At 39.1% G+C, this 72,089-nt stretch overlaps 3 protein-coding genes across 3 annotated transcripts; all 3 read right to left on the bottom strand.

Moving 5' to 3' along the window:
• Positions 1–3,989: 3,989 nt before the first annotated feature.
• On the bottom strand, positions 3,990–4,946 carry LOC147368287 (olfactory receptor-like protein OLF4). Its single transcript, XM_086413447.1, has one exon. The coding sequence runs from the start codon at positions 4,944–4,946 to the stop codon at positions 3,990–3,992; it is 957 nt and encodes a 318-aa protein (XP_086269573.1).
• Positions 4,947–26,345: 21,399 nt separating this feature from the next.
• LOC147368288 (olfactory receptor 7A17-like) lies at positions 26,346–27,355 on the bottom strand. The gene has a single exon (XM_086413448.1). The coding sequence runs from the start codon at positions 27,348–27,350 to the stop codon at positions 26,346–26,348; it is 1,005 nt and encodes a 334-aa protein (XP_086269574.1). The 5' UTR covers positions 27,351–27,355.
• A 25,302-nt stretch (positions 27,356–52,657) lies between these two features.
• Positions 52,658–53,647, bottom strand: LOC147368289 (olfactory receptor-like protein OLF4). The gene has a single exon (XM_086413450.1). It carries the CDS (start codon positions 53,645–53,647, stop codon positions 52,658–52,660), a length of 990 nt encoding a protein of 329 aa, XP_086269576.1.
• Positions 53,648–72,089: the final 18,442 nt, after the last annotated feature.

Raw genomic sequence — 72,089 nt, forward strand, 5'->3', positions numbered from 1 at the left:
ACTTTCATATGGACACCAAAACTGATACTTTATTGAAAAGATATAGAGCATAAAAATAAAATATTTGCCTAGTAATAAAAATGTATTTTGCATTTTCATCCTTTTGACATTTTTTCCCTGACTCAAAGGCCATATTAAGTGAATGTACTCAAACGTGTGCTATTGTGTAGACTTCACTTGAAAACCTTTAGTGGATTATCATTTGTCAGTAACTAAGGTAGGCACTATGGACAATGCTGAATAAGAGAACAGGATCCAAAAGGAGAATAAGACTAGATAATCACCTATAAAACACACTGTAGGTTCAAGTCTCCATTTTCAAGGACAGTTATGGCAGTGATTTTCAGAAGAATGTGGTACACATAATGAAAAGCTGTAGTCTTGGATATCCTCTATTATAAGATCATACCAAATACCTTGGCTAATAATAAAAGTAGTTTTCCCGCAGTAGTCCTATTGTTTACTACAATCATTCAGTAGCACAAGAGAAAATATATCTGTGATGATATATGTCATCTGAGCAGAAATTATTCTTAAGAAATCCATGCTGCCCTATGAAATAAATAGGCATTAGAGATATTTTAAATCAAGTTTGGGAAAGCTTTGAGAAAGTAGAAAATTAACAAAGGGGAAAATTGTTTATAAGTCAAACAGAGAAGGAAACAGAAATCTGAGTTACTTCAATGGTATAAAGAAGTTGAATCAAAGAAATGAAAATTCAGGAAATAGAGACACAGAACAATTCTATGTTTGCATTCTGATCAAATAATATTAAATTCTGGCTCAAATGCTTTGCAGCTTGCTAAAAATGAGGATTTCTTTAACCCTATGACAATTAGTCCTTCTATTACTGCCATCCCAAAGAATCTTTTCAAGGCTTTCTTTATATCTTCATACCTTAGACTAAGAGGAAATGGTTCAGCACAGGTGTAACCACAGTGAACATCACTGAGACTGTTGCACTTGACTGTGAACTATGGATCCCAGCAGAGCAAAGGTACAGTGTAGACTGTTATAGTAAATAAGGGAAAACTGAGAGGTGAGACACACAGATGGGTGCATACTTGTGCAATAAGTCACTTCAGTCATGTCTGGTTTTTTGCAACCCTATGGACTGTAGCCTACCAGGCTTCTCTGTTCATGGGATTCTCTAGGCAATAATACTAGAGTAGGTTGCCATTTCCTTCTCCAGGGGATTTTTCTGACTGAGGGATATCATAAGTCTCCAGCATTGGCTAGCAGGTTCTTTACCACTAGCACCATCTGGGGGAACTATCTTAGAGTATGAGCAAAGGATCATAAGTGATCACCACCCATGAATACAGCTTCAAAATATATCCCTATGTCATTAAGAAAGGCTTTATAATTGATAAGTTGGACCACCTGTTATATTCCACCTGTTATTTATTCCCTATTCTGGGAAAGATCTCAGCTATTATTTCTTTAAATAGCATCTTTTCTTTCTCTCACACTGTCTTTTCCTTCTAAGATACTCAATATACTTGTTACCTCTTCTAATGGAGTCCTTTAATACTTGTAGATTCTCTTCATTAAAAAAAAAAGAAAGAAAGAAAAGCAGTTCTCTTATTCCTAAATCATTCTACCTTTGAGGTCACTATTTCTCTTCACCATATGATCTGCTCAACTTTTAGTGCTTTCTAATACATCTTTCAACTCATTTATAGATTTCTTCAACTCCAGTATGTCTGTTTGGTTATGTTTGAGTTTTAATCTCTTTGAAAATTGTTTCTTATTTTCATTTTTTTTAAATTTATGAGTTTAAGTGCTTCTGTGAGTGTTCCTATAGCTTCCTGAGTTTCTCCATGACACTATTTGAGTTTTCCACTGGCTTGATCACAATCTCCTATGGTGTTAAGATTGTTTTCTGGAAAATTGTCATTTTCTTTTTGTGATTCTGTGTTATTGTGCCCAGTGGGTAGCTCCTCTGGCAGTGCATTTGAAATAACAAATGCCTTTTTCACTTAGGTAAAGGTCTGTTCATTCTGATTTTAACAATTCAACAAACTGGTAACAAGAGGCCTTTCTGTGTTTTTCAGTTAGGTGACACAGTAACACAAGTCTTTTGTTTTTTTTTACCTGAGTTGCATCTGAGTTGCATTTATTGAAGTAGGAAATGCAACCCACTCCAGTATTCTTGCCTGGAAAATTCCATGGACAGAAGAGCCTGGAGCTCTGCAGTCCAGGGAGAGGCAAAGAGTTGGACATGACTGAGTGAGCATGCATGCACTCACTCATCTAGCTATTTTTAAAAAACTTTTTTTTTTTGGTCGTTCACTCTCCCTAGCAGAGGCATTACTTGGTGCATTGTCATCAAAGCTGGTGCCTCCGGGGTCACTGGCGTCTTGGTGCTGCTAATGTCCCTGATATGGCTGGCATCTCTGCTCAGGGAACCATGATAGTGGGCAATTTTGCATCATCCAGGGTCACCTGGTTCAAGGTCCCCACCAGCACTGCTGCCTGTTTCCCTTTGGTTGTAGATAATCCTGCATCTGGAAGGCCAGGTTCACGTGTGCCACCTCCACTGGTGCTTCCAGGTGCTATGGGTCTATGGACTCAGCTACCTCATGGACTCAGCCAATGGTTACATTGGGCTGGGACTGGGGGCACTGCCTTTTGCTGTTTTCCCCTAGATGCACCTCATCTATGTGTTCTAATCAACCCAATTTAACAAGTAAAATTGTATGAATCTCTGGAATCTTGGTTATTGGACAGGTGAATATTTGCTGACTTATGGAAGTCTGATTAATCAGAGATAGAAGGGGAGAGACAAAGAGAGTGTCTTGTGCTACCATGATGCTGATGTCATCAAAGATAGATTTATTTTTTTGGAGACTGTGACATTGATATATATATATATATATATATATATATATATATATATAAAGAAAGAGAGAGAGAGAGAGTTAACTATCATTTATTGGTGAACAAAGACATCCAGTATAACAGTATACAACATCATGGTTGAGACTTTAGCATTACAACATAGAAAATAACAGGTGAGCATAGATTCATGAGGAGCCAAACAGAGATCAGGATAACCACACACTATACAAACTCATTTGTTAATAAGCATTATATTAAAGCATCTACTACAAAAATGAGTTATTATGCAGCAATAGCTAACTGGTCAAAAATAAAAGTGAACAGAACTGAAGACAATTATATTAATTGGCTTCTTCTCAACTATGTACTTATTCTAATATTTAAAGGTAGCATTCATGATTACTCTGTCTTTAAATTTTATTTCAGATAACTATATTAAAAATTGGTACATTAAGTTTCCTCTCCAAATAAGCAGGAAAAGATGAAAAGTGTGCTTGTTGGTACTAAACATGTAACCTGGAATCACATGACTGAATAGGCATTTCAGTCCTCCAGTGAGCCATCCTTTGGTCATGTATATATTTTGATATACAAAGTTCAGTCTGAACAACACAGTGGTGAAGGGCACTGACCTTCTGTGCAGTAAAAAATCTAAATATAATTTTGCAGTCAGCTCCCTGTATCCACAGTTCCATATCTGAATGTTCAATGTAATCTATTAAAAGTTATTTTAAATACCTTAGTTTTCAACTTTACTTTAAACAAATATGAGTAATTAAACTAATAACTATCATTTAGAATAATAAGAGAAAAATTACTTGTAATGACGTATGTCATTCAAGAATACCTGTGGTGGATTCATTTTGATATAAGAATAAATTATTCTTAAGAAACTCAGTCCTCTCATGAAGTACATGAGTATTTCCAAATATTGCTGATTCAAATGTAGGAAAATTTTGAAGTAGGGATAAGTACAAATAAAAAGCCTATATATCAGGTTGAGGAGAAAGCTTAATAAATCAATACATGGAATTATTTTAATGAAAATTCCAGGGAACAATGAAAAGAAGCAAATTTGATTCTGCAATGATCAAAGAATCATAATTTCTGATTCTGAGGCTTTGAGTCATGCCATCAAGGTCACTTCATTTCCCCCAGCAGAGTTCGCCTTTTCTACCTAATATTTCATAGAATCTCTTCAGAGCCCCTTTTATGTCTTTATTCCTTAGACTGTAGATAAAGGGGTTCAGCATGGGTGTGACCACTGTGTACATCACTGAAGCTGCTGCACCTGATCTTGAACTGGGGGGAGCAGCAGGGTTAAGGTGCACTCCTAGGACAGAACAATAAAATAAAAAGACAACTGAGAGGTGAGATGCACAGGTGGAAAATGCTTTATACTTTCCCTCAGCTGATGAGATTCCACGTATGCAAGAAACTATTTTAGAGTAAGAGTAAAGTATCCCAGCAAAAGGACCACCACCCAACAAGGTAGCTGCAAAATACAATACCATGTCATTAAAAAAGGTGCCAGAACAGGCAAGTTGTAAGACTTGATTGAGTTCACAGAAAAAGTGGGGTATTTTGAAGTCTGCACAGAAGGACAACTGCAACACCATTAACTTCTGTAACAAGGAGTACATGACACCCACGATCCAAGATATCAGAACCAGGAGACCGCAGAGTCGGGGGTTCATGATGACCGTGTAGTGCAACGGGTGACAGATGGCCACAAACCGGTCATAGGCCATCACAGCCAGGAGAAAGTCATCTAAACTTGCGAAGAGTATGTAAAAGTACATCTGGATGATGCAGCCTTCAAAGGTGATCAATTTGTTCTGTGTCTTGATGTTCCACAGCATCTTTGGGACAGTGGTAGAAGTGAAGCTGATGTCTACAAAGGACAGGTTGGAGAGGAAGAAGTACATGGGGGTGTGGAGATGGGAGTCTGAGATGGTGGCCAGGATGATAAGCAGGTTTCCAAACATAGTGATCAGGTACATGGACAGAAAAAGTCCAAATACGAGGGGCTGCAGCTCAGGTGCCTCTGAAAATTCCATGAGAAGAAATTCTGAAACTTCTGAAATGTTTTGTGGTTCCATGCCTTGTAGGTAACTACCAAGATATAGAATAATAACTTATTAACTTTTACACGAGCAAGCATTAGCAACCTAGCATGCATGCATGTTCAGTCACTTCCATCATGTCCAACCCTGCGATTCCATGAACTGTGGCTTGCAAGGCTCCCCTGTCCATGGGATTCTCCAGGCAAGAATATTGGAGTGGATTGTCATTTCCTTCTCCAGGGGATATTCCCAATGCAGGGATTGAACCTGTGTCTTTTACTTCTTCTTCATTGGCAGGCAAGTTGTTTCCCATTAGTGCCAACCCAACATAAATGCTATTACTTACATTTCACAGTCAAGACATTAACTTCAATAGGTATCAGTAGGGGGTGAGGCAAAGTCCTTTCTCATTTTTCTTATATGGCATCTTTTCTTTGTTATTTATGTTCTTTGAGCTTTAATCTCTCCTTTGTAGGTTCAATGGGCACACTACTTCTGGTTTTGTTCTTTTACCAGCATTCAAAGCCCTCCCTAGCCCATACTCTATAAATCATGTATGTGCCATGATTATTCATCCTTTTACACTGAATAACTTTCTTCATATGATTTTCTCATTTGTAATACATATATTTATTTAACTATACTCAGTTCAGTTCAGTCGCTCAGTCATGTCCGACTCTTTGCGACCCCATGGACTGCAGCATGCCAGGCCTCCCTGTCCATCACCATCTCCCAGAATATACTCAAACTCATGTCCATTGAGTCAGTGATGCCATCCAACCATCTCATCCTCTGCTGTCCCCTTCTCCTCCTGCCTTCAATCTTTCTGGCATCAGGGTCTTTTCAAATGAGTCAGTTCTTCACATCAGATGACCAAAGTCTTGGAGTTTCAGCTTCAGCATCAGTCCTTCCAATGAATATTAAGGACTGATTTTCTTTAGGATGGACAGGTTGGATCTCTTTGCAGTTCAAGGGACTCTCAAGGGTCTTCTCCTATACTACGGTTCAAAAGCATCAATTCTTTGATGCTCAGCTTTCTTTATAGTCTAACTCTCACATCCATACATGACTGGAAAAACAATAGCTTTGACTAGACAGACCTTTGTTGTCAAAATAATGTCTCTGCTTTTTAATATGCTGTCTAGGTTGGTCATAACTTTTCTTCCAAGCAGCTAGCATCTTTTAATTTCATGGCAGCAGTCACCATCTGCAGTGATTTTGGAGCCCCCCAAAATAAAGTCTGTCATGGTTTGCATTGTTTCCCCATCTATTTGCCATGAAGTGACCCTTATGGCAGGAAGTGAAGAGGAACTAAAAAGCCTCTTAATGAAAGTGAAAGTAGAGAGTGAAAAAGTTGGCTTAAAGCTCAACATTCAGAAAACGAAGATCATGGCATCTGGTCCCATCACTTCATGGGAAATAGACGGGGGAACAGTGGAAACAGTGTCAGACTTTATTTTTCTGGGCTCCAAAATCACTGCAGATGGTGACTGCAGCCATGAAATTAAAAGAGGCTTACTCCTTGAAAGGAAAGTTATGACCAACCTAGATAGCATATTCAAAAGCAGAGACATTACTTTGCCAACACAAGTCCGTCTAGTCAAGGCTATGGTTTTTCCAGTGGTCATGTATGGATGTGAGAGTTGGACTGTGAAGAAAGCTGTGTGCCGAAGAATTGATGCTTTTGAACTGTGGTGTTGGAGAAGACTCTTGAGAGTCCCTTGGACTGCAAGGAGATCCAACCAGTCCAATCTGAAGGAGATCAGCCCTGGGATTTCTTTGGAAGGAATGATGCTAAAGCTGAAACTCCAGTACTTTGGCCACCTCATGCGAAGAGTTGACTCATTGGAAAAGACTCTGATGCTGGGAAGGATTGGGGGCAGGAGGAGAAGGGGACGACAGAGGATGAGATGGCTGGATGGCATCACTGACTCGATGGATGTGAGTCTGAGTGAACTCCGGGAGTTGGTGGTGGACAGGGAAGCCTGGCGTGCTGTGATTCATGGGGTCGCAAAGAGTCGGACACAACTGAGCGACTGAACTGATCTGAACTGATGGGACCAGATGCCATGATTTTAGTTCTCTTAGGCTGAATTTTAAGCCAACTTTTTCACTCTCCTCTTTCACTTTCATCAAGAGGCTCTTCAGTTCTTCTTCACTTTCTGCCATAAAGATGGTCATCTGCATACTGTACTCAGGCTTCAACAGTATATGCCACCATCATATAAGCAAGGGATGCACCTGCATAGCTCACTTTGTTTTTCTCAAATGTATGTGAATATTTGTGTACTTATTTACAAACACAGGGGCTTCCCCAGTGACTCAGCAGTAAGGTATCAGCCTGCAATGCAAGAGACACAGTAGTTGCATATTCATTCCCTCGATGGGGAAGATGGGCAACCCACTCCAGTATTCTTGCCTGGAGAATCCCATGGACAGAGGAGCCTGGTGGGCTACAGTCCATGGGGTCACAGAGAGTCACACATGACTGAAGAGACTGAGCATGCCTGCCTACACATTTAAGAAAATGGGAAGTCATTAAATAAAAATTAATGGCAAAACTACAGAAATATACTACTATATATTATTTAATATGTAGTATGTATTTAATATAGCCAATATTTTGCAATGTAAATGGGGAGTAATCTATAAAAAGAAGCTAATATAATTTGCTAAATCAATTATATTTCAGTTAAAAGCAATAATGGCAGTCAACATAAAGCCAGTTAAGTAGGGAGATTTCATACAATTGTATTAAGGAAAACTAAATGGAACATCAAAAACTGATTGAAACATGATATACAATAACAGTAACTGAACAAGAGCAGTATTCATTAATAATTATTTTAGCTAAGACTTTCACTTAACTGATTATAACATATAATGTATCCAGAATTTTTTGGCACATAGCAGTTGCTCCATTATTATTTGTTGAATGAATAGGAATTAGATGATATCAGATATGAACACTTAATACATAGGAAAGTTGCATTTCAATTGAGCTGGGAAAAGCTGAATTTTTGAATAAAAGCTGGAATAAATGACTGTCTTTCTGGAAGGAAATAAGGAACTTTTTTTTTGTTGTTTTTAATCTAACACAGCTTCAGAAAATCAGGGTAAACTGTCCATTTCAGACGAACATACAACAAATTCATGTAAAATCTGCACTTGGAAAACTAAAACAATTAAAGCTCTAAATTCAGAAAGAAAAGAAGAATATAGGGGACTTTTCTGGTGGTCCAGTGGCTGATACTCTTTGTGAACCTATGGACTATAGCCCACCAGGTTCCTCTTGTCCATGGAATTTTTCAGACAAAGATACTGGAGTATGTTGCCATTCACTTCTCCAGGGGATATTACCAACCCAGGGATCAGACTCAAGTCTCCTATGGCTCTTTCATTGGCAAGTAGGTAGATTCTTTACCACTGAGCCACCTGGGAAGACCTAGCTAACACCAATGCAGCCAAATAAATAAATATATACTTTTTAAAAAAGAATTATGCATTAAACTCTATGAAACAGAAAATTTTTGGTCAAAAATAGATCAGTCTTAGGGACTCTGTGGGAGAGGGAGAGAGTGGGGAGATTTGGGAGAATAGCATTGAAACATGTATAATATCATGTATGAAACGAGTCACCAGTCCAGGTTTGATGCACGGTACTGGATGCTTGGGGCTGGTGCACTGGGATGACCCAGAGGGAGGGTAGGGGAGGGAGGAGGGAGGAGGGTTCGGGATGGGGAACGCAGGTATACCTGTGGCGGATTCATTTCGATATTTGGCAAAACTAATACAATATTGTAAAGTTTAAAAATAAAGTAAAATTAAAAAAATATTCAGGGAAAACGAATCTAGAAAAATGTACAGATGAACCAGTTTGCAAGGTAGAAACAGAGACAGATATAGAGAGAACAAACATATGGAAACTAAGAGGGGAAAGTGGGATAAGATAAATTGGTAGGTTGAGGCTGACATATATATATATATATGTAAACACAAAGAAGAAGAGTATTCTCTAATTTTGCTAGAATAAAAGTGAAGTGTGGTGAACATTGGGGTACACGTGTCTCTTTCCCTTCTGGTTTCCTCAGTGTGTATGCCCAGCAGTGGGATTGCTGGATCATAAGGTAGCATGGAAGCAACCTAGATGTCTATCAGCAGATGAATGGCTAAGAAAGCTGTGGTACATATACACAATGGAGTATTACTCAGCCATTCAAAAGAATACATTTGAATCAGTTCTAATGAGGTGGATGAAACTGGAGCCTATTATACAGAGTGAAGTAAGCTAGAAAGAAAAACACCAATACAGTATACTAACGCATATATATGGAATTATAGAAAGATAGTAACAATAACCCTGTGTATGAGACAGCAAAAGAGACACTGAGTAATAGAACAGTCTTATGGACTCTGTGGGAGAGGGAGAGGGTGGGAAGGGTTGGGAGAATGGCATTGAAGCATGTATATATCATGTATGAAACGAGTTGCCAGTCCAGATTTGATGCACGATATTGGATGCTTGGGGCTGGTGCACTGGGATGACCCAGAGGGATGGTATGGGGAGGGAGAAGGGAGGAGGGTTCAGGATGGGGAACACATGTATACCTGTGGTGGATTCATTTTGATATTTGGCAAAACTAACACAATATTGTAAAGTTTAAAAATAAAATAAAATTTAAAAAAAATAAAATGTAAAAAAATAAATAAAGCCAAACAGTCAAAAAAAAAAAAAAAAAGTGAAGTGTGGTACATTGGGGAAACAACTTGAAAAGAGCTGTAAACATTAAAAACATATATTCTCTAATTCAGGGTTCCTCAGTCTCTGCACTACTGGATATTCTGAGCCAGGTCATACTCTGTAGTGGTATGTTTCCTGTATATTCTAGGATATTCAGAAGGATCCTTGCCCACCACCTACCTCATTCCAGTGTGATAGTGAAAAATGTCTAGGGGTGTAGTCAATGTCACCTGGGGGAATTAATCATCCTTGGTTGAGAAGCACAATTTTAGGTGAATAATATGAAATATTTGTAAATCTGTGCTATAATAGTAATTTGTTGAAAAATAATATGACAGACCCCCATGTATGTGAGTATCATAGCCATACCATGAAATGTTATACAGACACTAAATTAATGAAGCAGACTTATACTAGTTGATTGGAATAAAGTTCCTAAGGTATTGTTGATTTTTAAAAAGAGAGGAACAAACAGCAGAAAAAAAGACCTCACTAAAACATAAAGAACATTTATGAGGAACACAGGATCATATTCAAACATTTGTGAAAATGTATGTGAATATGTGTAAGTGCATAATTTAGAACAAGAAGATTTAAAGGAAACTAAGAACTTATAGACAATAATGTCAGTAAAAATGAAATTAGATTAAGTACATGTTTTATTTAAAAAAAAGAGCATGCAACAAAATTGAATGAAAATCTATGGCTAACTTATACAAAGATTAAAAATTATTAATTCAGATATACCAACATGGGTCATTAATTCAACATTAAAATTACCAAAGACTTGAAAATGAAATAATATTATAACCAAAGTGCTTTTAAAATGTGGGGATGGAGGAGTATCTAAATTATAATTTCATCTCATATAGACACAGATGGATTAAAACATGTTTATCAAATATAATGGTGACATTTAGTCCAAAGGTCAAGATAAATATTTCCCAAATTATGGTGAAAGGTGATGAACTTTTAGAAAAGGATTTAGTCATAAGGCCACAAGGAGCATTAAGGAATAACAGAGATATGAAAACTCACTGGGAATGTATATTAGTATAAAAGATTATTTATTACAGCTAAGGATTTTTGGTTTTGTTTAGAGCAAATATTGACACATGGAGAATATTAAAGTGGCAGCTAAATTAATGTAGTGGCAAGAATACACAGAACTGTACAAAAAAGATCTTCATGACCAAGATAATCACAATGGTGTGATCACTCACCTAGAGCCAGACATCCCGGAATGTGAAGTCAAGTGGGCTTTAGGAAGCATCACTATGAACAAAGCCAGTGGAGGTGATGGAATTCCAGTTGAGCTATTTCAAATCCTGAAAGATGACGCTGTGAAAGTGCTGCACTCAATATGCCAGCAAATTTGGAAAACTCAGCAGTGGCCACAGGACTGGAAAAGGTCAGTTTTCATCCCAATCCCAAAGAAAGGAAATGCCAAAGAATGTTCAAACTACTACACAATTGCACTCATCTCACACGCTAGTAAAGTAATGCTCAAAATTCTCCAAGGCAGGCTTCAGCAATATGTGAACCATGAACTTCCAGATGTTCAAGCTGGTTTTAGAAAAGGCAGAGGAACAAGAGATCAAATTGCCAACATCTGCTGGATCATGAAAAAAGCAAGAGAGTTCCAGGAAAACATCTATTTATGCTTTATTGACTATACCAAAGCCTTTGACTGTGTGGATCACAATAAACTGTGAAAAATTCTGAAAGAGATGGGAATACCAGACCACTTGACCTGCCTCTTGAGAAATCTATATGCAGGTCAGGAAGCAACAGTTAGAACTGGACATGGAACAACAGACTGGTTCCAAAAAGGAAAAGGAGTATGTCAAAGCTGTATATTGTCACCATGCTTATTTAACTTCTATGCAGAGTACATCATGAGAAATGCTGGGCTGGAAGAAGCACAAGTTGGAATCAAGATTGCCATGAGAAATATCGATAACCTCAGATATGCAGATGACACCACCCTTATGGCAGAAAGTGAAGAGGAACTAAAAAGCCTCTTGATGAAAGTGAAAGAGGAGAGTAAAGCTCAACATTCAGAAAATGAAGATCATGGCATCTGGTCCCATCACTTCATGGGAAATAGATGGGGAAACAGTGGCTGACTTTATGTTTCTGGGCTCCAAAATCACTGCAGATAGTGAATGGAGCCATGAAATTAAAAGATGCTTACTCCTTGGAAGGAAAGTTAGGACCAATCTACATAGCATATTCAAAAGCAGAGATATTACTTTGCCAACAAAGGTTCATCTAGTCAAGGCTATGTTTTTTCCAGTCATCATGTATGGATGTGAGAGTTGGACTGTGAAGAAAGCTGTGGGCTTAAGAATTGATGCTTTTTATTTTTCTGGAGTTGAGCTTTTTAACTATGGTGTTGGAGAAGACTCTTGAGAGTCCCTTGGACTGCAAGGAGATCCAACCAGTCCATTCTAAAGGAGATCAGCCCTGGGATTTCTTTGGAAGCAATGATGCTAAAGCTGAAACTCCAGTATTTTGGCCACCTGATGCGAAGAGTTGACTCATTGGAAAAGACTCTGATGCTGGGAGGGATTGGGGGCAGAAGAAGAAGGGGACGACAGAGGATGAGATGGCTGGATGGCATCACTGACTCGATGGACATGAGTTTGAGTGAACTCCGGGTGTTGGTGATGGATAGGGAGGCCTGGTGTGCTGCAGTTCATGGGGTCGCAAAGAGTTGGACACAACTGCGTGACTGAACTGAACTGAACAATAAAAAAAACAATGGAAGGGATATAATGTATAGTACTGTGACTAACAGTCAATAATACTCTATTGCATATTTGAAAGTTGCTAAGGAATAGTAGATCCCAAAAGCTCTCATCACAAAAAAATTGCAATTGCACTACGCATGCTGACAAATGCTAGTTAGATTTATTGTGGTGGTCATTTAGCAATATGAACAAATATTGATTCATTGTGCTGTACAGCAGCAACAAATACATTTTATATGTCAACTATAACTTAAATTCTTTTTTAAAAACAATGAAGAGAATACTATGAATGATAGATTTGACAAACAAAATTAATAAACTTTTATACAATCCCCACAAATATATCATACATATCTATTGAAACATGAAAAATATCATGTATGAAACGAGATGCCAGTCCAGGTTCTATGCACGATACTGGATGCTTGGGGCTAGAGCGCTGGGACGACCCAGAGGGATGGTATGGGGAGGGAGGAGGGAGGAGGGTTCAGGATGGGAAACACATGTATACCTGTGGTGGATTCATTTTGATATTTGGAAAAACTAATACAATTATGTAAATTAAAAAAAAAAAAAAAAAAGAACTGGGGGACTCCCAGGTGGATCACTGGGTAAAGAATCCACCTACAATGCAGGAGATTAGATTCCAAGGTGGGGAAGATCGCCTGGAGGAGGGAATTGCAACCCACTCCAGTGTTCTTGCCTGGGAAATTTCACAAACAGAGGAGACTGATGGGTTACAGTGCATGGGGTCGCAAAGAGTCAGTCATGACTGAAATGACTGAGTATGCACACATATAAAAGAACTAAATGGCAAACAGTCTGTTTTGTGTAAAGAAACAATTCTTTGTCTCAAAGAACAAAAGAAAAGAATAACAGCACACTGGCACTACTATATAAAACAACAGATTTCTATGAGCTTTTTTTTTGTTTGTTTAAATAAACTCTGAATGGCTAACAAGCACACAAATATATTCAGCCTCACAAAACAGAAAAAGACTCACCAACTTAAGAAACAAACTCACGGTTGCCAGGAGGAAGGGATAGTTAAGAGCTTTGGGAAGGTCATGTACACATTGCTATATTTCAAATCAATAACCACTTAAAACCTATTGTATAGCATATGGAACTCTGCTCAATGTTCTGTGCAGCCTGGATAGGACGGGGTTTTGAGGGAGAATGGATAAATGTCCATGTATAGCTGATTCCCTTCACTATTCACCTGAAACTATCACGATATTGTTAACTTGGTATACCCCAATACAAAATGCTTTTGGTGTTAAAAAAATAAATTAAATTAAAAAGCAATTGCAAAGTGAAACTCATTAGCATACTCTCACCAATGAAATAAAGATTTTTTAATGTAAATGCCCAGAGTTGAGCAAAGACATCTGGGTATGTACATTTCATACTCTGTTCTTGCAGGGAAGTATTTGCAAGCATTCATTGGTCTAGGTCTACCTTCTTCAAGTGGAAATATAGTCTAATATATCCCATATTACAATTAAAAAAGTGGCCTTAATTCTCTGTATAACCTTTCATGAGTAATACCGTATTTGTCTACTCCTGTTGATTATTGATCTCTGGGGATTTATGATGTACTTTTCATAAAAGTATTTTATGTTTCCCGTTTATTCTTTTAATTGAACTCCCACTATTACCATTTAATTGTCAACATAGAAAATTGCATTTTGGAATGCAATGTTCAATTTTATTTCTGACCATTATAAATAAATACATTAAATTATTAGGAAAGCCAACAAAAGACTGTAGTGATTTCTGGTACCTGTGTATGTTAGACTGCCTCACAGGTGACCTCAGGTACATGTTCTTGGCTTCTCTCCTCACTGATCCTCTCCTGTAGTATCTGTGGAGCTCTCAGACTCACCTGCTTGGAAACTTTGAGAGAAGGCTTCTGTGTGGAAGTCCAAATTCTCCCCTAAATAGTTGATGCAGCCCCAAGTTGTGTCTAATTACAAGACAACAAGAAGAGATCAAGTATGGGTTTCTCAGTGAGATTTAGGTCTGCAAAAGCAACAACTACATCCTGTCCAACCAAAGCAGCACAGGCTGAGGGACTGCAGCAGAGGAAATATTGACAGCTTCCTGTGTCGGCTCATTAGGCATGTTTATCCTTTGTTACTCTAAATATGTGATTTCCCTTAAGGACACGGGGCTGGACAGAATGGACTCTTTATTCTGTTGATTCTCTGTTCCTAGGAGACTGCATTATAAGTTAGGTGAATTCGGTTTTTATCACTCCTTCTCCTTTAACTTTCCTGCTTCCAAAGCTCTAAGCCTCCCAGGACCTCATCACATCCCTGAGTTCAAATTCTCTCAAAAGTGTAATATTGAGAATTTGTCTTAACTGAGTCACATGGGTCTTCAAAGCTTTGATTGGTGGCAGGGACATAATCCTTGAAATCTCTAAAAATTTCTACTCACCTCATCAAAGACAAAGTAATTTTGTGTATATTTTAAATATAAAAATTGGACGTTATATTATCTGGATTCATGATAGCTTTCCAAGCCACTAAGACATTTCCCAGTTATATCAGAAGTTATGAGCTATCATTTAGTCCCTCATTATAAAATGCTTGTAATTATAAGAGAGATATTTATATGTTGTTATGCACCATAACAGAACATAACAGGGAAGCCTGGTGTGCTGCAGACCAAGGGGTTGCAAAGTGTGTGTCACAACTTAGACACTGAACAGCAACAAGGGCGGGGCAGGGTTCACTGAGGCATGCCATTGTGTATGCATGTAATAACAGAAACAGCAAAACAGGAGTGAAATCCAGAGAAACAGATCCAGAATTATCAAAATTAACCCTTCGAGGTAACAGGGTTACAGAAGGAGCAAATTTTAGATGAAGGGGTTCAACATGGGTGTGACCACAGTGTACATCACGCAGGCTATTGCGCTTGAATGTGAGCTATAGGTAGCAGCAGAGCTAAGGTACAATCCTAGGCTTGTACAATAAGACAAGGAGACAACTGAGAGCTGAGATGCACAGGTGGAAAATCCTTTATACTGCCCCTGAGCAGGAAACTATTTTAGAGTAAGTGTAAAGGATCCCAGCAAAAGGACCACTACCCAGTAGGAAAGTTGCAAGACAGATCATCATGTTATTAAGAAAAGTATCAGAACTGGCAAGTTGTATCACCTGATAGAGTTCACAGAAAAAGTGGGGAATTTCCAAATCTAGACAGAAGGACAATTGCAACACCATTAATCTGTGTAACAAGGAATACATGGCAGTCACTACCCAGGGTACCAGACACAGTAGTCCACAGAGCCGAGGGTACCAGACACAGTAGTCCAGAGCTGAGGGCTCATGATGACTGTGTAGTGCAGGGGGTGGCAGATGGCCACAAACCAGTCACAGGCCATCACAGTCATCAGGAAGTCATCTAATGTTGCAAAAATATGTAAAACTACATCTGGGCGATGCAGCCTTCATAGGTTATGGCTTTTCTCTCAGTCTGAATATTCATCAGCATCTTTGGGATCGTGATAGAGGTGAGACAGATGTCTACAAAAGACAGGTTGGAGACGAAGAAGTATATGGTGGTGTGGAATTGAGGGTCTGAGCATAGGGCCAGGATGACGACCAGGTTTCCAAACACAGTTATCAGGTACATGGAGAGGAAAATCCCAAATACGAGGGGCTGCAGTTCTGGTGCCTCTGAGAATCTGAGAAGAAGAAATTTAAAATTTTGTGTGTTGTTCCCTGGTTCCATGTGCTGGAGTTGACTACCAGGAGAAAGGAAAATAACATAATTACTTTTCACACATATGGGAATAAGTCACATATCTGAACTACTACAATATCTATTGTGACATCAAGAAACTGATTTTACTATTTTATGTATAGATAAGTTCTCTTTGAGAGTATGTGTACTAAACCACTTCAGTTGTGTCTGACTTTGTGTGAAGACCCCATGCAATGCAGCCTATGAGGTTCCTCTGTCCATGGTATTCTCCAGGCAAAAATACTGGAGTGGGTTGCCATGCCCTCCTGCAGGGGATCTTCCTGACCCAGGGATCAAACCCCAGTCTCTTAAGTCTCCTGCAGGTTCTTTACCACCAGCATCACCTGCTATACCCCCAATTTATCTGTAACTAGGGATTTTTGTCCCATTCTCAGCACATTTACAAAAAGGTCATATATTCTACACAGCTTTAATGCAAAATTCTTTCATGCATTTGAGAAATACATATTGAGTGCCAACATGATCCAAGCAATAAGTAGAGATGATGAAAAACAAATATCCCACAATTCAAGGATGTTGAGAGATAATGAGCAAATAAAGTATTATATAATATGTTAGGTGAAGACAGATGCTATGAAAAAACAAAACCAGTTATGAAGGAGAGAGTTGTAGGAGGTGTTATTTTGTACTGAGTGTTCAGGTAAGGTAAGCAAACAAGAAGATATTTGAGCATTAGACTTCAAAAAAAAGAGGGAAGAATCTAGTACTGTATCAGGAGAAGGGAGTGCCTGCAGAGGGAACGGCCACTGCAAAGGATTAGAGGAAGATGCTGGTTCCACATGTTCAAACCCAAAAAGGAAGCCAGTGGGTCAGAGAATAAGAAAGAGGGGGAATGATTAGAGATGGTCAGGCATGCTGAGGAGCAAGGTGGCCTCCCTGCTACAGCTGAACCTTCAGTCCACAGAGACTCCCTCCTTACATATTCTCTATTTTCTTGCAAAAATATCATGTGAATTAAAGTAGATGACATCCTTAGTAGTATACCATCTTTGACTGAATTCTTGCCTCTGTATTATAAGTCCCCTTATTATATAAGCCCAAGTGCCTCTGCTTGAAGAATTGTTCTCAATCCACAAGGTGTGAATTAACAAGAACTAACAAGAACTCCTGGGCTGTGTAACTCCATGCATTACTTACCTACAATCAGCATCCTTAGGCCATGAGTTCTGACATCTCAAGCTGGTCAAATCAGATTATCTTTCCTGTATAGAATGTATAAATGGTACCTAGAAATTCCAATTCATGAACTTCTAATGGACCAATAAATTTGGGGTTCTTTTTCTACATGGCCACTTTCTTCTCTATATTTGAAAAATATTAAGAGTATGAGAAAGAGAGAGGAGAAAAAAAAAATAGGAAAGTTAAATGGACCAATGAATATTAAGGGAGAAAATTTCCAATAGCCCAAATGTATCCTGAGACAATACAGTGAAGAAAAGCTTCCTTGGTTTGGCAACCTTCCAAATCCAGTGACATCTCCTTGATGCCCGGGAAAATAATAAAGCAAAAATTTTCTTTTCCAAGGACAGAAATGGTTATATCTTTATGATGTGAAAACTTGCAGATTGAATATCCTAAAAGAAAAATAAGCAAAAGGAATAAAGTAACAATTCAAAGCAGGAAACACAAAACACAACAAAAGTTGGAAATGTTTTATATGAAGCAGCAGAAGATTTCTGTTTTCCTTGAGGTTCATCCTTATTTGTCTACTCCTACTGGTAAATATGGGCTTCCCTAATGGCTCAGCAGGTAAAGAATCTGCTTGCAATGTAGGAGACACAGGAGATGCAGGTTCAATCTCTGAGTCAGGAACATCCCCTGGAGGAGGAAATAGGAACCCACTCCAATATTCTGGCCTGAAACGTTCATTGTACAGAGGAGCCTGGTGGACTGTAGTCCAAAGGGTTGCAAAGAGCTGAACATGACTGAATGACTAAGCATGTACATGCACATTAATAAATACAATTCATAGACTTACTGCCTAATTTTACTGAAAACATTTTATGTCTATCATTTCTTTTTTCTAATTTAACTTCCATTAACACCATTTAATTGTCAGCATCAACACTTGCATTTCCGAGTGCAATGTTAAGTTTATTTTTTAGACAATAAATAAATAAACACTAAGATAAGGAAAGCCAGCAAACAACCACAGTGACCTCTGGGCTATGCTACGGTGGTCTTTAGGTGACCTCAGGTACAGGTTCCTGGCTTACGTCCTCTTTCACCCTCTCCTAAACTGTCTGTTCAGCTCTTGGACTCTCCTGCCTGCAGAATCTGAGAGCAAGCTTTCCACGTAGAAGGAAAATGACTGACGATGCAGAACAAAATTTTGTCCACGAACAAGACAACAGGAAGAATTCTAGCCAGATACAGAGCTGCAAAAGCAAGGATCACATCCTAGTCAAACAGCTATGGCACAGGCTAAGGGACTGCAGGAGAGCAGGTATTTACATCTTCCTGTTGGTGCTGCTGTTAAGTCGCTTCAGTCGTGTCCAACTCTATGTGACCCCATAGACGGCAGCCCACCAGGCTCCACCATCCCTGGGATTCTCCAAGCAAGAACACTGGAGTGGGTTGCCATTTCCTTCTCCAATGCATGAAAGTAAAAAGGGAAAGTGAAGTCGCTCAGTCGTATCCGACCCTTAGTGACCCCATGGACTGCAGCCTACCAGGCTCCTCCATCCATGGGATTTTCCAGGCAGGAGTACTGGAGTGGGTTGCCATTGCCTTTATGTCAGCTCATTAAACATGTTTTCCTACTGTGACTCCAATCTATAAGTACGGGACTTCCTTTGGAGACACTGGTCTGGGCAGAACGGATTTTTTTTTTTTCTTTTCCCTGCTGATTCTCTGTTTGTAGAAGACTGCTTTATAAGTTAGGTGAATTCAGTTTTTACTACTCCTTCTCCAGTAATTCTCCTGCTTCCAAAGCACTTTAAGCCTCCTAGCACCTCATCACATCCTTGAGTTCAAATTTTCTCAAAAGTATATTATTGAAGATTTTTCTTAAATAGGTCACATGTGTCTTCAAATCTTTGATTTGTGGTGGGGACACAATCACCAAAGTTTCTAGAAATAACTATCCCTGTCTTCAAAAAGGGGGATAACTTTTCTCCTTTAGTATAAAATATTGGGTATTATATTCTCTGGATTCATGATGGTTTGTTCCAAGCCATTTGAGAGTTTTCTACTTACATCACAAGTTCAGAGCTGTTATTTAGTCCTCAATATAAAATATTTGCAATTATAAAAGAGATACTGAGCTGAACTCCAGTACTTTGGCCACCTCATGCAAAGAGTTGACTCATTGGAAAAGACTCTGATGCTGGGAGGGATTGGGGACAGGAGGAGAAGGGGACGACAGAGGATGAGATGGCTGGATGGCATCACTGACTCAATGTACACGAGTCTGAGTGAACTCTGGGAGTTGATGATGGACAGGGAGGCCTGACGTGCTGCAATTCATGGGGTCACAAAGAGTCGGACACGACTGAGCGACTGAACTGAGCTATTATTGTGTCCCATAAACTAGATTATCAGATTATGTGTATGCGTGTCTTAGTCACTCAATCATTCTGATTCTTTGTGACCCCATGGACTGTGGCCTGCCAGGCTCCCCTGTCCATGGGATTTCCCAGGTAAGAATACTTGAGCTGCCATTCCCTTTGCAGGGGGTCATCCTGACCCAGGGATTGAACCCAGGACTCCTGCTTGCAGGCAGATTTTTTCCCATCTGAGCCACCAGTTAAACCTTTGCATATTATAGAGATTGTTAAATTTAATTTTAAAACCAGTGTATTCTATGAAATAGTGCTTTTATGAGCATCATTTTTCATTGTCAAAATAGGACTCAGTGGGATTTAATGTTTTACTCAAAAGTATAAACCAAAAAAAAAAAAAAAAAAAACAAAAGTATAAACCAAGTAAGGGATGGAGTCTGATTGGAATCCCTCAGTTCTGGAACTCTGGGGCAGTGATTCAATCTGAGAATATTTAGTTCTTGGAATTACTTTACAGTATCTGAAAGGATGCTGCTAATGTTCTATAAACCACAGAACATTAGCAGCATTAGTTGGAGAAGACTCTTGAGAGTCCCTTGGACTGCAAGGAGGTCCAACCAGTCCATCCTAAAAGAAGTCAGTCCTGAATATTCATTGGGAGGACTGATGCTGAAGCTGAAACTCCAATCCTTTGGCCACTTTATGTGAAGAACTGACTTCTTGGAAAAGATGCTGATGATGAGAAATATTGAAGGCACGAGGAAAAGGGAACAACAGAGGATGAGATGGTTGGATGACATCACCGACTTGATGGACATGAGTTTGACCAAGCTCCAGGATATGATGAGGGACATGGAAGCCTGGTGTGCTGCAGTCCATGGGTCGCAAAGAGTTGGACACGACGAAGTGACAGAACTGAACTGAACAGCATCCAATATAAACAATTATCCTGTTCCAAATCATTAGTAAGATGGTGAGAATCCCTATTCTAGATCAAAATATTTCTAAATTCACTGTACATACAAATCACCAAGGTTTTTAGTTCAATGCAAACTCTGATTCACCAAGTTTCTTGTCAACCCAGGGACCCTGTTTCTGACAAGCTCCCAGGTGTTGTTGACGCTGCAGGTCCAGGTCTGTGAATCACGCTTTAGTAGCAAGAAAGTGGTTCTGTGTTGGAATCAGGTATACACAGTTTTGGGCTTCCCTGGTGGCTCAGACTGTAAAGAATCTGCCTCCAAAGCTGGAGACTTGGGTTCGATCCCTGGGTCAGGAAGATCCCCTGCAGGAGGACATGGCAACCCATTCCAGTATTCTTGCCTGGAGAATTTCATGGACAGAGGAGATTGGTGGGCTGTAGCCCACCAATGTGTTCATGGGGTCACAAAGAATCGGACATGACTAAGTCACTAACACTTTCACTTTCACTGTTCAGATTAATCTTCTTCACCAAAAATATTTTATATATATAATTTTGAAAATGTTTTTCACATGCTTTATAGGTGATTACACAGAATGTATCATTTTAAACACAGCAACCAATCTTTTACCCTAATGAGAATAGGATGTTTTCCCAAGCACACCAAAATCCAAACTTTAGTGAATAGATACAGGGCATGAAAGTGAAATATTTTGCTTAGTAATACAAAGTGTAGTTTAAATTTTCTACCTATTGACTTCTTCCCCTGACGCAAAGGTCATGTTAAGTGAATGTATTCAGATGTGTTCTTCTGTGTAAACTCCACTTGGAAATCTGTAGTTGACTAACACTTGCCAGTAACTAGGGTAAGTACTGTGGACGTTGGTAAATAAGAGAACAGGATCCTAAAGAGAAGAAAAAATCTGAATAACCACCTCTAAAGCAAACTATAGGTTAAAGTCTCCATTGTCAAGGCCAATTAAGGAAATAATTTACATAAGCAAATAAGGCAATAATTAAGGAATGGTGTGTGCAAAATTAAAACTATAGTCAGTTTTCCTCTGATATTAAATTACATAAAATACCTTGGCTAGTAAGTGTAGTTTTTCCTCACTGTGGTGCTATTACTTATAATAATTCTTTCAATAACACAAGAGAAAAAATATTTGAGATGATATGCATCATTTGAGAAGAAATAATTCTTAAGAAATCCATGTTATCCCATGAAAAAAAAATGGGGATTGTAAATATTGTGAATCAAGTTTGGGAAGATTTTTGAGAAATTTAAAAATGGACAAAGGGGAAAGTTGTTTATAAATCAGACAGAGAAAAAACTTATAAATGTGAGTTGCTTCACTACTATGAAGAATTTGAATCAAAGAAATGAAAATTTCAGGGAATAGAGGGAGTGAGCAATTTCTACTTCTACACTCTGATCAAAAAGTATCAAATTCTGGCTCAAATACTTTGCATCCTGCAAAAGTGGGAACTTCTTTAATGCTATGGCTGTTAGTCCTTTTATACCTGCCATTCCAAAGAATATTTTCAGAGCCTTCTTTATGTCTTTGTACCTTAGACTGCAGATCTGAAGGGGTTTGACATGGGTGTGAACACAGTGAACATCACTGAGGCAAATGCACTAGACTCTGAGCAGAAGGGCTGGTGGAGAAGCAAGGCTGAGGTACAAGCAAAGCTCATACAATAAAGCAAGGATAGAACTGAGAGGTGAGAGGCCAGGTGAAAAGCACTTTATACTTCTCCCAAGTTGATGGCATTACACGTATAGAGGAACCTTTCTTAGATATGGATAAAGGATCCCAGGCAAGAGATCACCACTCAGGAATATTATGGTTTCAAAATACATCACCATGTCACTAAGAAAGGTGTCACAATTGGCAAGTTGGACATCCTGTTTGATTTCACAGGAAAAGTGGAGGATTTCCAAAGTTGTACAGAAGGACAGTTGTGACCCTATTCATCTTTATAGCCAGGAAAACAGGACACTCATGAATCAAACACCAGAACCAGCAGTTCACAGAGCAGAAGGTTAGGAGTTATAGAATAGTGCAAGGGTTGATGGATGCCCATGAAGGGGTCATAGGCCTTTGTGGTCAGGAAAGTGTTGTCCAAATCTACAGAGTGGGTGAATGTATAGTTATAGGTTATGATTTTGCCTTCTTTGGGATGGTGGTTAAGGTGAAACCTATCTAAAAAGAACAAATTGGAGAAGAATAATTACATGGGTTTGCGGTAGTAGGAGTCAGAGACAGTGGCCAGGATGATGAGCAGTTTTTGTCTTTTAATTTATTTGGCTGCACAGGGTCGTAGTTGTGGTGTATGATATCTTCACTGCAACATGTGAGGTTTTTAGTTGTGACCTGTGGGATCTAGTCTCCCAATCAGGAATAGAACCTTGAGCCCCTGCATTGGGAGTGTGGAGTCTTAGCCACTGGACCATCAGGGAACTCTCAAGATAAGCAGGTTTTCAAACACAGTGATCAGGTGCATGGACAGGAAACTCTCAAACATGAGGGACTGCAGTTTTGATTCCTCTGATATTCAAGAGGAAGAAATTGTGAATTTGGGTATCATTTCCTGGTCCCATGTGGTCCTTACCAATGTTTGTTGATTTTTGTCTCTTTAACAATAGGCATTCTGACCAGTGGGAAATGTATCTCACTTGGTTTTGAATTCCAGTTTTCTGAACATGTCAAAGCTCTTTTCATGAGCCTGTTGACCATCTGTATATATTCCTTGGGAAAAAAAAAATGTCTATTGAAGGTCCTTTACCTGTCTTTAATTTGGTTGTTTACGTTTTTAATTAAGTTGGCTGAATTCCTTTTTTGAATAACAATCCCTTATTGGATGTATAATGTGCAAATACCTTTTCCCACGAGTAGGTTTCCTTTTAGATTTGTGGCTGGTTTCCTTCACTGCAGAGCTTTTTTGTTTGACATAGTTCTGTTTATTTTTACCTTTATATTTCTTGCCTGGGGAAATATAGCACCCCCACCCCAGTATGTCTAAAACTGAAGTTAAGGTGTTACTGCCTATGTTTTATTTTATGATTTTTAATGTTTCAGAGCTCACATTTAAGTCTTTAACCTATGTTGAGTTTATCTTTGTATGTAATGTGATAGAGTGGTTCAGTTGCATTCTTTTCCCTGAAGTTGTCCAATTCTGGAAATATTCTTCTTCATTTTGTGATTATTACCAATGAAGTAGCTACAGTTATTTTTAATGCTTTTTCCTTTAAGCATTGTACTATAATTGTTAACAACCTTGTCTGATATACAGTTTCAATTTTCTGATTCAAAATCTATCACCTTATTCAGTCTTCGGGTACTTTTTTTTTTTTTCATTTTAAATAGAAGATAGCATTTCAATATTGCTTATGAAATGGTTCTGGGTGTTGAACTCCAACAGCTTTTTTTAATTTGTGAGACAACCTTTCTTTCTCTCATATCAGAAGGGTAACTTTTCTGGATATTTTGGTTGACAGTTTTTGTATAACAATATTATAAATAAGATATTTCATTGACTTGATGAGAAATTTGCTCATAGCCTAATGATGATACCTTTGTAGGTTACTCTTCTTTTTTTCTGGCTGCCTATAACATTCTTTCTTTGCCATCACCTTTGCTGGGGGAATCCTGAAAATGGTGTGCTCTATTGCCCCATCCAGAGTGACCAAGGTTGAGGGCTACACCATCTGTACTGCCTGGCTCTCTGTGGCTCTAGATGTTGCTGCATCCAGGAGGCCAGGGTCACGTGCACCACCTCCACTGATGCTACCAGTTCCCTCTGGGGCCATGGGCTCAATTGCCTCAGCTGTGTAGCTGAGACCAGGATCACTGCTTCTGTTGTTCTCCCAGTTCCATCTCCTCTAGGTGAAAAAACCATTCACCTTCAGATGTACAACAGTGTGTACCTCTGGTGCCCTGACATGTTGGTTAGAAAAACTTTGTTTAGTTATGGACATTTTACTAGTTGTAGATTGAAGAGGTGAGGCACAGGGAGCGTTTTCTGCCACCATGATGCTGACATCACCAATGATAAACTATGTTTCCCACAAGTTGCAAGATTAAAATGCATACATAAGTGGAGTAGACTACCATATATTAGTGAAGAAAGAATTGCCACATGGCTGCATGCAACCTCCTGGATGAGCTTTTGTAGAGTTGTCATGTATAAAATTACAAGTGCATGTAGACTTATGAGGAGCCCAAAGAGATCAGAACAATTCAATATTAAATCTCACTTGATAATAAAGGTATTACATTCAAACATTTACTATTAGGGTGAGTGGTTATTCAGCAATAACTGAGTAAAATTAAAATTGTACAGAATTGAGGGCGATTATAATAATTTTCTCATTCTATGCATTTATTATTATATTTAAAGATAGCATTCAACATTACTGCCATTGAATTTTATTACAGAAAGTGGTGTTAAAAAGTACTCCATTGCAGTTTCCTCCCTGTTAAGCAGTAGATTGGTAGATGTTTTTGGTTGCATAAATTGTGACCTGAATCACATGACTGGATAGACGGTCAAGTTCTCTAGTGAGTCACCTTTGATCGTGAGATACACATACATATACATATATAAAGAGTTGACTCAAGTAATGCAGGAGTTGGGGCAATGACACCCTGTGCAGTTGAAAATCTGCCTATAACATTGCAATCAATGCTCCTTATCCACAGTTCCATACCCTATGATTCAATCAACCCTTTTATAAAATTATATAAATTGCATTACATTTCACTTGTACTCTTTTTATATGAGTAATTCATCTCATGACTATTCTTTCAGGAAAACAAGGCAAAAATTACTTGGGATGATATATGTCATTAAGAAGAAATTCTTCCTCACGTTACTCCATAAAAAAATGAGAATGTCCAAATATTTCATATCCAAAGTTTGGAGAATTTTGAAATAGAAAAAAACAAAACTTTTAAAAAATGCCTATATAATAGACTGAGGAGAAAGCTTAATAAAGTGAGTCACTGGATTTGTATAGAGAGCTTGAATTAAAATAAAATGGATATTCCAAGAAACAAAGAGGAGTGAATTTTATTACACAATGGACAAAGAATCACAACTTCTGGTTGCAGGACTATTTTCTGTGGAATCAAGGGCAGTTCATCACCCCCAGGGCAATTGACTGCTTTGTGACTGCCATCCCATTGAATCTCTTCGGAGTTCTCTTTATGTCATTCTTGCTCAGAAAGCAGATAAAGGGGTTCAGCATGGGTGTGGTTGTGATGAACAAATAAATGATGCAGAAAAAAGTGATAAACTTTTGTTTCATATTTGACTGTCTAGTGAAATTGTGGAAATGGCTTCGGTTGCCAAGTTGGTACTTTTTCCCAGAGAAATAGTACAACTCACGATATTTCTTTGAGTAAACTGAAAAATAAATTGTTCAATATAAAACATTTCACTTCAGAAGAAATTATTCCCAAGGAATACATGAAGAGTCATGAGGTAAATGGGAATTTCCATATATTCCACTTAAGTTTGCAAATCAATTTGTGGAAGTAGCAAAATGACAAAGGAAAAAAGATAGCAAATAGCATAAACGTTAGTCAAGAGAGCTAATTAACTTGTAAAAAGAAGTTGAAATGAAATAAATGGACATATCAGGCAGTAAATTGAAGGGGGAAGTGCTCTTTTCACAATCTGATCAGAAAATCAGAATTTTAGCCTCTAAGGCATTGCATCTTGCAAAAATCAACACTTCTTCTGCCTCAAGACAATTGGTTCTAATATAGTTGCCATCCTAAAGAATTTTCTCAGAGCCCTCTTTATGTCTTTATTCCTCAGACTGTAGATGAAGGGGTTCAGCACGGGTGTGACCACAGTGTACATCACCGAGGCTGTTACACTTGAATGTGAATTGTGGGTAACAGCAGGGGTAAAGTACACTCCTAAGGCTGTACAATAAAATAAGGAGACAACCAAGAGGTGAGATGCACAGGTGGAAAATGCTTTATACTTCCCCTGAGCTGATGAGATTCTATGTATGGAGGAAACTATCCTAGAGTATGAGTAACATATCCCAGCAAATGGACCACCACCCAACAGCCCAACTGCAAAGTACATCATGGTTTTATTTAGAAAGGTGTCAGAACAGGCAAGTTGGATCACCTCTTTGAATTCACAGAAGAAGTGGGGGATTTCCAAGACTGTACAGTAAGACAGGCACAGGGCCAGTAAAGTTTGTAACAAGGAATTCAGGGCACCTATCATCCAGGACACCAGAACCAGCAGTGCACACAGCCGGGCGTTCATGATGACTGTGTAGTGCAGTGGGTGACAGATAGCAACATACCGGTCATAGGACATGACGGTCAGGAGGAAGTCATCCAACTGTACAAATAGTATGAAAAAATATACCTGAGTGAAGCAGTCTTCATAGGAAATGACTTTGCTTTGTGTTTGTATATTCACCAGCATTTTGGGGATGGTGGTGGAGATGAAACAGATGTCCACAAAGAACAGGTTGGAGAGGAGGAAGTACATGGGGGTGTGGAGGTGGGAGTCTGAGATGATGGCCGGGATGATGAGCAGATTTCCAACCACAGTGATCAGGTACCAGGAGAGGAAAAGCCCAAATAGGAGGGGCTGCAGTGCTGGTTCCTCTGAAAATCCCAGAAGAATAAATTCTGAAATTTGTGTTTTGTTGCCTGGTACCATATTTTGGTGGTCACTATTAGGAAACACAAAAAAGAACATGATTAATTTTTGCACATGTGGGCATTAACATAGTGAAAATCTGTAAATTACACATTTCTATAGTATTCAAGGTATCTTCTATGACATCTGTGATTAGAAATTCATGTTTCACACTCAGGCTTTTGGCCAACAGCTCATGTACTACCTAGTTTAAATGCAAAATTCTTCCACACATTTGAGGAATTTATTTTGAATACTGACTGTCTTCTGGGGTGAATGTATAGGATGCTAAGAACAAAACTCCCTACAGCCCAATAGTGAGTAAAAATATAAATTAACAAATACAAAAACACATTACCATGTCTTATAGTGAAAGATGCTGTGGAAAAAATTCACACTATAAAATAGAGTAAATGGAAAAACAAAGCAGGTATAAGACAGGGGCTTCTCTCATAGCTCAGTTTGTAAAGATTCGGCCTGCAATGCAGGAGACTTGGGTTTGATCCCTGGGTCAGGAAGATCCCCTGGAGAAGGAAATGGCAACCCACTCCAGTATTCTTGCCTGGAGAATCCCATGGACAGAGGAGCCTGGCAGGTCCTCTGGGGTCGCAAGACCATGGGGTCACAAGAGTCAGACACTACTTAGCTACTTTGACTTATAAGATAGAGTGGAGGTGTTATGATTTACTGGGAGCTCAGGGACACCTCAAACAAGGAGAAACTTGAACAGAGATATTATGTTATCTGGGAGAGGAGAGTGCCCTGTTGGGGAAAGAGTCAGTGCGAAGTCACTGAGGGTGGGACTTGCTTCAAATAGTCAAGGCTCAAAGGAAGCCAAAGTGTCCAGGGGAATGAGCAAGGGGAGTAAGGGAGATGATGTCAAAGGATGCTGATGACCTCCCTGCTGCTGCCAAAACTGCAAGGCACAAAGAGTCCCTCATGCACATGTTCTTCCTTTCACACTTTTATTTTGTTTTAAAATTTAAAATGATTCCTTTGAATAGAAACAGATCCTTATTTTCATCTTCTGGGTAACACTTTCGTGTCTGTCTTTTACAGGTCACATTTCGGAGTAGATAAACTTAAGTACCACTGCCCAGAGAACTGCTCATTCCCCACAACATACTCTCACATAAATAGAGCACTTGATTACTTACTGGGCTTATTACTCCCTGTGTGTCCATGCTAAGTTGCTTCAGTCCTGTCCAACTCTTTGTGACTCTATGGACCGTAGCCGAATGCTCCTCTGTCCATGGGATTTCCCAGGCAAGAATACTGGAGTGGGTTGCCATTTCCTTCTCCAAGGGATCTTCCTAATTCAGGGATTGAACCCTAGGCTCCTGCATTGCAGGCGGATTCTTTACCATTGAGCCACCAGGGAAGCCCCATCACTCCCTAGTTCTCAACTCCAGCCACAATGTTTAGGAAAGGAATAATACAAAGCAAGTTGTCAACATCAAAACATCTTTACCCTAGAGAATGTAGAAACAGTACCTAAGTTCTGGTTGGTGAGCCTCCTGTGGGGCTTCATTTTAATGTGACCATTTTGTGCTCTGTATTAAAAGATATATTTTTAAAAGCAGTTCAAAATATGACAAAGAAGAAAAGGATGTGGGGAAGAAAACAAGGATCACCTGGGGGTCATATCTCTTTCTGGTTGCCTTATTTTAGAGCACACGTCTTGGATTATGTATACCTCAGCTTTGCAGGCATCTCATCTTCTAGGACAAGTCTAATGACCTCAGTGATATATACCATGGTCACCCCCATGCTGAATGCCTTCATTAACAAATCAAGATCTAATCAGCTCAGTTCGTCCCTGAGAGAGTGATGACAAAGCTTCCTTAGTAGTGGCAGCATTCCAACCCCAGTTTTATCCCCTTGATGCTCGGAATACCTAATGGAGCAGCCTACAGCAATTTATCAAAAGAAAAATGAGTCGTTATCTTTATGCTGTCAAAACATGGTTTATAGTGCTTTATAATGTAAAAGCTTTTATTCGTTTTCTGTTAAAATGACAGTCAAAGGAGGAAAAAGAAACATCCTACTGGTTGAACATTGCACTAGAAAACTAACAACAATTGATTATTATTTGAAAATGATTAAAAATTATTAGAAACCATTGTTATGTTAAAAATATTAGCAACAGAAAATATACAAAGTTCAACAATAAATTAAGTTTTAAAACATAATTGGTAAAAGGATTGTAGCCCACCCAGCTCCTCTGTACATGGAATTCTCCAGACAAGAATACTGGAGAAGGTTGCTATTCCCTTCTCCAAGGAAGACTTTTCTACATGATCTTCAATACAAAAAAAAAAACTGAATCAGAAAACCAGCATCTGAACTGCAGATCTAACACATGTTAGCTGTATGAACTTAAGAAAGACTATAGATCCATTCTAAACATTAATATTTTTACTCAGTGGGAATAGTGATGTCCATTCTTCTACATCAGTAGGCAAATGTATGTTAAAAGCTTAGCGTAGTTCTTTCATGTTATTACGTGAATGATTATCATTGGTGATGAGATTTAACTGATTTTTTTTCTTCTGTCTCATAAATTTCTCCATTGCTTTCCCACTTATTCCTAAAGAAGTCTTACAAATTAAAGTTCAGTACCATACCTGTTTTCATATTAAATCCATGTTTTTTCATGCGAATATCCAACATGAGAGAATATGCTGTGAAATGTATGTCTCTGTTGCAAGATAGTATCTACCTCCCTGGGAATATATCTTTCTAACTAACGCTGCTAAATTGCTTCAGTCGTGTCCAACTCTGTGTGACCCCATAGACGGCAACCCACCAGGCTCCACCGTCCTTGGGATTCTCCAGACAAGAACACTGGAGTGGGTTGCCATTTCCTTCTCCAATGCATGAAAGTGAAACGTGAAAGGGAAGTCGCTCAGTCCTGTCAGACTCTTTACAACCCCATGGACTGCAGCCTACCAGGCTCCTCCATCCATGGGATTTTCCAGGAAAGAGTACTGAAGCGGGGTGCCATTGCCTTCTCTGCTAACTAAAGCAGAACGTGCTTTAATGCATCACATCTTTAAAAAATGTCTTTAGCTCACTGCACATGCCTCTAAATCTACTTTTCTTACTCCAGTTATCTAGGAAATTCCTTTAATGTCCTCTAATTTTACAGTGCAGGTGGCTACCAACCGGCACACTAAGCACAGCCAAGAGGAGCCACCCCACGCCCGAGGTCAGGGGCAGAAGCCGGGAGGACCCCATGCCTGAAGGGCGGCGGCCAAGAGGAGTTACCCCATGTCTGGGGCAGCGGCCGAGAGGACGCGATGGCACAGGAATGGCCGAGAGGAGCTACCCCGCGTCCGAGGTCTGGGGGGGCGGCCGAGAGGAGATACCCAGCGTCAGAGGTCAGAGGCGGTGGCCAGGAGGAGATACCCCAAGCCCCCACGCCCAAGGCCAGGGGCGGTGGCCGGGACGACCAACCGCACCTCCAAGGAGCCGTGGCTGCGCGGGGGCAGGAGGGCCTAGAGGAGCTATCCAACGTTGAAGGTCAGGAAGGGCAGCAGTGAGGAGATACCCCTCATCCAAGGTAAGGAGCAATGGCTGCTGGAGCAGCCATGAAGAGATACCCCACGCCCAAGATAAGAGAAACCCAAGTAAGACGGTAGGTATTGCAAGAGGGCATCAGAAGGCAAACACACTGAAACCATACTCACAGAAAACTAGTCAATCTAAACACACTAGGACCAAAGCATTGTCTAACTCAATAAAACTAAGCCATGCCCATGGGGCAACCCAAGATGGGCGGGTCATGGTGGAGAGGTCTGACAGAATGTGGTCCACTGGAGAAGGGAATGGCAAACCACTTCAGTATTCTTGCCTTGAGAACCCCATGAACAGTATGAAAAGGCAAAATGATAGGCTACTGAAAGAGGAACTCCCCAGGTCAGTAGGTGCCCAATATGCTACTGGAGATCAGTGGAGAAATAACTCCAGAAAGAATGAAGGGATGGGGCAAAAGCAAAAAGAATACCCAGCTGTGGATGTGACTGGTGATAGAAGCAAGGTCCAATGCTGTAAAGAGCAATATTGCATAGGAATCTGGAATGTCAGGTCCATGAGCCAGGGCAAATTGGAAGTGGTCAAACAGGCAATGGCAAGAATGAATGTTGACATTCTAGGAATCAGCGAACTGAAATGGACTGAAATGGGTGAATTTAACTCAGATGACCATTATATCTACTACTGTGGGCAGGAGTCCCTCAGAAGAAATGGAGTAACCATCATGGTCAACAAAAGAGTCTGAAATGCAGTACTTGGATGCAATCTCAAAAACAACAGAAGGATCGTTGTTCGTTTCCAAGGCAAACCATCCAATATCACAGTAATCCAAGTCTATGCCCCAAACAGTAACACTGAAAAAGATGAAGTTGAACAGTTCTATGAAGACCTACAAGACCTTTTAAAACTAACACCCAAAAAAGATGTCCTTTTCATTATAGGGCACTGGAATGTGAAAGTAGGAAGTCAAGAAACACCTGGAGTAACAGGCAAATTTGGCCTTGGAATACGGAATGAAGCAGGGAAAAGACTAATAGAGTTTTGCCAAGAAAATGAACTGGTCATAACAAACACCCTCTTCCAACAACACAAGAAAAGACTTTATACATGGACATCAACAGATAGTCAACACGGAAATCAGACTGATTATATTCTTTGCAGCCAAAGATGGAGAAGCTCTATACAGTCAACAAAAACAAGACCAGGAGCTGACTGTGGCTCAGACTATGAACTCCTTATTGCCAAATTCAGACTTAAATTGAAGAAAGTAGGGAAAACCACTAGACCATTCAGGTATGACCTAAATCAAATCCCTTATGATTATACAGTGAAAGTGAGAAATAGGTTTAAGGGCCTAGATCTGATAGATAGAGTGCCTGATGAGCTATGGAATGATATTCGTGACATTGTACAGGAGACAGGGATCAAGACCATCCCCATGGAAAAGAAATGCAAAAAAGCAAAATGGCTGTCTGGGGAGCCCTTACAAATAGCTGTGAAAAGAAGAGAAGGAAAGGAGAAAAGGAAATATATAAACATCTGAATGCAGAGTTCCAAAGAATAGCAAGAAGAGATAAGAAAGCCTTCCTCAGCGATCAATGCAAAGAAACAGAGGAAAACAACAGAATGGGAAAGACTAGAGATCTCTTTAAGAAAATCAGAAATACCAAAGGAACATTTTATGCAAAGATGGGCTCGATAAAGGACAGAAATGGTATGGACCTAACAGAAGCAGAAGATATTAAGAAGAGATGGCAAGAATACACAGAAGACATGTATAAAAAAGATCTTCACGACCCAGGTAATCACGATGGTGTGATCACTGACCTAGAGCCAGACATCCTGGAATGTCAAGTCAAGTGGGCCTTAGAAAGCATCACTACGAACAAAACTAGTGGAGGTGATGAAATTCCAGTTGAGCTATTAATATGCCAGCAAATTTGGAAAACTCAGCAGTGGCCACAGGACTGGAAAAGGTCAGTTTTCATTCCAATCCCAAAGAAAGGGAATGCCAAAGAATGCTCAAACTACCGCACAATTGCACGCATCTCACATGCTAGTAAAGTAATGCTCAAAATTCTCCAAGCCAGGCTTCAGCAATACATGAACCATGAACTTCCTGATGTTCAAGCTGGTTTTTGAAAAGGCAGAAGAACCAGAGATCAAATTGGCAACATCTGCTGGATCATGGAAAAAGCAAGAGAGTTCCAGAAAAACATCTATTTCTGCTTTATTGACTATGCCAAGGCCTTTGACTGTGTGGATCACAATAAACTGTGAAAAATTCTTCAAGAGATGGGAATACCATACCACCTGATCTGCCTCTTGAGAAATTTGTGTGCAGGTCAGGAAGCAACTGATAGAACTGGACATGGAACAACAGACTGGGTCCAAATAGGAAAAAGAGTACGTCAAGTCTGTATATTGTCACCCTGCTTATTTAACTTCTATGCAGAGTACATCATGAGAAACGCTGGACTGGAAGAAATCCAAGCTGGAATCAAGATTGCTGGGAGAAATATCAATAACCTCAGATATGTAGATGACACCACCATTATGGCAGAAAGTGAAGAGGAAGTAAAAAGCCTCTTGATAAAAGTGAAAGTAGAGAGTGAAAAAGTTGGCTTAAAGCTCAACATTCAGAAAACAAAGATCATGGCTTCGGGTCCCATCACTTTATGGAAAATAGATGGGGAAACAGTGGAAACAGTGTCAGACTTTATTTTTCTGGGCTCCAAAATCACTGCAGATGGTGACTGCAGCCATGAAATTAAAAGACGCTTACTCCATGGAAGGAAAGTTATGACCAACCTAGATAACATATTCAAAAGCAGAGACATTACTTTGCCAACAAAGGTCCGTCTTGTCAAGGCTATGGTTTTTCCTGTGGTCACGTATGGATGTGAGAGTTGGACTGTGAAGAAGGCTGAGCGCCGAAGAATTGATGCTTTTGAACTGTGGTGCTGGAGAAGACTCTTGAGAGTCCCTTGGACTGCAAGGAGATCCAACCAGTCCATTGTGAAGGAGATCAGCCCTGGGTGTTCTTTGGAAGGGGTGATGCTAAAGCTGAAACTCCAGTACTTTGGCCACCTCATGCGAAGAATTGACTCATTGGAAAAGACTCTGATGCTGGGAGGGATTGGGGTCAGGAGGAGAAGGGGAAGACAGAGGATGAGATGGCTGGATGGCATCAGTGGCTCGATGGATGTGAGTCTGAGTGAACTCCGGGAGTTGGTGATGGACAGGGAGGCCTGGCGTGCTGGGATTCATGGGGTTGCAAAGAGTCGGACACGACTGAGCGACTGATCTGATCTGATCTGATGATCTGAATTTTACTGGAACCACTTTGTGCTCCCACTTCCTTCCCCACTCTCATCCAACTGGACTTCCATTCCCATCACTTAATCATCAACAAGGATGCATTTTGCTGAGTCCTTCAGACAGTTCTCTTTTTAACATATTAAAAAATGAACTATCAATTAATTAGGCAACCTACCAAACAAGCACGGCAAATATCTCGAGTCTGTACGAGACTTATTAGGCTCTCAAGTGATTTCAAATAAAAGTTTTCCACTTCCATTCTCTCTGATTCTTTCCTGAACTACCTATTAAACTCATAGACTCACCTAGATGGGGTCTATGAGAGGAAAATCTGTGTGGATATACATATTCCTCCCTGGATGGTTGATGGTGAAAACTGAAGCTCTGTTGCCAGGAAGGTACCCCAGCCAGAATTTTTACTCCAAAACATCAACCATGTCCTGTGCAGCTCAAGGTTCTACATCTACAGGGACTGTAACAGAGGAAATATTTACAGCTCCTTATGTCTGCTCATTAGGCACTGTTTCCTTTGTTACTTCTATCTCAGAGAACATCACTTCCCTGTCGGACACTAGAAACAGAATAAAATTTTCCTGCTGAAACTCTGTTCCCAGGAGACATGGTTGGATATCAGTTGAATCTAGTTTGTATTACTTCTTATGAATTCTCCAGCCTTCCATAGGTCTAACCTCCTTGCACTTTATCCTAACCTTCAGTTAACATTTTCTAATCTGAAAAGGAGGAACCTATTTTGACTAGTTTCCATGGACTTCTAAATTATTATCTTGTTCCAAGTATCAGGCAAGTGTATGCTCCTCGGTTCTGCCTCATCACTACAAAGATTTGGAGTGATGTACATTAAAGCCCTTGGCGTGTCACAGCTCTCAGGTCTCAAAAAGACCATGTTATAGCTCTCAGGTCTCAAACAGACCATGTTATAACTCTTAGACAAATCAGTGTTACAGCTCCATGTTACAGCTCTATTTAATTTAGAAAATAGCAGGAAAATCCATCCTTGAGGTGTGAGGGCATATCGACCCAAAGACACAAAGAGAAGAGTGCCCCAGTGTGTGGGAGAGACCCCAGGCCCTTTGGCTCCTCTTTTTATGTTTTTCTTTTTTTTTCCTCCCCCTGGGCCTGTCCTATGTAAATTGGGCTAGCCAGAAGCACTATTTGTTCTACCTGAGGTCCTCACTCTGGTCCTCGGACCTTCCTTTCTTCTATTTTTGCAGGCTTTTCCCTTCCTTGTCTTTTAGCCACCACCATTCTGGACTCCTGTTTCCTATTCTAACTACCTAACACAAGGATCAATAGCTCCTGATATAGCCAGAATACTGGTAATCCCTCTTCAACAAAAGAGTTGTATTGTTTGCTACAAAACCATATATAATCTTTGGCTTCATGTGACGTTTGACAAATTAGGAGATTTAACTATAATTTAGAGCAGTTATTTACTCCTCTTTATAAAGATTTGTTACATGACATATTTGGATATATATTTAAAATCACCCATGGAATTGTTGTTGTTCAGCCACTAAATTGTGTCCAACTCTTTGTGATCTCATGGACTTCAGCCCACCAAGATCCTCTGTCCTTCATTATCACTGGAGATTGCTCAAATTCATATCCATCGAGTCAGTGATGCTATCTAACCATCTCATCCTCTGCTGCCCCCTTCTCCTCCTGCCTTCAATCTTAGCATCAGGGTATTTTCCAATGAGTCAGTTCTTCTCATCAGCTGGCCAAAGTATTGGATTTTCAGCTCCAGCATCAGTCCTTCCAATGTATATTCAGGGTTGATTTCCTTGAGGATTGATTGATTTTATCTTCTTACTATCTACGGGACTCTCAGGAATCTTCTCCAGCACCACAGTTCAGAATATATCATTTTTGCAAACATTTGCTTTTTAATTGAAGGATAATTGCTTTACAGAATTGTGTTGTTTTCTGCCAAACACGAATCAGCCATAAGTATATATATATATATCCCCTCCTCTTGAAACTCCCACCCATCTCCCACCCCATACCACCCCTCTAGGTTTTTACAGAACCGTTATCACCCAAAACATGTGGCTTCCTGTCCATCTGAAGGTTCTTGCTTTCCCTTGTCTGCCTATGGTCCTCGCTGTTTATGTGACATGGGATTTCCTGCCACCTGGCCCTGCCCCGATTTCTCTGTTCATCTTTAGCCACCTGCCTGCTGTCACACACTGACACAGGGAGCAGCTGTTTGGGAACAGATGGCTCAGTGGTAAAGAACCCGCCTGCCAGGGCAGGAGATGCAAGAGACTTGAGTTACATCATTGGGTCAGAAAGATTCCTGGGAGTAGCAAACAGCAACTGTAAAATGAAAACATCTCCTGCCATATCAATAAACAAGAAATGTCACAGTCATCAGCTATCTCTGGCCTCCAAATGTTGAATGGGGTGGGGGGTGGGCGGTTGTGGGGACTTCTAAAACTGCAATCCAGCAGATGTTACCATACCCCCAGTGGGGGAATGCAAGAAGCAGCCATTTGTCACATTTGCCCCTCCTTAAGAAGAACAAGGAAACAGGGTTTGGCCCAAGATAGCCAAGGTGCATATGAAAGGAATGAATTCAGTGAGTCCAGAGGCGTACATTTTCCCATACAGAGAATGCTAAACTCCTTAATTTGATATCTGACTTTGATGTTCAGCCTGCCTGCTCCCTTTGTTGCAAAGGTGTATAATCTGACTCCCCTTCCTTTCTCCTTGGAGCAGTTTTCTCAGAGCTACTGAGATGCTGTCTCCAGGGCTGGGGACAGTCCCACCAAATAAAGTAACTCTTTACTTTCAGGTTGTGACTGTATTTTTTAGTCAACACAACCCATTCTAATATTCTTTCCTGGAAAATTCCATGGACAGAGGAGACTGGGCTACAGTTCATGAGGTCACAAACAGCGGAACACAACTGAGCACACACACACACAAGTGAAACCCATTAACAGTATAGGAGCTATATTTTTATATTCTTTCTATTTTGCAGTTTTGTCTCTGGTTTACTTACTCCCTTTGTCTGGATCTCCACTCTAAATCAGGATTCAGAACACTGTTGTCATAGAACAAATTGTAGTCACAGCCTGTTTCAGTATAAAGTTTTTATTGGAACACAGCATAGTGCATTGAATGGTGGGCCCTCAAAAGATATGTCTACATCCTAACCCCTCGTACCTGTGAATGTGACCTTATTTGATGGGGGAAAAAATGTCTCTTACCATAATTGAGGACTTCTAGTGAGATCAGCTTAGATTATCCAAGTGGACCCAAAAATCCAATGACAAATGTATTTATAAAAGATACAGAGAGGAGATACACAGGTTTGAGAAAAAATTGTGAAACTTGGGTATCCTTTCCTGGTCCAATGTGATCCTCACCAACATGTGTTGATTTTTTTTCTCTTTGATAGTAGCCATTCTATCCATCCCTGGAGGAAGAAATGGCAATTTCCAGTATTCTTGCCTAGAAAATCCCATGGAAAGAGAAGCCTGGTGAGCTACACAGTCCCAAAGGGTTGCAAATAATTGGACATGAGTGAGCAGCTAAGCACAGCACAACATTCTAACCATGGGAAGTGTATCTCTTGTTTAAATAGTGGCTTTGCTGTCCATTCCTTTGGTGATTAATGATGTTGGGCCTCTTTTCATGTGCCCATTGATGAATCTGACGCCTTCCTTGGAAAACTGTCCATTGAGGATCCCCTGCTCATTGTTTTAATATGGTTGCTTTTTTGTATTGAGTTTATTGAATTCTTTGTATTTTTTTTTACTAAAAAAAATCTTCTTTGGGAATATAATTTTAAATACCTTTCCCCATGAGAAGGTTGCCTTTTAATTTTGTTAGTGGTTTCCTTCACTTTTTCAAAGCTTTTTAGTCTAATTTAATTCCCTTGCTTGCTTTTACTTTTTCATTGACTGAAGAGATGCATCCACAAATGTATTTATAATTTTGATGTCAAAGAGGTACAGCCTATGTTTTGTTCTATGATTTTCAATGCTTAAAGTCTCAAATCGAAGTTTTTAATCTGTATTGAGTTTATTTTTGTATACTAGCATAGTAGTGCAGATCCATTTCATTCTTTTGTACCAAGTGGTACTGGAAAATATTCCTTTCCACATTGTGACTCAATTACCAAACTGAAGGATTTGTAGTTATTTTGATGCTTTTTCCCTCTAAAACTTACACGGTAATTTTAAACAACTCATTTTGATATCGAGTTGCAATTTTTCTGATTCTGTCATCTTAGGCATAGTTTTGTGTCATTGTGCCTTTTCAGTCAAGGTAAAAGAGAACATTTCAACATTTCTTATAAGGCATTCTAGTGATGCTAAACTCTCAGCTTTAGTTCGTCTGTGAAAGCCTTTATTTCACTTTCCTATCTGAAAGATAAATGCTTCCCCAATAGCTCAGGGGTAAAGAATCCACTTGCAATTCAGAAGATTCGGGAGACAAGGGTACTATCCCTGGGTCCTGAAAATACCCTGGAGGAGGAAATGGCAACCCACTCCAGTATTCTTGCCTGGGACATCTCAAGGACAGAGGAGTCTGGTGGGCTACAGTCCAGTCCATGGGGTTGTAAAGAGTCAGACAACAGCTGATCTGCCAGGGTCCAGCCCCAGCTGACCCAGGGTATTCGAAGCGGGAACGGCGTCAGTGAGGATCAGGATACAATAGCTTCAGTTAGATAATAATTAGAGATATAAGGAGTAATAGAATGAGGGTAGCTCAGTAGGAAAATTCAGTGGAGAAAAGAGGCTGAGTAGCTTGGTTTATGCGGGAAACCAATAAAACTTCAAGACAAGAAGCTTGCACCACTTACGTAGGCCGCAGGTGTCCTTCCATTCTCCCGAAGGAGAGGAGACACTGAGGCCTCCCCGGTCGGACTTAGAAGTCCAGGCATAATTAGTAAGCATGCTGGGCTCCACGCTCCAGATGGAGACTTAGCCAGAGTTTGAGAGAGAGAACGACATGGGGAAATCAGTATTTCGAGGAACTGATCCCAATTCTTAATTTTCCAGAGTCTGTTTTTATACACTGAGATGTTATACAAAAGTCACACGGGGACAGCAGTCCTGACATTTATTAAAGTCAGGTGCTTCATACAAATGTATACAGAGGTCTTAGGGGTGTTGCATCATCTTCTGGCCAGGGGGGGCCTGCTGACAATTTATGACCCTCTCCTTGTGACAGCGGTCAGTCAACACTCATTTCTCCAGGGGTGATTATTCTTAAAACAGATGCCACCCAAATAAAGTTACATTCCTATAGGGTGAGGGTGTAGTGGGTTTTAGTTAAGGAAAGAATTTACTTGGCCTAAGGTCTAACGTGATTTATATCAAAGGTTAATACTTATTTCTTCTATATATTCATTAATGTGTATAAAGGCAAGGGATGTGGTGACTTAGCAATAAACATTGGCTCAACAAATGAGAAACCCTTCACCAATATAATTTCTAATCAGCCCACTATACTTATACCAATAATTTTCTAACTTCTCTAAAGAACCTGTTTTTAGAGGTTTAAAGCATCTCGTGCCTCTCACAGTTGGGAGGCTGTGAGCAATCACATGTGGCCGGACAAGCCTATCAGGCAGGCTAGAGAACCTTCAGAGGAGTTTGTAGGTTGAAACACTCCTATCACGCCCATGAATTATTATTAACTGGAGCTCTAAGTTAACTCCTTCTCCGAAAGAGGTGGTGGGGGACAGCCCCCCATAAAGTCAGAGGTGTAGGTGAGAGCACAAAGTAGTAAAGTAGGCAGGCTCTGGTTATGGGGGTAGATGCTCGAGAATTTCCAGGGGAACTCCTGAGGCTTGATCCCGCCTTTGCATATGTCGAGCCTTCTTCCTCATGACCTTTGCCACGGGCGGAGTGCCTCCCGCTGGCTCCCCGCACTGATATCTCTCTCTCTCTTTCTCTCTCTCCCTCTCTCTCTCCCTCTCTCTCATACACACACACACATACCCACCCACACACACCCACACACACTCACACACACACACATCTGAAGTTTAACCTTGCTGAGTAGAGTATTCTTGGCTGACAGTTATTATCTTTCAATATTTTGAGAAAGTCATTCCATTCTCTCTCGTCCTGTGGAGTTTATCCCACGAAATCTGCTGATATCCTAGTAAAGGTACCTTTGTAGGTTACATTTAATATTCTTTCTTTGTCATTGACTTTTGACAGCCTTAATATGTCTGTCTTGGAGTAGGTCTTTTGCATTGAGACATTTAGGTGTCCTATTATGATAGCTTTGTGGACTTGTACATATAGTTCCTTCCCCAGGCTTGGAAAATTCTATTATCTCTATAAATAATTTCTGTTCCTTTCTCTCTCTTTTTATATTTTTTCTTCTGAGATAAAGTGAAAGTGAAGTCACTAAGTCGTGTCCAAATCTTTGCGACCCTGTAGACTGTAGCCTACCAGGCAACTCCATCCATGGGATTTTCTAGACAAGAATACTGGAGTGAGTTGCCTTTTCCTTCTCCAGGGTATATTCCTGACCCAGGGATCAAACCCAGGTATCCCACATTGTAGCAGATGCTTTACCGTCTGAGCCACTGGGGAACTCATTATCTTTCTTACCTCTTCTAATGGAGTCAGATGTATCTCACAGAATATCCTCATTAAAAATCTTAGTTCTGTCTTCACTTCTCCTAAATTACTCTACCTTTCAGCTCACTATTACTTACATCTATAATGCATCCTTTACTTCCAGTATTTTCTAAGGCATCCTTTGTCTCATTTATTGAGTTGTTCAGATCCAGAATTTCTGCTTTGTCATATCTAAGAGTTTTCATCTTTTTGGAAAGTGTCCCTTATGTTCATTATTATTTTTATCCCTGAGCTTATTAAACTGCCTTTATCAGTTTTACTATAACTTGTTGAGTGTCTTCCAGATGCTGCTTTGAATTTTCTATTTAATCACAATTTTTCATGATATGAATATTAGTTCATGGAAAGTTGTTATTTCCCTTTTGTGAGTCCATATTTCTCTGGTTTTTGATGGTGCTCACTAGATTGCTCTTCTGCCAGTGCATTTGAAATAGCAAACACCTGCTTTATATGGGTAAACCTTTGTTTATTTTGATTCTAAGAATACAGCTTGCTAAATAGAAGCCCTTCTTTGTTTTTCAGTTAAGCTCTATTGAACAAGGTTTTAGTTTCTTCTATATGACCTACACAGAGAAGGCAATGGCACCCACTCCATTATTCTTGCCTGGAAAATCCCACGGACAGAGGAGCCTGGTAAGCTGCAGTCCATGGGGTTGCTAGGAGTCGGACACGACTGAGTGACTTGTCTTTCACTTTTCACTTTCATGCATTGGAGAAGGAAATGGCAACCCATTCCAGTGTTCTTGCCTGGAGAATCCCAGGGACGGTGAAGCCTGGTGGGCTGCCGTCTATTGGGTCGCACAGAGTCAGACACGACTGACATGACTTAGCAGTAGCAGTAGCAGTAGCATATGACCTACAACCGCCTATAGTTGAGAAACTACAGTGCCTGCCCTTCAGTGTTCCTACCAGATGTTTTGCCTGGTGCCTTGTAGTCACTGCTGGTGCCTCCAGGGTCACTGATACCTTCAGATCCACCGGTGTCTTGGTGCTGTCAGTGTCCTTTCTCTGGTTGGCATCTCTGCTATGGGAATCAGGACGGTGAGTACTTTTCATCATCCAGGGTCACCTGGTTCAAGGTTCCCACCACAACCCCACCACCATCTTCCTGTGGTTGTAGATGATGCTGCATCTGGAAGTCCAGGGTTAAGTGTTCCACCTCACTGGTGCTCTGGGTCCATGGGCTCAGCTGCCTCAACCATAGCACTGGGACCAGGGACGCTGATTCTACCGTTGCTGTGGTTATACTTCCCCTACATGTTCTAAATAGCCTACCTTCATGTGCTACATATATGTGAATCTCTGGAGGTCTGGTATGTTGGGCAGAGGAAACTTTCTTAAAGTATAGATGTTTTACTAATAGTATAATGAAAGGGAGAGACAAAAGGAGTATCTTATGTTATCATGATGCTGACATACTAATAAAAAACTCATTTTTCCATAAACTCTAACATAACAGGCACTCATAATGGAGAAAACTATCATTTACCAGTGAAGAAAGAAGTACACTATGCAAAAACCTTTAGAGTTACAACATAGAGAAAGACAGATGAATATAGACTCATGAGGAGCACAGCAGAGATCAAAACAACTCCACTCTACACAGTTTCATTTGATAGTGAAGAGGTTATATTAAAACATTTATCATTAGGATGAGTTCTAATGTAGCAGTGTCCAATGATATGACATAAAAGCGAACTAACTGAAAGCAACATTAATAATCTACTCCTTATCATTATAGACATTTATACAATATTTAAATACAAGTTACTCTGCTTTTAAATTTTATGTCAGATAATTGTATTAAAAAAAAAATGACTCCATTGAGATTTCATTTCAGGGGGGTAGGAGATTGGAAGACAATTTGTTTGCTCAAATTGTGACCCTGTGTCATATGACTAAACAGATATTAAAGCTCTCCAGTGAGTCTTTTTTGATCATGATGATCCATACATATATTTCTACATAGAATCTTAGACTTTGAGTAACACAAGGGTTAGGGGCATTGACATTTTGCATAGTCAAAAGTTCTCATATAATTTTATTTTTTTTTAATTTTAATTTAATTTTATTTTTAAACTTTACATAATTGTATTAGTTTTGCCAAATATCAAAATGAATCTGCCACAGGTATACATGAACCCTCCTCGCTCCTCCCTCCCCATACCATCCCTCTGGGTCGTCCCAGTGCACTAGCCCCAAGCATCCAGTATCGTGCATCGAACCTGGACTGGCAACTTGTTTCTTACATGATATTTTACGTGTTTCAATGTCATTCTCCCAAATCTTCCCACCCTCTCCCTCTCCCACAGAGTCCAAAAGACTGTTCTATACATCAGTGTCTCTTTTGCTGTCTCGTACACCGGGTTATTGTTACCATCTTTCTAAATTCCATATATATGCGTTAGTATACTGTATTTATGTATTTCCTTCTGGGTTACTTCACTCTGTATAATAGGCTCCAGTTTCATCCACCTCATTAGAACTGATTCAAATGTATTCTTTTTAATGGCTGAGTAATACTCCATTGTGTATATGTACCACAGCTTTCTTATCCATTCATCTGCTGATGGACATCTAGGTTGCTTCCATGTCCTGGCTATTATAAACAGTGCTGCGATGAACATTGGGGTACACGTGTCTCTTTCCCTTCTGGTTTCCTCAGTGTGCATGCCCAGCAGTGGGATTGCTGGATCATAAGGCTGTTCTATTTCCAGTTTTTTTAAGGAATCTCCACACTGTTCTCCATCGTGGCTGTACTAGTTTGCATTCCCACCAACAGTGTAAGAGGGTTCCCTTTTCTCCACACCCTTTCCAGCATTTATTATTTGTAGACTTTTGGATCGCAGCCATTCTGACTGGTGTGAAATGGTACCTCATAGTGGTTTTGATTTGCATTTCTCTGATAATGAGTGATGTTGAGCATCTTTTCATGTGTTTGTTAGCCATCTGTATGTCTTCTTTGAAGAAATGTCTATTTAGTTCTTTGGCCCATTTTTTGATTGGGTCGTTTATTTTTCTGGAGTTGAGCTGTAGGAGTTGCTTGTATATTTTTGAGATTAGTTGTTTGTCAGTTGCTTCATTTGCTATTTTTTTCTCCTATTCTGAAGGCTGTCTTTTCACCTTCCTAATGATTTCCTTTAATGTGCAGAAGCTTTTAAGTTTAATTAGGTCCCATTTGTTTATTTTTGATTTTATTTCCAATATTCTGGGAGGTGGGTCATAGAGGATCCTGCTGTGATGTATGTCAGAGAGTGTTTTGCCTATGTTCTCCTCTAGGAGTTTTATAGTTTCTGGTCTTACGTTGAGATCTTTAATCCATTTTGAGTTTATTTTTGTGTATGGTGTTAGAAAGTGGTCTAGTTTCATCCTTTTACAAGTGGTTGACCAGATTTCCCAGCACCACTTGTTAAAGAGATTGTCTTTAATCCATTGTATATTCTTGCCTCCTTTGTCAAAGATAAGGTGTCCATATGTGCGTGGATTTATCTCTGGGCTTTCTATTTTATTCCATTGATCTATATTTCTGTCTTTGTGCCAGTACCATACTGTCTTGATAACTGTGTCTTTGTAGTAGAGCCTGAAGTCAGGTAGGTTGATTCCTCCAGTTCCATTCTTCTTTCTCAAGATCGCTTTGGCTATTCGAGGTTTTTTGTATTTCCATACAAATTGTGAAATTATTTGTTCTAGCTCTGTGAAGAATACTGTTGGTAGCTTGATAGGGATTGCGTTGAATCTATAGATTGCTTTGGGTAGTATACTCATTTTCACTATATTGATTCTTCCAATCCATGAACATGGTGTATTTCTCCATCTATTAGTGTCCTCTTTGATTTCTTTCACCAGTGTTTTATAGTTTTCTATATATAGGTCTTTAGTTTCTTTAGGTAGATATATTCCTAAGTATTTTATTCTTTCCGTTGCAATGGTGAATGGAATTGTTTCCTTAATTTCTCTTTCTGTTTTCTCATTATTAGTGTATAGGAATGCAAGGGATTTCTGTGTGTTGATTTTATATCCTGCAACTTTACTATAGTCATTGATTATTTCTAGTAATTTTCTGGTGGAATCTTTAGGGTTTTCTATGTAGAGGATCATGTCATCTGCAAATAGTGAGAGTTTTACTTCTTCTTTTCCAATTTGGATTCCTTTTAATTCTTTTTCTGCTCTGATTGCTGTGGCCAAAACTTCCAAAACTATGTTGAATAGTAATGGTGAAAGTGGGCACCCTTGTCTTGTTCCTGACTTTAGAGGAAATGCTTTCAATTTTTCACCGTTGAGGATAATGTTTGCTGTGGGTTTGTCATATATAGCTTTTATTATGTTGAGGTATGTTCCTTCTATTCCTGCTTTATGGAGAGTTTTTATCATAAATGGATGTTGAATTTTGTCAAAGGCTTTCTCTGCATCTATTGAGATAATCATATGGTTTTTATTTTTCAATTTGTTAATGTGGTGTATTACATTGATTGATTTGCAGATATTGAAGAATTCTTGCATCCCTGGGATAAAGCCCACTTGATAATAGTGTATGATCTTTTTAATGTGTTGTTGGATTCTGATTGCTAGAATTTTGTTAAGGATTTTTGCATCTATGTTCATCAGTGTTATTGGCCTGTAGTTTTCTTTTTTTGTGGCATCTTTGTCAGGTTTTGGTATTAGCGTGATGGTGGCCTCATAGAATGAGTTTGGAAGTTTACCTTCCTCTGCAATTTTTTGGAAGAGTTTGAGCAGGATAGGTGTTATCTCTTCGCTAAATTTTTGGTAGAATTCAGCTGTGAAGCCGTCTGGACCTGGGCTTTTGTTTGCTGGAAGATTTTTGATTACAGTTTCAATTTCTGTGCTTGTGATGGGTCTGTTAAGATTTTCTATTTCTTTCTGGTCGAGTTTTGGAAAGTTGTACTTTTCTGAGAATTTGTCCATTTCTTCCACGTTGTCCATTTTACTGGCATATAATTGTTGATAGTAGTCTCTTATGATCCTTTGTATTTCTGTGTTGTCTGTTGTTATCTCTCCATTTTCGTTTCTAATTTTGTTGATTTGATTTTTCTCCCTTTGTTTCTTGATGAGTCTGGCTAATGGTTTGTCAATTTTATTTATCCTTTCAAAGAACCAGCTTTTGTCTTTGTTGATTTTTGCTATCGTCTCTTTTGTTCCTTTTGCATTTATTTCTGCTCTAATTTTTAAGATTTCTTTCCTTCTACTAACCCTGGGGTTCTTCATTTCTTCCTTTTCTAGTTGCTTTAGGTGTAGAATTAGGTTATTTATTTGACTTTTTTCTTGTTTCTTGAGGTGTGCCTGTATTGCTATGAACTTTCCCCTTAGGACTGCTTTTACAGTGTCCCACAGGTTTTGGGTGGTTGTGTTTTCATTTTCATTCGTTTCTATGCAAATTTTGATTTCTCCTGTGATTTGTTGGTTATTCAGCAGCATGTTGTTCAGCCTCCATATGTGGGAATTTTTAATAGTTTTTCTCCTGTAATTGAGATCTAATCTTACTGCATTGTGGTCAGAAAAAATGCTTGGAATGATTTCTATTTTTTTGAATTTACCAAGGCTAGTTTTATGGCCCAGGATGTGATCTATCCTGGAGAAGGTTCCATGTGCGCTTGAGAAAAAGGTGAAATTCATTGTTTTGGAATGAAATGTCCTATAGATATCAATTAGGTCTAACTGGTCTATTGTATCATTTAAAGTTTGTGTTTCCTTGTTAATTTTCTGTTTAGTTGATCTATCCATAGGTGTGAGTGGGGTATTAAAGTCTCCCACTATTATTGTGTTATTGTTAATTTCCCCTTTCATACATGTTAGCATTTGTCTTATGTACTGTGGTGCTCCCGTGTTGGGTGCATATATATTTATAATTGTTATATCTTCTTCTTGGATTGATCCTTTGATCATTATGTAGTGACCTTCTTTGTCTCTTTTCACAGCCTTCGTTTTAAAGTCTATTTTATCTGATATGAGTATTGCTACTCCTGCTTTCTTTTGGTCCCTATTTGCATGGAAAATCTTTTTCCAGCCCTTCACTTTCAGTCTGTATGTGTCCCCTGTTTTGAGGTGGGTCTCTTGTAGACAACATATGTAGGGGTCTTGTTTTTGTATCCATTCAGCCAGTCTTTGTCTTTTGGTTGGGGCATTCAACCCATTTACGTTTAAGGTAATTACTGATAAGTATGATCCCGTTGCCATTTACTTTATTGTTTTGGGTTCGAGTTTATACACTGTTTTTGTGTTTCCTGTCTAGAGAATATCCTTTAGTATTTGTTGGAGAGCTGGTTTGGTGGTGCAGAATTCTCTCAGCTTTTGCTTGTCTGAAAAGCTTTTGATTTCTCCTTCATACTTGAATGAGATCCTTGCTGGGTACAATAATCTGGGCTGTAGGTTATTTTCTTTCATCATTTTAAGTATGTCTTGCCATTCCCTCCTGGCTTGAAGAGTTTTTATTGAAAGATCAGCTGTTATCCTTATGGGAATTCCCTTGTGTGTTATTTGTTGTTTTTCCCTTGCTGCTTTTAATATTTGTTCTTTGTGTTTGATCTTTGTTAATTTGATTAATATGTGTCTTGGGGTGTTTTGCCTTGGGTTTATCCTGTTTGGGATTCTCTGGGTTTCTTGGACTTGGGTGATTATTTCCTTCCCCAGTTTAGGGAAGTTTTCCACTATTATCTCCTCAAGTATTTTCTCATGGTCTTTCTTTTTGTCTTCTTCTTCTGGAACCCCTATGATTCGAATGTTGTAGCGTTTAATATTGTCCTGGAGGTCTCTGAGATTGTCCTCATTTCTTTTAATTCGTTTTTCTTTTGTCCTCTCTGATTCATTTATTTTTACCATTCTATCTTCTAATTCACTAATCCTATCTTCTGCCTCTGTTATTCTACTATTTGTTGCCTCCAGAGTGTTTTTAATTTCATTTATTGCATTATTCATTATATATTGACTCTTTTTTATTTCTTCTAGGTCCTTGTTAAACCTTTCTTGCATCTTCTCAATCCTTGTCTCCAGGCTATTTATCTGTGATTCCATTTTAGTTTCAAGATTTTGGATCAATTTCACTATCATTATTCGGAATTCTTTATCAGGTAGATTCCCTATCTCTTCCTCTTTTGTTTGGTTTGGTGGGCATTTATTCTGTTCCTTTATCTGCTGAGTATTCCTCTGTCTCTTCATCTTGTTTAAATTGCTGAGTTTGGGGTGTCCTTTCTGTATTCTGGCAGTTTGTGGAGTTCTCTTTATTGTGGCGTTTCCTCACTGTGTGTGGGTTTGTACAGGTGGCTTGTCGAGGTTTCCTGGTTAGGGAAGCTTGTGTCGGTGTTCTCGTGGGTGGCGCTGTATTTCTTCTCTCTGGAGTGCAATGAAATGTCCAGTAATGAGTTATGAGATGTCTATAGTTTTGGGGTGACTTTGGGCAGCCTGTATCTTGAAGCTCAGGGCTGTGTTCCTTTGTTGCTGGAGAATTTGCTTGGTATGTCTTGCCCTGGAAAAAGTTCTCATATAATTTTATAGTCATCTCTTTATACCCAATAATTCAACCAACTTTATTTAAAATAATATGATTTGTCATGGTTGTCAACTATATATATATATATATATATATATATATATATATATATATATTTGTTTTTTTTTTTTACTTTACAATATTGTATTGGTTTTGCCATACATTGACATGAATCTGCCAAGGGCATACATGTGTTACCCATCCTGACCCCCTCTCCCACCTCCCTCCCCATACTATCCTTCTTGGTCATCCCAGTGCACCAGCCCCAAGCACCCTGTATCATGCATCGAACCTGGACTGGTGATTCATTTCAAATATGATAATATACATGTTTCAGTGCCATTCTCCAAAATCATCCCACCCTCTCCCTCTCCCAGCGTGTCCAAAAGACTCTTCTATACATCTGTGTTTCTTTTTCTGTCTCATATACAGGGTTATCATTACCATCTTTCTAAATTCTATATATATATATATATGCATTAGTATACTGTATTTATGTTTTTCCTTCTGGGTTACTTCACTCTGTATAATAGGCTCCAGTTTCATCCACCTCATTAGAACTGATTCAGATGTATTCTTTTTAATGGCTGAGTAATACTCCACTGTGTATATGTACCACTGCTTTCTTATCCATTCGTCTGGTGATGGACATTTAGGTTGCTTCCATGTCCTGGCTATTATAAACAGTGCTGCGATGAACACTGGGGTACACGTGTCTCTTTCCCTTCTGGTTTCCTCAGTGTGTATGCCCAGCAGTGGGATTGCTGGATCATAAGGCAGTTCTATTTCCAGTTTTTTAAGGAATCTTCATAGTGGCTGTACTAGTTTGTACTCCCACCAACAGTGTAAGAGGGTTCCCTTTTCTCCACACCCTGTCCAGCATTTATTGCTTGTAGACTTTTGGATCGCAGCCATTCTGACTGGCATGAAATGGTACCTCATAGTGGTTTTGATTTGCATTTCTCTGATAATGAGTGATGTTGAGCATCTTTCCATGTTTGTTTGCCATCTGTATGTCTTCTTTGAAGAAATGTCTATTTAGTTCTTTGGCCCATTTTTTGATTGGACCATTTATTTTTCTGGAATTGAGCTGTAGGAGTTGCTTGTATATTTTTGAGATTAGGTGTTTGTCAGTTGCTTCATTTGCTATTATTTTTTCCCATTCTGAAGGCTGTCTTTTCACCTTGCTTATAGTTTCCTTTAATGTGCAGAAGCTTTTAAGTTTAATTAGGTCCCATTTGTTTATTTTTGCTTTTATTTCCAATATTCTGTGAGGTGTGTCATAGAGGGTCCTGCTGTGGTTTATGTCAGAGAGTGTTTTGTCTATATTTTCCTCTAGGAATTTAATATTTTCTGATCTTATGTTTAAATCTTTAATCCATTTTGAGTTCATTTTAGTGTATGGTGTTAGAAAGTGTTCTAGTTTCATTCTTTTACAAGTAGTGGACCAGTTTTCCCAGCACCACTTGTTAAAGAGATTGTCTTTTCTCCATTGTATATTGTCTTTTGTCCATTGTATATTCTTGCTTCCTTTTTCCAAGATAAGGTGTCCATAGGTGTGTGGATTTATCTCTGGGCTTTCTATTTTGTTCCATTGATTTATATTTCTGTCTCTGTGTCAGTACCATACTGTCTTGATGAATGTGGCTTTGTAGTAGAGCCTGAAATAAGGCAGGTTGATTCCTGCAGTTCCATTCTTCTTTCTCATGATTGCTTTGGATATTCGAGGCTTTTTGAATTTGCATACAAATTGTGAAATTATTTGTTCTAGCTCTGTGAAAAATGCTGTTGGTGGCTTGATAGGGGTTGCATTGAATCTATAGATTGCTTTAGGCAGTATACTCATTTTCACTCTATTGATTCTTCCGATCCATGAACATGGTATATTTCTCCATCTATTTGTGTCCTCTTTGATTACATTCACCAGTGTTTTATAGTGTTTATATAGTCTATATATATAGTCTATAGTATGCATAGAACTCTGGTTCTATATATAGAACCAGTGTTCTATATATACGTCTTTTGTTTCTTTAGGTAGATATATTCCTAAGTATTTTATTCTTTTCATTGAAATGGTGAATGAAATTGTTTCCTTAATTTCTCTTGCTATTTTCTCATTATTAGTGTATAAGAATGCAAGGATTTCTGTGTGTTGATTTTATATTCTGAAACTTTACTATATTCATTGATTAGCTCTAGCAATTTTCTCGTGGAATCTTTAGGGTTTTTTATGTAGAGGATCATGTCATCTGCAAAAAGTGACAGTTTTACTTCTTCTTTTCCAATTTGGATTCCTTTTATTTCTTTTTCTGCTCTGATTGCTATGGCCAAAACTTCCTAAACTATGTTGAATAGTAGTGGTGAGAGTGGGTACCCTTAACTTGTTCCTGACTTTAGGGGAGATGCTTTAAATTTTTCACCATTGAGGACAATGTTTGCTGTGGGTTTGTCATATATAGCTTTTATTATGTTGAGGTATGTTCCTTCTATTCCTGCTTTATGGAGGGTTTTTAATCATAAATGGATGTTGAATTTTGTCAAAGGCTTTCTCTGCATCTATTGAGATAATCATATGGTTTTTATTTTTCAATTTGTTAATGTGATGTATTACATTGATTGATTTGTGTATATTGAAGAATCCTTGAATCCCTGGGATAAAGCCCACTTGGTCATGGTGTATGATCTTTTTAATGTGTTGTTGGATTCTGATTGCTAGAATTTTGTTAAGGATTTTTGTATCTATATTCATCAGTGTTATTGGCCTGTAGTTTTCTTTTTTTGTGGCATCTTTGTCAGGTTTTGGTATTAGCGTGATGGTGGACTCATAGAATGAGTTTGGAAGTTTCCCTTCCTCTGCAATTTTTTGGAAGAGTTTGAGCAGGATAGGTGTTAGCTCTTCTCTAAATTTTTGGTAGAATTCAGCTGTGAAGCAGTCTGGACCTGGGCTTTTGTTTGATGGAAGATTTCTGATTACAGCTTCAATTTCTGTGCTTGTGATGGGTCTATTAAGATTTTCTATTTCTTCCTGAAAGAAATCAATATATGCATAGAAACGAATGAAAATGAAAGCACAACAACCCAAAACCTTTGGGACACTGTAAAAGCAGTGATAAGAGGAAGGTTCATAGCAATACAGGCACACCTCAAGAAACAAACAAACAAAAAAAGTCAAATAAATAACCTAACTCTACACCTACAGCAACTGGAAAAGGAAGAAATGAAAAACCCCAGGGTTAGTAGAAGGAAAAATATCTTAAAAATTAGGGCAGAAATAATTGCAAAAGAAACAATAGAGACCATATCAAAAATCAACAAAGCCAAAAGCTGGTTCTTTGAGAGGATAAATAAAATTGACAAACCATTAGCCAGACTCATCAAGAAACAAAGGGAGAAAAATCAAATCAATAAAATTAGAAATGAAAATGGAGAGATCACAGCAGACAACAAAGAAATACAAAGGATCATAAGAGACTACAATTGGCAATTATATGCCAATAAAATGGACAACTTGGAAGAAATGGACAAATTCTTAGAAATGTACAACTTTTGGCTTTATTGATTTTTGCTATGGTCTCTTTTGTTTCTTTTGCATTTATTTCTGCCCTAATTTTATTATTTCTTTCCTTCTAGTAACCCTGGGGTTCTTCATTTCTCCCTTTTCTAGTTGCTTTTGGTGTAGAGTTAGGTTATTTATTTGACTTTTTTCTTACTTCTTGAGGTATGCCTGTGTTGCTATGAACCTTCCCCTTAGCACTGCTTTTACAGTGTTCCACAGGTTTGGGTTTGTTGTGTTTTCATTTTCATTCATTTCTATGCATATTTTGATTTCTTTTTTGATTTCTTCTGTGATTTGTTGGTTATTCAGCAGAGTGTTCATGATTCTTTCAGGAAGACAAATGAAAATTACTTGGGGTGTCATATGAGTTTTTAAAATTAATTAATTATTTTTTTAATAGGAGGATAATTGCTTTACAATGTTGTGTTGGTTTCTGCCTTACAACCACAGGACTCAGACATAACTGTATGTATCCCTCCCATATCTTCATCCCACCCCTCTAGGGTATCACCACTTTGAGAAGCAATTATTCTTAATTCATCTGTGATGAGCCACCAGAAGAATGTGATTTCCAAACATTTCTAATCTAAAGCTAGGAAAATTTTGAAGTAGGAAACAGTATATACTGTCTGAATATCAAGCTGATGAGAAAACTTAAAGACAATTACTAAAATGTGCATAGAGAAACTGAATCAAAATAAAAGGGAAATCTGAGGAAATAAATAGAAGAAGTAAGTTTTATTCTACAGAGATCAAAGCATTGCAATATCTGCTTCCAAGTCTTTGAGTCATGTGACCAAGAAAACATTCATTTTGTTCATGTAACTGGCAATTTTATACCTGGCATCTCCAAATAGAATCTCTTCAGAGACCTCTTTATGTCTTTGTTCCTCAGACTGTAGATGAAGGGATTCAGCATGGGCATGACCACAGTGTACATCACTGAGGCTGTTGCACTTGTGTGTGAGCTGTGTGCAACAGCAGGGCTAAAGTACACTCCTAAGACTGTACAATAAAATAAGGAGACAACTGAGAGGTGAGATGCACAGGTGGAAAATTCTTTATACTTCCCCTGAACTGATGAGATTCCAGTTATGGAGGAAACTATTTTAGAGTAAGAGTAGATTATGCCAGCAAAAGGGCAACCACCAAAGAGAGAAGTTGAAAAATAGATCACTATCTTATTGAGAAAAGTGTCAGAACAAGAAAGTTGTATCACCTGGTTGAGTTCACAGAAAAAGTGGTGGATTTCCAAGTTTGAACAGAAGGACAATCGCAAAACCATAGAACTGTGTAACAAGGAATACATGATACTCATTATCCAGGACAGAAGAATCAGCAGTCCACAGAGCCGGGGGCTCATGATGACCATGTACTGCAGGGGTTGGCAAATGGCCATGTACCGATCATAGGCCATCACAGCCAGGAAAATGTCATCTAATCCTGCAAAGAATATGTAAAAATACATCTGGGTGACACAAGCTTCATAGGTGATAACTTTGCTCTGTGTCTGGATGTTCCACAACATATTTGGGATGGTGGTGAATGTGAAGCATATGTCTACAAAGGACAGGTTGGAGAGGAAGAAGTACATGGGGGTGTGGAGGCGGGAGTCTGAGCTAACAAGCAGGATGATGAGCAGGTTTCCAAACAGAGTGATCAGGTACATGGAGAGAAAAATCACAAATATGAGGGGCTGCTGTTCTGGTTCCTCTGAAAATTCCAAAAGAAGAAATTTTGGAATTTGTGTATTGTTCTCCAGTTCCATATGGCAAATGTGACTATTGGGAAAAAAAGAAAGCAACATGATTAATTTTCACTTAAATGGGCATACCTGAAATAGCTGAAATACTATAATTTCTATTTTGCAGGTAAGAAATTGATGTTAATATGTTGCATATATATGAATTTTTCTTGATGGTATACCTCATTTCATCTCTGACTAGAATTTTTATTGTCCCATTCTCAGTAAATTTACAAGTGTTTCGATCCCTGGGTCAGGAAGATCCCCTGGCAAAGGGCATGCCTACCGACTCCAGTGTTCTTGCCTGGAGAATTCCATGGACAGAGGATCCTGGCAGGCTACAGTTCATGGGGTCACAAAGAATCAGGCATGACTGAGCTACCAACACTTTCACTTTACAGTTTTAATGAGAAACTCTTTCATGCCTTTGAGAAACATGTATTGAGAGCCAACATGTCCCAAGCACAAAGAGGGATGCAGAAAACCAAATCTCCACATTCCAGGAATGGAGATAGATGATATTAAAATAAATATTTTATAAAATATGTCATAATGTGACAGATGTTATGAAGAAAATAAAACCAGATACAAAGGAGAGAGTAGTAGAAGGAGTTATTTTGCACTGAGTGTTCAGGCAAGTTCTGCAAACAAAGGGTTGTTTGAAGAGACATCAAGAAAGAGAGCAAAGCATTTAGTGTGATACCAGGAGAAGTGTGTTCCTGGAAGAGGGAGCTGCCACTGTAAAGGATTGGAGGAAGATGTTGATTCCACATGTTCAAATGCAAACAAGGAAGCCAGTAGGGCAAAGGGATAAGCAAGAAGTGGAGTGATCAGAGATGGTGTCAGGCATGCTAAGGAAAAGCATGGTCTCCCTGCTATAGCTGAACCTTCACTCCACAGAGAATCCCTCTTCCATGTTGTTCCCAGCACTTCAGAAATTTAGTTGCAAAGACACCCTGTGAATTGAAGGAAATCCTCTTCTTCGTACCACCTATTCACTGAGTTCTGGCCTCTCTCACCTTATTATGTCACTTTAATATATGACCGGGTGCTTCTGCTTTAAGAACTGCTCTCACTCCGCAAGGCACAGACACACCGTGGCTTCCTGGACTATGTTACTGTCGTGATTTTCTCATCCAGAACCACCCTTCTTAGCCTATCTGTGGTGATAACTCAAGCTGGTCAGATCGGATTGTTTCTTCCAAAGAATTTTTAAAAGGTACCTAGAAATTCCACTTCATAAATTTCCAAGTAAGCAGTAAACTTGAGGTTCGTTTCTGTTTTGGCCACTTGATGCAAACAGCCAACTCATTGGAAAAGACCCTGATACTCAGAAAGATTGAGAACATAAGGAAAAGGGGGCAACAGAAGATGAAATGGTTGGATGGCATCACTGATTCAGTGGACATGAATTTGGGCAAACTCCAGGAGATGGTGAGGGACAAAGAAGCCTGGCATGCTGTAGTCCATGGAGTCACAAAGAATTGGAGACAACTTGTCAACTGAACAATGAAAACAACCCACCCAGTATTTAAAGAAATATAAAAAGTATTAGAGACAGATAGATATAATGAAGGAAAAAGATCTAATGAGTTCCAGTGCCCCTGAGAAAATGTGACTAAGAAAAATTTCCTCTGTTTGGGAACATTGCAAATTCAGCTACATATCCTTAATGCTCAGGTAAAATAATAAAGAAAAATATGGTTTTTTTTGCCAATGACAGAAAGAGTGATATATATGTAATGTGAAAAATCATATAGATTTAATACCCCAAGAGAAAAATAAGCAAAGGGAGTAAACTAAGAAATCAAAATAGAAACATGGAATACAACAAAATTTCTCTGTGTTATATTAATCAGTAGATTTGTTTGTCCTGAGTGTTTTTTGTATTATTTTACAAATTATATTTCTGTGATATGATACTGAATGAAGAAAGGCCTGTCTATTTTCTTATGGGAGATATTTTATTTATTATTCTTGTGCTTAATTTTTTTTAAATAAACCCAGTGGGTACAATTTAATTCTTGTTCTGGTCTTTGTCCAACATGCAAAGGTCTTTCCATACCATACCTATAAAGACTTATAAATGAAAAAAAAATTCATTCTGTTATTCTGGATAAATGTATGTGCATAATTTAAACCTGAGGACACTATGTTGTAGTCTGTGCTGTGCTGTGCTTAGTCACTGAGTTGTATCTGACTCTTTGCAACCCCGTGGACTGTAGCCCACCAGGCTCCTCTGTCCACTGGGACTCTCCAGACAAGAATACTGGAGTGGGTTGCCATGCCCTCCTCCAAGGGATCTTCCTAACCCAGGAATCAAAGCCAGGTCTCCTGCATTGCAGGCAAATTCTTTACTGTCTGAGCCACAAGGGAAGCCATTTTTGTCTACTGTACTGCAACTCTGTCACTATAATGCAATATCAGTAGAGACTTCAACTGCATTGCTCACTCAGTTTTTCCAAAGATATGTGAATATATGTACATTTATTTTAAAATGCACTTAAGAAAGTTAGAAATTATGAAATACAAAGAATAGCAAAAACTAAAAATAAAGGGTGATATTGCATAATTGTATTAAATAAAACTGAGTGGAACATCAAAACTGAAACATGATACATAATAACAGTCATTGGACAATTACAACATTAAGTAACAATTAATTAAGAAAAGACTTTGACTCAGGAGAATATAACATATGATTTACACAGAAATTTTAGCACATAGCAGATGTTTTGCTATTATTTGTTGAATGATTAGGAATTAGGTCCCCTTAGATATGAACACTATCCTATAGGAGCATTATATTTCAATTTGGTTGGAAAAGTCCAGATTGTTGAATAAAACTTGGCATAAATGGCTGTCAACCTGGAAGAAAATGAAGTGGTTCCTTATACAGCACATCTTTTAAAAAGGGACCAAATACCCCAAAAGTAAACAGTCTACTTTAGATGAACATGGTGGGAAGACTATCATAATTAAGGTGAGAAAATCAGAAGTAAGGAGAAAGACAGATTTGACTCCTATAAAACTTAACATTTTTTATCGTCAAAAACACCCAACCAAAAGTCAATTGCAGAACCAATAATTTGTCAGCATCATTGAAAATGCAGCTAACTGTTGAGTAATAGGCATAAAATATATAGATGTGTGATAATAAAAATTGACATGCTGATCAAATATATGAATCTTTACTCAAAGTGACTAATAGTTTAAAAATCACCAGGAAGTCTCATTCACAACCCTCAGCCTGGTGAAAACACTTACTGTAGATTGAGGTTGAAACTTCTAAACAGACATCACAGACATAAGGGGAATTCTGTAATTTTACTGGCAAAAATGTGATGTGGAGAACATTTTGGAAACTACCTGTGACAGCTCTTGATTGTGGAAGCATGAATATTCTTTAACTCAGAGTTCCTCCATCTCTGAACTACTGGACATTCTCTGGCAGACCATTCTCTGTGGTGGGGTATGCCCTGTATACTGTAGGATGTTTAGAAACATCTTTGCCCATCATCTACCATTCATCAGTGTGATAGTGAAAAATGTCCACTCATATCACTAAGTGTCCCCTGGAGGACACAATTACCCTTGGTTGGGAAGCAGTTTTAAATTAACAAACTCCACATATTTTCATAATAATTTATAGCATACCTGCGAGTTGCTAAGAGACAGCAGATCTGAAAATTTCTCATCACAATAAAAAAATTGGAACTATGTGTGGTGACAGATGTTAACTAGATGTACTGTAGTGATCATTTAGTGATATAAACAAATACTGAATCAACATGATAAATGCATGTAACTCATATGTTGTTGTGTGTCAGAGAAAGGAAGTGAATGAAAGTGAAAGTCTCTCAGTTGTGTCTGACTCTTTGAGACCCCATGAACAGACAGTAGCTCACCAGGCTCCTCTGTCCATGGAATTCTCCAGGCAAGAATACTGAGTGGATTGCCATTTCCTTCTCCAGGGGATTTTCCCTTCTTAGGGATGAAACTCTGGTCTCCTGCATTGCAGGCAGATTCATTACCAACTGAGCCACAGTGTCAAATTACCCGAATTCTTTCTGAAAAGTGATGAAGAGAATGCTATATTTGACAGATTTGACTGAAAAAAATTATGAATGCTTATACAATCCACACAGATATATCTATACATATATAAAAGAACTAAATGATGTTCAGTTTTTTGTTTAAAAAGCTATAACCTTCAGAAAACCTTGAACATTTACCGTCTCTTAATGTTACTCTCCTCTGCTGTAAAAAATGAGGATAACAGTGCTACCTACGTTATAATATGGTAACGATGATAAATATAAAAATATGCTTGTTTCATGGTAAGCACTGAATAAAAATGAGCTATTATTTTTAAAAAAGCTATTCTTTCTTTCAAAGAATTGAATTTTAAAAAGGAATAATAGTACTCTGACACCACTATGTAAAACAAAAGTTACAGAGATATTTTTCAGTAGAGAAACACTCAATGCCTAACAAATCCACAAATATATTCAGCCTCACAGGTAATAAAATAATTGAAAAGTAAACCTCTTGATATACATCTTTCCACCTATGTAACTACGTTTTTTTTTTCTTATGTGGATACCCACCGTGAGAGAAGATACTGTAATATGTAGGTTTCATTCACAGATGTTGCAAGGGTATATTTGCAAACAGTCTTCAGTTTAGATCTTTCTCCTCCACATGAAAACAGAATCTAATACATCCCATCTTACAATAAAAAGAAATGTCCTTACCTCATTGTATGACCCTCCAGATAATACCCTATTTGTCCACTCCTGTTAATCAACAAGATTCCTGGGCTCATGTTCTACTTTTACTGGTAGCAGTTTAGGCCTCCCATTCCTTCTTCTATTGGGCTTCCACTAACATGATTTAATTGTTAAAAGTGACACTCATGTTTCTAAGCACAGTGTTTACTTGGAAAGCCAGCAAACAGCCACAATGATCTTTGACCTCTGGGCTATGTTAGATTGGTCCTCAGGTGACCTCAGGTACACATTCCTGGCTTCCCTCCTCTCTGATCCTCTCCCGAAGTATCTGTGGAGCTCTCAGACTCACCTTCTTGGAAACTCTGCATGGAAGTTTTCCCTGAGAAGGTCAAAATCCCCCACCCCCTAAATAATTGGTGATGGAGACCAAAGTTTGTCCCTAAACAAGACAACAGCATTGGTCTCTCAGCCAGATTTAGGACTGTATAAGCGAGGACCATGTGCTATCCAACCACAGTGGCACAGGCTCAGGGACTGCAGCAGAGGACATATTTATAGCTTCCTGTGTCAGCTCATTAGGCATGTTTCCTCTTGTCACTCCAACCTCTGTATACATGATTTTCCTGGGAGATATTGGTCTGGAGAGAATGGATTTTTTTCCTGCTGATTCTCTGTTCCTAGGAGACTGCATTATAAGCTAGGTGAATTCAATTTTTATCACTCCTTCTCATTTAACTCTTCTGCTTCCAAAAGGCTAAGCCTCCCAGAACCTCATTACATCCCTGAGTTCAAATTTTCTCATATGGGCATATGTCTTGACTAGATCTTTAGGGTCTTCAGTGATTTGATTAGTGGTTGCAATACAACCCCTGAAATATCTGAGAATTACTATTTCTCTTTTCAAAATGGGGGTTAACTCCAATTCTTTAATGTAAAACTTGGATATTAAAATATTTGGTTTCAAGAAAGTTTTACAAAGGCAATAAGGACTTCCTACTGATAGTAACATCTGTCATGTACCCCTCATTATAAAACATTAAAATTGTATAAGATATATTTAGATGCTGTTCTGTAACACTAGTTTAGAACATTACAGGGACTGTCAAGTTTAATCTTGATAACTGAGTGTTCTATGAGTTAGAATGTATAAGAACTCCATTCAACACTGCAGAAATGGTACTCAGAGGGATTTAATGTTTGGCTTAAAGGTATAAACTAAGTAAGGGATGGAATCTTGGTTGGAATTGGCCAAGATACTTTCAGGTCTCAAACTCTGGTCAGTGATTTTCAATCAGAGATGATTTTGTCCCTGGGGATATTTGACAATGCCTAAAGGATGCTCCTAATCCCCAGTATACACCAGGATAGCACCCTGTACCTTTCCTGCCTCAAATGCCAACAGTGAGAATGTGTGTGTGTTTAGTTGCTCATTTGTGTCTGACTCTTTGCAATGCCATGGACTGTAGCTCATCAGGCTCCTATGTTGGTGGGATTTCCCAGGTAAGAATATTGGAGTTGATTGCCATTTCCTTCTCCAGGGGATTTTCTCCACCCAGGGATCAAAGGGTCACCTGTGTTGCAGGTGGATTCCATACCATCTGAGTCACCAAGGAAGCCTGTAAGAAGGTAAGGAAATCTATCTTTAGACCAGAACTTCTATAGGTTCTTTGTGCATACAAATCACCAAGGTTTGTGGTTCAAATGCACATCGTGACTCATCAGGTCTCTAGAGGGCCCAGGGACTGTCTTTGCAGCAAAATCTTATGTGTTGAAGCTGCAGGTCTTGTTCTGTGGACCACAGTTTGGATATCATTGCAGTGGCCCTGTGTTAGAGTCAAGTACACATAGCTTTAGTCTTCTCCATGAAGGGTCTTTTATGTACAAATTTTGAAAGAATCATTTTCACTCACTTCATAGGTGATGATAATTGTGTCCAGATCTCTAAAATATTATAGCTCTTGAGTGACATCAAATAAAATATATATTAAAAAGACTTTAATGGGTTCTAGTGCACTGGGACGACCCAGAGGGATGGTATGGGGAGGGAGGAGGGAGGAGGGTTCAGGATGGGGAGCACATGTATACCTATGGCAGATTCATTTTAATATTTGGCAAAACTAATACAATTATGTAAACTTTAAAAATAAAATAAAATTAAAAAAAAAAGACTTTAGGTCCTCCCTGGTGGCCCAGTGGCTAAGATTCCACATTCCCGACACATGGAGCCAGGAATCAATCCCTAATTGGGGAACTAGATCCCATATGCTACTTAGAGTTCTCATACCACATCTAAAAAAAGATCCTGCACACCTCAACTAAGACATGCCACAGCAAAATAATTTTTAAAAGGGGGAAAAAAGAAGATTTTAGGGTAGGCAGCATAAGGGATTCCAAAAGATTTGATATCCTAAACCAAAGAACTTTGGAATATATTTGTTACATAACAAGGTAATTGAGACAGTAGATGTGATTCCCTGGTGGCTCAGAGGTTAAAGTGTCTGCCTGCAATGTGGGAGACCTGGGTTCGATCCCTGGGTCAGGAAGATTCCCTGGAGAAGGAAATGGCAACCCACTCCAGTATTCTTGCCCGGAGAATCCCATGGATGGAGGAGCCTGATGGGCTACAGTCCACGGGGTCGCAAAGAGTCAGACATGACTGAGTGACTTCATTTTCATTTTACTTTCATATTTAAGACAAGAAGATTATCCCAGATTATCCACCTTGAAAGTGAAAATAGCTCAGTCTTGTCTGACTCTTTGTGACCAGTTCTCCAGGGCAGAATTCTGGAGTCGGTAGCCTTTCCCTTCTCCAGGGATCTTCCCAACCCAGGGATCAAACCCAGGTCTCTTACATTGCAGGCAGATCCTTTGCCAACTGAGCTATCAGGGATGTAAACACAATGATCCTCTAAATGTGGAAGACAGAGGAAAAATTGGGGTCAGAGATTTGAAGATGCTGTGCTTCTGGCACTGCAGATGGAGGAAGGATCATAAGCCAATGTATGAAGATGTCCTCTGGAAACTGGAATAGAAGAAGGAATTCATTCTCACCTGGAACATCTTAAAAGATCCAAACTCTCCAGATGTCTTGATTTAAGGCCATTAAAAAATCTATTTTAGGCTTCTGACCTCTAGAGGTTTAAGATAGAATGTTTATTTAAGTCACAGTCTGTTAATTTCTTACAGCAGCAGGAGGCATCTAATACAGATACTTAACCAAGAAAATATTGTTGCCAGGAAATGAGTTTAAGCTTCTCAAATCATTCACCCTTGGCATGTCATTCTATATTGAAATCCCTTTTCAATAAAAGAAATTAGAGTTAATTTGGAGATATTCAATACCATTACCTGGTATAGAAAATTTCTTGTTACATAATGTAAATGTGGTTCTGACTTCAAAGGCTTTGGGAATTTAAGGTAGTAAAAAAATAATCCCTTATTCAAATTAAAGTAATACATTCTACTTTATATCTTCTAGGTTGTGTTTATTCAAATGTCATACCCTTCAATCTCTCTCAGGTTTTGAGTCTATGTATATATGCATATGTGTGAATGTGTTTAGTTGACAGAATGATATGTACAAATGCACACACATACATACATTCACACACTAGCTATTTTTGAATGCTTTCTTTGGACTCATCAAAATAAATCAATGTATATCTAACATTCATTTATTCCTTATAGCATGCACCTTAATTAAGGTTTACTATTAAGGTTGTGCACATTTTGAACTCTAAAAAATGAACCATGTAGTGTGTACTGCTAATTTTTGAAATTTAACAAATTGTATAGTTTAAAACTTGCAGTTAGTTGTATGTAATTATACTTCAATGAATTAGTTAGAATTTAAAACTTCTGGTTTTGCATGATTCAAGGTAGTAAATAAATCCCATGTAGTTGATTCACACCTAAGATTGGGAGATATCTCTTCTACCAAGGAAGAAAACAAAGTGTCCTATATGGATATAAGAACAGTCAAATTAAAATAAAGCAGTTAACATTAGACAAACCACTTTTTTTTCTGTAAATTAAAGACTAACCTACAAAGGTCCATATAGTCAAAGCTATAGTGTTTCCATAGAAAACATGGATGGATATGAGAGTGAACCATAAGGAAGGGTGAACCACAAAGAAAGTTGAACCATGAAGAATGCCGAAGAATTGGTGCTTTCAATCTGTGGTGCTGGGGAAAACTCTTGAGAGTCATTTGGACTGCAAGGACATCAAACCAGTCAATCCTAAAGGAAATCAACCCTGAGTGTTCATTGGAAGGACAGATGCTGAAGCTGAATTAGCAATACTTTGGCCACCTGATATGAAGAGCCAACTCATTGGTAAAGACCCTGATGCTGGGAAAGACTGAAGGCAGGAAGAGTAGGGGGCAACAGAGGATGAGATGGTTGGATGGCATCGACAGCTCAATGGACATGACTTTGAGCAAACTTCAGGAGCTAATCAAGGACAGGGAAGCCTGCATGCTGCAGTCCATGGGGTCACAAAGAGTCAGACATGACTGAGTGACTCAACAACTACTACATATATAAAAGGAAGAAATTGGCATAAAGTGGCTCAAGAGAGAAGAGCACTACAACCACACACAACATCACGGAGGAGCCTTTAAAACATGAAATAGAGCCTGACAGCAGACACATGAAGAAGAGATAACCTGTCTCAGAACATCACCCCATCATATATTCCTATGTGATAATAAGGGAATTATTATCCATTTGCTCTTAGGACATCTTGTTATGCAGCAACAAACTGATATAATAATCCAAGTGAAGAAAACTGAGGAAATTAAAATAATATATTGCTTCTCATTCTAGGCAGTTCTAATATTGAATAACACTCTGTTTTTCCAGTCTATTTCTTATAACTGTGACTCCATTAAAAAGTAACTCCACTGAGATTTTATTTATTTATTTATTTACTTTAATTGGAGGCTAATTACTTTATAATATTGCATTGGTTTTGCCAACATCAACATGAATCCGCCACAGGTGTACACTTGTTCCCCATCCTGAACTCCCCTCCCACCTCTCTCCCCATCCAATCCTTCATGGTCATCCCAGGGCACCAGCCCCGAATATCCTGTATCATGCATTGAAACTGGATGGGCAATTTGTTTCACATATGATATTATACATGTTTCAATGCCATTCTCCCAAATCTTCCCACCCTTGCCCTCTCCCACAGAGTCCAAAGCACTCTTCTATACATGTGTGTCTCTTTTGCTGCCTCGCATACAGGGTTATCATTACCATCTTTCTAAATTCCATATATATGCATTAGTACACTGTATTGGTGTTTTTCTTTCTGGCTTACTTCACTCTGTATAATAGGCTCCAGTTTCATCCATCTAATTAGAACTGATTCAAATGTATTCTTTTTAATGGCTGAGTAATACTCCATTGTGTATAGGTACCACAGCTTTCTTATCCATTTGTCTGCTGATGGACATCTAGGTTGCTTCCATATCCTGGCTATTATAAACAGTGCTGCGATGAACATTGGGGTACATGTATCTCTTTCAATTCTGGTTTCCTCGGTGTGTATGCCCAGCAGTGGGATTGCTGGGTTGTATGGCAGTTCTATTTCCAGTTTTTTAAGGAATCTCCACACTGTTCTCCATAGTGGCTGTACTAGTTTGCATTCCCACCAACAGTGTAAGTGGGTTCCCTTTTCTCCACACCCTCTTCAACGTTTATTGCTTGTAGACTTTTGGATGGCAGCCATTCTGACTGGCATGAAATGGTACCTCATAGTGGTTTTGACTTGCATTTCTCTGCTAATAAGTGATGTTGAGCATCTTTTCATGTTTTGTTTCGTGTTTGCTATTGTTTTTTTTTTTTTTTTTTCCCTTTGCCTTAGGAGACACATTGAAAGTAAAAAAAAGAAATAATGCTATGATTTATGTCGAAGAGTCTTCTAACTTCTCACCCAGGAGATTCATGATTTGTCTGATGTTTAGATCTTTATACCATTTTGACTTTATTTTTGTACATGATATTGGAAAGTATTCTAATTTCATGTTTTTGCAGATCATTATTCAGTTTTCCCAGCATCACTTATTGAAGAGATTGTCTATTCTCCATTGTATATTTTCAATGTCTGTCTCATAGATTAATTGACCAAAAATATTTGGGTATATTGCTAGCCCCTCTGTTCTGTTCCACTGATCTATATGTCTGTTTTAGCGATGGTACCATGATGTTTTGTTTACTGTAGCTTCCAACTATAGTCTGAAGTCAAGGAGAGACTTGATATCTCTACCTCTATTTGGAGAAAGAGAGAATGAAAGAAAATGGAGAAAGAGTGAGATGGAGAAAGAATGAGGATTTCTTTAATGTCTAATAGAAAATACAGTACAGGTAGCTCTTCAGTTTTACAAATCTATTTGATTTGCTGAATTATGGAAAGCAAAGCAAGAATAATTTGAGTTCAGAAAAAACTATAATTTTCATAAATAATTATATTATTATTATTCTGTGAATTAGTAATCAAATCAGTGGAGAAAAGATGAAAGCACCTATGCATATATGTTTAAATATCTTTATAGTTAAGGCTTTAGTTTTTATTCTGAATATTTTGTTTCCATTTGTACATCACCTAAAGATACATACTTGAACAAGTGTATATCCTATGGTGTAAATTTAGCTGATGTGTGCATGCTCAGTCACTCAGTTGCGTCTGACTCCTTATGATTCCATGGGCTGTAGCCTACCAGGCTCTTCTGTCCATGGGATTCTCCAGACAAGAATACTGGAGTGGATTGCCATTTCCTCTTACAGGGGATATTCCTGACCCAGGGATGGAAAAAGTGTTTCTTGTGTCTCCTGTGTTTCAGGTGGATTCTTTACCACTGAGCCACTACAGAAGCCTATGTAGCTGGTATAGCAATATTAATTAATGCAAAACATCATGTAAAGGGTTGTAGTAGTCAGATTTTCTGTGATAACAAATAACTTTTCAAATCACAACACCTTAAAATAGCAAGTTTATTTATTATCACTTTAGATGCAGCATAATATAAGATATCTATGACTCTGACCTGACCATGCTAGGCTACATGCACATCTTCATTCTGGGAGCCATGCAAATGGATTTTATATTAGAGGTCCTTATGTGGGAGGTGCCCATTCTCATGATGGAGGGGGACAGTAATACAAAGGGTGTAATCTCATAAAGCTTTCCCAGGCGGCTCAGTAGTAAAGAATCCTGCCAATGAAGAAGATACAGGAGACACAGTTCCAATCCATTAATCAGGAAGATTCCATGGAGGAGGAAATGGCAACCCTCTCCAATATTGTTGGCTGGAAAATCCCATGGACAGAAGAGTCTGGTGGGTACAGTCTACAAGGTCGCAAAGAGTCAGACATGACTTAGCAACTGAGCATGCATGGACTCCTACAAAGCTTCTTACAGCTTATCCTTAGACACTGAGCATGTCAACTCTGCCCACATTCCACAGACTCAAGGGTGTCACATGTCCAAGTTCTAAGCTGAAGAGTGGTGACATGCACTCCTCCCACACTTTCAAATCTCAAAGGAATGGATGCGTGAGTAAGATATCCTAAGGTAATGAGGAGGTGAATCACAAATGGTGAAGAATAAGACAAATTCAACTTGCAGAAGAAACAAACAAGCAAGCATTTCATATTCCTATTGGTATCAAATGTTTATGAATTCTATACTATAAACTTGCAACAAAGGAAGATAAGAAGGGCTGGTGGAAACTATAATTCACCAAGGAATATGAGCTTTACACACATTGTTGTTCAGTTGCCTAGTCGTGTCCAACTCTTTGTGATCCCATGGACGACAGCACACCAGGCCTCCCTCACCATCTCCCAAAGTTTGCCCAAGTTCATATCCATTGCAACAGTGATGCCAATCAGCCATCTCATCCTCTGATGCCCTCTTCTTCTTCTGCCCTCAATCTTTGCAAGCATCAGGGACTTTTCCAATGGGTTAGCTATTCGAATCAGGTGACCAAAATGCTGGATCTTAGTTTCAGCATCAGTCCTTCTAGTGAGTATTCAGAGTTGATTTCCCTTGAGATTGACGGATTTGATCTCCTTATTGTTCAAGCAACTCTCAAGAGTCTTCTCCAGAACCACAGTTAGAAGGCATTAATTCTTTGGCATTCTGCCTTCCTTAAGGTCCAGCTCTCACAACTGTACATGACAGCTGGGGAAATTATAGCCTTGACACATATGAGTAGATTACAGAAGCAAAGTAAAAAAGCTTGAAAAAGTCTAATTTTTTTTTTTTTAACTGAACTGGTACAGAGTCAGCATGAGGGGCTCTGAGTTTAGGTCCCCACATGGAAAAAAGCATGTAATGGTGGCTCTTAAAACTCTCTGCTCCCTGCATGGGACCCTGGGAGATCTTTAAGATGGCGACTCTGTCTCCTAGATCAGGTAATCCTGGGCTCACTTCTTAGCCCAGTAGATTTTCTGGAGTCCCAGTGATCTTAGTAAATGTGGAGCTCAGACATAGTTATTACAGCTTCTTATTGATCTGTACCTGCTATGTGCCAGGTAATTTCCTGTGAGCTCTACATTATCAACCTCTCAACTCCTTAGGCAGCATTACCCCAGTTTATAGATAAGGAAACAAATGTCTGAAAGGTTTATTTCCTGTTAAGAGGGAAATACTCAAGGAGCTCATGTAAGCTTGTGTATGCAGAAGCTGAAGGATTGAGTCCACCATTTACATCAGACATGAGGTGGGGAGGAAAATTCTTGATGGACAAGAGCTTAAACTACCTACACCTGACTCTTAACACTGGACCATAGTCTTGATACTCACAGAGTGGTCCACAGAACAGGACCTGCAACATCAACAACATCTGGAACACTATTATAAATAAAGAATTTCTGTGATACCCTAGTTCTCTCAAATCAAAATCTGTATTTAAATACTATGCCCTGGTGATTCATATACACATTGATATTAGAAAACTGCTTGTTTAGAATAGTGTTTCTCAACTCACCACTATCGACATTTGTGCTGGATAATTCCCTATAATGAGAGCTGTCCTGTGTTTTGCAGTTTGCTGGACTGCCTCCCTGGTCTCATCACACCACATGCCAGTAGCATGTCCCCAGATGTAACAATCAAAATTTTCTCCAGATATTGCCAAGGGCCTTCTGGAGGCAAAGTAATCTCTGATTTAGAACCACTCACCTAAAGCAAGAGAACTAGAAATAGATTGTGTAATAATCAAAGCACACACCTTAATCAGCTTCTAAACTTGGGACTTTCAATTGTGGTGTTACACTCTTGAGAATTCCTTGGACAGGAAGGATATTAAACTTTGTTTTAAATCCTAAAACCTTAGAATTAAGTCAATCCTAAAGGAAATCAGAGTACATCATGAGAAATGCTGGACTGGAAGAAACACAAGATGGAATCAAGATTGCCGGGAGAAATATTAATAACCTCAGATATGCAGATAACACCACCCTTATGGCAGAAAGTGAAGAGGAACTAAAAAGCCTCTTGATGAAAGTGAAAGAGGAGAGTGAAAAAGTTGGCTTAAAGCTCAACATTCAGAAAACAAAGATCATGGCATCTGGTCCCATCACTTCATGGGAAATAAATGGGGAAACAGTGGAAACAGTGTCAGATTTTATTTCTTTGGGCTCCAAAATCACTGCAGATGGTGACTGAAGCCATGAAATTAAAAGACGCTTACTCCTTGAAAGAAAAGTTATGACCAACCTAGATAACATATTCAAAAGCAGAGACATTACTTTGCCAACAAAGGTCCGTCTAGTCAAGGCTATGGTTTTTCCTGTGGTCATGTATGGATGTGAGAGTTGGACTGTGAAGAAGGCTGAGCACCGAAGAATTGATGCTTTTGAACTGTGGTGTTGGAGAAGATTCTTGAGAGTCCCTCGGACTGCAAGGAGATCCAACTAGTCCATTGTGAAGGAGATAAGCCCTGGGATTTCTTTGGAGGCAATGATGCTGAAGCTGAAACTCCAGTACTTTGGCCACCTCATGCGAAGAGCTGACTCATTGGAAAAGACTCTGATGCTGAGAGGGATTGGGGGCAGGAGGAAAAGGTGATGACAGAGGATGAGATGGCTGGATGGCATCACCGACTCGATGGATGTGAGTCTGAGTGAACTCTGGGAGTTTGTGATGGACAGGGAGGCCTGGTGTGCTGGGATTCATGGGGTCGCAAAGAGTCGGACACGACTGAGCAACTGAACTGAACTGAACTGAAAGGAAATCAACCCTGAATATTCATTGGAAGGACTGATGTTAAAGCTGAAGCGCCAATACTTTGGCCACCTGATGGGAAGAGCTGACTCATTGGTAAAGACCATGATGCTGGGACAGATTGAGGACAAGAGGAGAATGGGACAACAGAGGATGAGATGGTTGAATGGTATCATCGACTCAATGGACATAAGTTTGAGCAAACTCTAGGAGACAGTAGAGGAAAGGGAAGCCTGGTGTGCTACAGTCTGTGGGGTTGAAAAGAGTCAGATATTACTGAGCGACTGAACAACAATAGCAACAACTTTGGGCCAGTCACCTAATTCTGAAAATTGAGAAGGAAGGTCAGAATTGCATAGCCCTCATAGGATGAACCTTGCAAAAAAATAAATGGGACAATATGTGTAAGATTCTAACCCCAGCCCACCATATATTAAATGATCTAAACTTTTCTCTTATAATTTTTCATAAATGTTTCATAAATAAGAGAAAATGCCAGCTTTTTATTTGTAATAAAAGGATGAAACTGCTAACTGATGTGTCAAAAGCATTATGAAATCAAAAATTATTTTTACCTATGGTTTTTAAAGCAAAGGAACACAGTTCACTAATTTATTAAAGAAACATAGTAAATTTCTGGTGGTATTGGGGGCTGTGTTCCCACCACAAGTCAATCCTTTTGAGATGCAAGTGAATTAGTCAGGTTCCTCAGCCTTAGATTTGGAGAAAACTTGGTCTAAGGGTTTTGTAAAAAGTTTAAATGTTAACTGGAAATCAGAAGTGTTGATGGAATAGTGTGATAATAAGAATTAAATACACCTGATGTTTAAGCTCATCTCTGGAACTGCAAATCAGCAGGAAAATTTTCCCATTTTATCCAGACCAGTTCCCATGGGCAAATGTGCTCAGAAGTAAGAGTAACAGTGGAAAATGTGTTAATGAGCAGATGTGGTGAGCAGATAAAGAATATATAGAGCTGTAAATGTCTCCACTGTTGTAATGTCTGAGCAGTTCCCCCTTGATCTGAAGCGGTCATGGATTTTGCATCTGGATTCCTATGTCTGGGTCTGTTAAACTCCTTCCTGGTCTCTTGCTGAAGACAGAACTTCAATCTCCATCATCAACCATCCATTGAGGAATTTGAACTTCCACACAGAGGTCTAACTCTGAGTTACCATCCAGGTGGCTAAAAGACACACATGTATACCCATGGCTGATTCATGTCAGTTCAGTTCATTTCAGTTCAATTGCTCAGTCGTGTCTGACTCTTTGCGACCCCATGAATCACAGCATGCCAGGCCTCCCTGTCCATCACCAATTCCCGGAGTTCACTCAAACTCATGTCCATTGAGTCGGTGATGCCATCCAGGCATCTCATCCTCTGTCATCCCCTTCTCCTCCTGCCCCCAATCCCTCCCAGCATCGGGGTCATTTCCAATGAGTCAACACTTCACATGAGGTGGCCAAAATATTGGAGTTTCAGCTTCAGCATCAGTCCCTCCAATGAACACCCAGGACTGATCTCCTTTAGGATGGACTGGTTGGATCTCCTTGCAGTCCAAGGGACTCTCAAGAGTGGTACCATTTCACACCAGTCAGAATGGCTGTGATCCAAAATCTACAAATAATAAATGCTGGAGAGGGTGTGGAGAAAAGGGAACCCTCTTACACTGTTGGTGGGAATGCAAACTAGTACAGCCACTATGGAGAACAGTGTGGAGATTCCTTAAAAAACTGGAAATAGAACTGCCTTATGATCCAGCAATCCCACTGCTGGGCATACACACTGAGGAAACCAGAAGGGAAAGAGACACGTGTACCCCAATGTTCATCACAGCACTGTTTATAATAGCCAGGACATGGAAGCAACCTAGATGTCCATCAGCAGATGAATGGGTAAGAAAGCTGTGGTACATATACACAATGGAGTATTACTCTGCCATTAAAAAGAATACATTTGAATCAGTTCTAATGAGGTGGATGAAACTGGAGCCGATTATACAGAATGAAGTAAGCCAGAAGGAAAAACACCAATACAGTATACTAACGCATATATATGGAATTTAGAAAGATGCTAACAAAAACCCGGTGTATGAGACAGCAAAAGAGACACTGATGTATAGAACAGTCTTATGGACTCTGTGGGAGAGGGAGAGGGTGGGAAGATTTGGGAGAATGACACTGAAACATGTAAAATATCATGTAAGAAACGAGTTGCCAGTCCAGGTTCGATGCACAATACTGGATGCTTGGGGCTAGTGCACTGGGACGACCCAGAAGGATGGTATGGGGAGGGAGGAGGGTTCAGGATGGGGACACATGTATACCTGTGGCGGATTTATTTTTGATATTTGGCAAAACTAATACAATTATGTAAAGTTTAAAAATAAAATAATAATAATAAAAAAAGACTGAATAAGAAAAAAAAAAAAAGAGTCTTCTCCAACACCACATTTCAAAAGCATCAATTCTTCGGTGCTCAGCCTTCTTCACAGTCCAAATCTCACATCCATACATGACCACTGGAAAAACCATAGCCTTGACTAGACGGACCCTTGTTGGCAAAGTAATATCTCTGCTTTTGAATATGTTATCTAGGTTGGTCATAACTTTCCTTCCAAGGAGTAAGCGTCTTTTAATTTCATGGCTGCAATCACCATCTACAGTGATTTTGGAGGCCCCCCCCCCAAAAAAAAAAAAAAAAAGTCAGCCACTGTTTCCCCATCTATCTGCCATGAAGTGATGGGACCAGAAGCCATGGTCTTAGTTTTCTGAATATTGAGCTTTAAGCCAACTTTTTCACTCTCCTCTTTCACTTTCATCAAGAGGCTTTTTAGTTCCTCTTCACTTTCTGCCATAAGGGTGGTGTCATCTGCATATCTGAGGTTATCGATATTTCTGCCGGCAATCTTGATTCCAGCTTGTGTTTCTCCCAGCCCAGCATTTCTCATGATGTACTCTGCATAGAAGTTAAATAAGCAGGGTGATAATATACAGCCTTGACGTACTCCTTTTCCTATTTGGAACCAGTCTGTTGTTCCATGTCCAGTTCTAACTGTTGCTTCCTGACCTGCATATAGGTTTCTCAAGAGACAGATCAGGTGGTCTGGTATTCCCATCTCTTTCAGAATTTTCCACAGTTTATTGTGATCCACACAGCCAAAGGCTTTGGCATAGTCAATAAAGTAGAAATAGATGTTTTTCTGGAACTCTCTTGCTTTTTTGATGATCCAGCAGATGTTGGCAATTTGATTTCTGGTTCCTCTGCCTTTTTTTTTTTTTTAGTTTCTTTTTCTTTTTTAAATTTTATTTTATTTTTTAACTTTACAGTATTGTATTAGTTTTGCCATATATAAAACCAGCTTGAACATCTGGAAGTTCACTGTTCACGTACTGCTGAAGCCTGGCTTGCAGAATTTTGAGCATTATGTCAATGTATGGCAAAAACCACCACAATACTGTGAAGTAATTAGCCTCCAATTAAATAAATTAATTAATTTTTTAAAAAGACCCCAATTGATGCTGCAGAAGAA

The sequence above is a fragment of the Bos grunniens genome, chromosome 7 (assembly GCF_055505025.1).
Source record: "Bos grunniens cultivar Pamir isolate PY7600 chromosome 7, Bosgru_T2T1.0, whole genome shotgun sequence".
Lineage (NCBI taxonomy): Eukaryota > Metazoa > Chordata > Mammalia > Artiodactyla > Bovidae > Bos > Bos grunniens.

Coding starts and splice junctions, on each gene's coding strand:
- LOC147368288 (XM_086413448.1), bottom strand. CDS start 27,350: ATGTTCTTTTTTGTGTTTCCTAATAGTGACCACCAAAATATGGTACCA.
- LOC147368287 (XM_086413447.1), bottom strand. CDS start 4,946: ATGGAACCACAAAACATTTCAGAAGTTTCAGAATTTCTTCTCATGGAA.
- LOC147368289 (XM_086413450.1), bottom strand. CDS start 53,647: ATGTTGCTTTCTTTTTTTCCCAATAGTCACATTTGCCATATGGAACTG.